General features: G+C 43.5%; 3 protein-coding genes and 1 non-coding gene across 9 annotated transcripts in view; 3 read left to right on the top strand and 1 right to left on the bottom strand.

Annotated features, from left to right (window-relative positions):
• Positions 1-6,111: 6,111 nt before the first annotated feature.
• On the top strand, positions 6,112-26,175 carry LOC110538497 (FXYD domain-containing ion transport regulator 6). 5 transcript variants are annotated; one of them, XM_021625379.2, is made up of 10 exons: positions 6,390-6,734; positions 18,728-18,784; positions 18,953-18,979; positions 19,704-19,730; positions 21,447-21,467; positions 21,944-21,967; positions 22,578-22,652; positions 25,360-25,396; positions 25,669-25,709; positions 25,827-26,175. In XM_021625379.2, exons 2-10 carry the CDS (start codon positions 18,733-18,735, stop codon positions 25,835-25,837), a joined length of 315 nt encoding a protein of 104 aa, XP_021481054.1. In that variant the 5' UTR covers positions 6,390-6,734; positions 18,728-18,732; the 3' UTR covers positions 25,838-26,175. The 5 variants fall into 5 exon arrangements, with proteins under 5 accessions (XP_036798892.1, XP_021481077.1, XP_036798876.1 ...); XM_036942981.1 differs by lacking the exon at positions 18,953-18,979 and having other exon boundaries at positions 6,389-6,734; XM_021625393.2 differs by lacking the exon at positions 19,704-19,730 and having other exon boundaries at positions 6,391-6,734.
• Positions 26,176-29,190: 3,015 nt separating this feature from the next.
• On the top strand, positions 29,191-31,249 carry LOC110538531. The gene is made up of 2 exons (XR_005035931.1): positions 29,191-29,850; positions 30,045-31,249. It is a non-coding gene; the product is annotated as an uncharacterized LOC110538531 (transcript).
• A 1,301-nt stretch (positions 31,250-32,550) lies between these two features.
• On the bottom strand, positions 32,551-42,088 carry LOC110538540 (NF-kappa-B inhibitor delta). The gene is made up of 11 exons (XM_021625427.2): positions 41,956-42,088; positions 36,036-36,197; positions 35,665-35,906; positions 35,310-35,527; positions 35,030-35,135; positions 34,733-34,879; positions 34,569-34,620; positions 34,281-34,447; positions 33,869-33,985; positions 33,466-33,630; positions 32,551-33,340 (listed from the first exon to the last, which is right to left on the bottom strand). Exons 1-11 carry the CDS (start codon positions 41,969-41,971, stop codon positions 33,272-33,274), a joined length of 1,461 nt encoding a protein of 486 aa, XP_021481102.1. The 5' UTR covers positions 41,972-42,088; the 3' UTR covers positions 32,551-33,271.
• Positions 42,089-69,103: 27,015 nt separating this feature from the next.
• LOC110538544 (B-cell receptor CD22) overlaps positions 69,104-71,647 on the top strand; it is a 12,467-nt gene continuing 9,923 nt past the window's right edge. For both annotated transcript variants that reach the window (XM_036943020.1, XM_021625443.2), the window contains exons 1-3: positions 69,104-69,614; positions 70,329-70,415; positions 70,714-70,838. The gene's annotated coding sequence lies outside the window, so the exon portion shown is untranslated. The remainder of the gene's footprint in view (positions 69,615-70,328; positions 70,416-70,713; positions 70,839-71,647) is intronic.

The raw sequence follows: 71,647 nt of genomic DNA on the forward strand, positions 1-71,647 counted from the left end.
CCTTCTTGGTCAAATAGCCCTTACACAGCCTAGAGGTGTGTTGGATCATTGTCCTGTTGAAAAACAACAGATGGGATGGCTTATCGCTGCAGAATGCTGTGGTAGCCATGCTGGTTAAGTGTGCCTTGAATTCTAAATAAATCAGTGTCACCAGTAAAGCACCATCACACCTGCTTCATGGTGGGAACCACACATGCGGAGATCATCTGTTCACCTAATCTGTGTCTCACAAAGACACAACGGTTGGAACAAAACATCTCAGATTTGCACTCATCAGACCAAAGGACAGATTTCCATGTCCATTGCTTGTCTTTCTTGACCAAAGCAAGTTTCTATTTATTGGTGTCCTTTAGTATTGGTTTCTTTGCAGCAATTCAACCATAAAGACCTGATTCACGCAGTCTCTGAACAGTTCCAAATCAAATGTTATGTTACATGCGCCGAATACAACAGGTGTAGTGAAATGCTTTCTTACAAGCCCTTAACCAACAATGCTTTAAGAAGTTAAGAATAATTTTTTTTTTTTTTAAATTAACAAATAATTAAACAACAGCAGTAAAATAACAAGCGAGGCTATATACAGGGGGTACTGGTACAGAGTCAATGCGCGAGCGCACTGGGTAATTGAGGTAAAATGTGCATGTTGTTAAAGTTACTATGCATAGATTATAAACAGAGTAGCAGCAGCATAAAAGAGGGGTCTGGGTAGCCCACTGATTAGCTGTTCAGGAGTCTTATGGCTTGGGGAAAGAAGCTGTTAGGAAGCCTTTTGGACCTTGATTTGACACTCCAGTACCGCTTGCCATGCAGTAGCAGAGAGAACAGTGATGTACTGGGCCATACCCTCTGTAGTGCCTTGCGGTCGGAGGCCGAGCAGTTGCCATACCAGGCAGTGATGCAACCAGTCAGAAATCTCTATGGTGCAGATGTAGAACCTTTTGAGGATCTGAGTACCCATGCCAAATCTTTTCATTCTCCTGAGGGGGAGTAAAATAGCAGTAAAATAACAAGCGAGGTTATATACAGGGGGTACTGGTACAGAGTCAATGCGCGAGCGCACTGGGTAATTGAGGTAAAATGTGCATGTTGTTAAAGTTACTATGCATAGATTATAAACAGAGTAGCAGCAGCATAAAAGAGGGGTCTGGGTAGCCCACTGATTAGCTGTTCAGGAGTCTTATGGCTTGGGGAAAGAAGCTGTTAGGAAGCCTTTTGGACCTTGATTTGACACTCCAGTACCGCTTGCCATGCAGTAGCAGAGAGAACAGTGATGTACTGGGCCATACCCCCTGTAGTGCCTTGCGGTCAGGGGCCGAGCAATTGCCGTACCGGCCCTCCTTTTCCTGTAGTCCACGATCATCTCCTTTGTCTTCATCACATTGAGGGAGTGGTTGTTGTCCTGGCACCACAAGACCAGGTCTCTGACCTCCTCCCTTAAGGTTGTCTCATCATTGTAGGTAATCAGGCCTACCACTGTTGTGTCATCAGCAAACTTGATGATAGTGTTGGAGTCGTGCCTGGCCATGCAGTCACGAGTGAACAGGGAGTACAGGAGGGGACTGAGCATGCACCCCTGTGGGGCCCCTGTGTTGAGGATCAGCGTGGCGGATGTGCTGTTCCCTACCCTTACCAACTGGGGGAAGCCCGTCAGGAAGTCCAGGATCCAGTTGCAGAGGGAGGTGTTTAGTCCCAGGGTCCTTAGCTTAGTGATGAGCTTTGAGAGTACTATGCTGTTGAATGCTGAGCTGTAGTAAATTAATAGTATTCTCACATAAAGTTGAAGTCAGAAGTTTACATACACTTAGATTGGAGTCATTAACTTGTTTTTCAACCACTAGCAATGTCATGGCTTTAGAAGCTTCTGATAGGCTAATTGACATCATTTGAGTCAGTTGGAGGCCTACCTTCAAATCTGAAGATGCTGGAAGAAACAGGTACAAAAGTATCTATATCCACAGTAAAACGAGTCCTATATCGACATAACCTGAAAGGGCGCTCATAAAAAAGCCAGATTTCGGTTTGCAACTGCACATGGGGACAAAGATTGTACTTTTTGGAGAAATGTCCTCTGGTCTGTTGAAACAAAAATGAACTGTTTGGCCATAATGACCATTGTTATGTTTGGAGGAAAAAGGGGGAGGCTTGCAAGCCGAATAACACCATCCTAACCGTGAAGCACGGGGGTGGCAGCATCATGTTGTGGGGTTGCTTTGCAGCAGGGTGGACTGGTGCACTTCACAAAATAGATGACATCATGAGGTAGGAAAATGATGTGGATATATTGAAGCAACATCTCAAGACATCAGTCAAGAAGTTAAAACTTGGTCGCAAATGGGTCTTCCAAATGGACAATGACCCCAAGCATACTTCCAAAGTTGTGGCAAAATGGCTTAAGGACAACAAAGTCAAGGTATTGGAGTGGCCATCACAAAGCCCTGACCTCAATCCTATAGAAAATCTGTGGGCAGAACTGAAAAAGCGAGCAAGGAGGCCTACAAACCTGACTCAGTTACACCAGCTCTGTTAGGAGGAATGGGCCAAAATCCACCCAACTTATTTTGGGAAGCTTGTGGAAGGCTACCCAAAATGTTTGACCCAAGTTAAACAATTTAAAGGCAATGCTACCAAATACTAATTGAGTATATGTAAACTTCTGACACACTGGGAATGTGGTGAATGAAATAAAAGCTAAAATAAATCACTCTCTACTTTTATTCTGACATTGCACAATCTTAAAATAAAGTGGTGATCCTAACTGACCTAAGACATGGAATTTTTACTTGGATTTCATTTCAAGAATTGTGATAAACAGAGTTTAAATGTATTTGGCTAAGGTGTATGTAAACTTCCGACTTTAACTGTAGGTGTTCCTTTTGTACAGGTGGGAAAGGGCAGTATTGAGTGCAATAGAGATTGCATCATCTGTGGATCTATTGGGGCGGTATGCAAATTGGAGTGGGTCTAGGGTTTCTCTGATAATGGTTTTGATGTGAGCCATGACCAGCCTTTCAAAGCACTTCATTGCTACAGATGTGAGTACTACTGATCAGTAGTCATTTAGGCAGGTTAACTTAGTTCCTGTGCCCAAGAAGACTATTTTATTTTACCTTTATTCATACAGGTTTTTTGTCATTGAGAGAACATCTCTTTTCCAAGAGAGACTTGGTCCAATAGCAGCAGAGGGAACAACGTTTCAGACAAAACAACTTACATACACTAACACACCATTAAACAAAACTATAAACAACAACAAAAACATTGTACATTAAAAACACAAACGCCTTGACTAAAAACAGCTGGCCTAAAAACAATTACACTATGATATATACATCGATCAAGTCTGTAACGATTGTCATCGGGAGAAGAGGACCAAAGTGCAGCGTGGTACGTATTCAAAATATTTTTTGTCGGTTCCGACAAACGAACAGTTCTGTAAGGTGCAACAAAAACACTGAACAGAAAATAACTACCCACAATCCATAGTGGGAGAACAGGCTGTCTAAGTATGGTTCTCAATCAGAGACAACCATAGCCAGCTGCCTCTGATTGGGAACCATACCAGGCCAAACACATAGAAATAGAAAACATAGAACACAAAACATAGAATGCCCACCCCAACTCACGCCCTGACCAAACTAAAATGGAGACATAAAAAAGGAACTAAGGTCAGGACGTGACAAAGTGTTTAAACTCCACCAACGAAACTAGATCATCACATTTTAAAATGTTCATTACAGAATTCCAGGACCACAGCGCTATGTAACTAAAACTACCATGTCCTGTTCTAATTTTTGGTACTGTTAGAAGCAAATCAGAATGGGACCGTAATTGATATTTATTTACGGACCTGACTAAAAAAGTACAGAGATAAAATGGCATTTTACCCAATATGGCCTTATAAATCAGTGTATACCAGTGTTTAAGCCTACGCAAGGTCAATGACGACCAGCCAACAGCGCTGTAGAGATCACAATGATGTGCTAGACGTTTCCGATTTGAAATTAATCTGAGGGCTGCATGATACACTGAATCAAGTGCTCTTAGGGTAGGTGCTGAGGCCTGCATATATATAACATCACTCAAATCTAAAACCAACAGTAATGTACATCGTACCAGCTCCTTCTTGGCCTCAAAAGAAAAACAAGCCTTATGCCATTAATACAATCCCATTTTCAGCTTGAGCTTCCTTATCAAGTTCTCTACATGCACAGTGAAGCTCAGCTTATCATCAACCCACACACCCAAATATTTGTACACTTTAACTTGTCTATAGAATGTCTAGCCAATGTAGCAATGACATGATTTGTAACATGCCTGGCGTTTGAAAATATCATGCATTTTATTTGACCCGAATTTAGAATCAGCTTTAAATCATACAGATTATGTTGTATGATGTTAAATGCTCTTTGAGCATTTTCAAAAGATAAAGATAAACTAATACCACTTGAATAAAGAACAGTATCATCAGCATAAAAATGAACATCCGCTGTTTCAATAAGATCCCCAATGTTGTTGATATACAAAATGAACACCTCACCAAGGTGGTCTGCTTGAAAAATATGGGTATATTGAAAAATATTGGTATTACAGACTCGAGTCACGGATAGATTGAAAATGTCAGTGAAGACACTTGCCAGTTGGTCAGCGCGTGCTCGGAGTACACGTCCTGGTAATCCATCTGGCCCTGCAGCCTTGTGAATGTTGACCTGTTTAAATGTCTTACTCACATCAGCTACGGACAGTGTGATCACACAGTCGTCTGGAACAGCTGGAGCTCTCATGCATGTTTAAGTGTTATTTGCCTCAAAGCGAGCATATAAGTAATTTAGCTCGTCTGGTAGGTTTGTGTCACTGGGCAGCATTTTCACCACCCTGTGAAGTTCATCATTTATTTAATCTGTAGCCTAATAAAGTAATGCTTTCCAGAGTCGTAGTGGGAGGACCACACACCATGTCATCACGACTCCAAATTTACTTCAATGATGATTATTCTTTCAATATTTGCACATAAAGGCGTTTCCACCATAATTTCTCGCATAATTAAGATTATTGACACAAACAGATCCCACCATGTCAAACCAACAAATTATGTCGGCATTTGTAAAATTGTACCGAAACTTCCTGTTTCCATGACAGCTGTCATGATTTCTTTTAATAAGGTATGACTTTACTCCAATAAAAACTGGATGGAAATGTGGTTAGTGTCACCAAACTGCATTACACTCAAAATAATTTGAATTCAGATTCTAATCTGGTTGACGACACTAGTTAGCTAGCTAACCAAACCCATTATGATTGATAGCTAGCGGAGACATCCTTGAATCCCGCTCAACATCCACTCGAGGGCTCCAAGATAGACTGTATAGTGCACCTGGACAGCCTGCAAGGGGGAGCCCTCGAGTGGATGTTGAACTTTATGCAGAAGTTGAATGTATAGCTCACCTGGACAGCCCCGCCATGGTGAGCCCTTGAGTGTATGTTGAACTGGATGCGGAACTTTCGCCTCTAGTTCAACATCCACTTGAGGCTATTACTCAATGACTCGAGGGCTAGGCAGGCTACTCACGGCAGTAGGCCTACATGGAAAAGTCTTGATGTGTGGGATAGCATGTAGCTAACTTTTTAGGGCCCAAGCCAACTTGGCATAACCTATAACCAAGCGTAACCTTTTGTTTTCTTTCCAAGGTTTGTAATTTTATTGTTTTGTTCTAGCCTAATTCCCACTAACCTGGAACTGACTCTGTTCTGTTGCCTCCGTTCGAAACTGCTGGGCCAAACTTACAGCTGCTGGGCCAACCTTACAACTGCTGGGCCAACCTTACAACTGCTGGGCCAACCTTAGAGATATAAAAGACCATACCCCACTTTCTGCATGCTTAGGAAATAATTTGACTCCCACTGAATGTTACCTCACTCAGACCTAACATACAGTGCTAAACTTGTTTTGAACTGTGAAATAATTATATGGAAAATAGTCTCAAAATGCCAAATAACTGCACACATTTTTTATTTTATTAAACAGACTAAAACCGATTCAGGGTAGCCTAAACAGCCGATAGTGGGCGCTATATCTGCACTATTGTCTAGGATTGACGTGCCTTCCCGGTAATACACTCGTGTCCCCCATGGACCGGCTCGTAGTTGTACATAAAGCATCATCAAAGGTTTGTATAACTAACCCAAAATAGACCACAGACTCTCGTTTCCAATGGGAGCAAATTAATCGTAGTGGGCAGAACAAGCAAGCGTTATAGCATGTATTTTCGTTTTAGGATGGTGCACACCCTAAACTGAACGCGGTGTACAACACATTTTTAGAAAATGTGAAAATGGTGGTAAAAAACAAACATCAAAATACAGTTGGTGGTAAGGTTGTTTACCCCTCAGTAGCAGGGTAATTCTGGAGGGCAGGTTGCATTTCTTCTCAGACCAACCCCTAACCCCCTCCCCCTTCTTTCCCTCGCCAGACGCTAAAATATATCCGACCACGAAAACTTTGCTGGATGTTTCAGGAGAAACATTTCAGGACCAGATTTGCATTAATTTCTGTACATTAAGTACGCTCATTAAATCGTGTTTTATCAGTTTTGCAAAAGCGGACTTTTTGTGTCGATAAATTAGAACACTAGAAACATTGTTTCTGAAGGAGCGGAGGCAAGGCAGCGACCTAAGCGTTTTTATTATTCATCTAATCTCCACAGTCACCTATTTTCCATTAATTGGACTTCTGACAGGTAATTTGTTTTCATTTGTTATAAATCTTTTACCAAAAGGCAATTTTCCCCGTCAAAACATGTGAACAACTAACAACACGTGCTTTAGAGAAGAAAGCTGTTTTGACCTGTGCGCATAGCTTTAAAGTTTGTATAATTTGCTACATTTATGTAAATAGCCTTGCAAGTAAACCATGTTTTCCGTTGGTTTAAGAACATTTAGTCTATAGAAAGTTCCCCATATCATTACATTTAAACGATTTCTAAATATCTTTGAGAGCACGTGACCATATATTTTGTATTTATTTATTTCACCTTTATTTTACTACTGAGACCAAGGTATATTTTACAGATGAGTCCTGAATTACAGAAATTACAGAAAATACACACATCAAAATATAAATTCAATTTTTTTTCAACTTACGGTGAAATGCTTACTTACACGCCCTTAACCAGCAGTGCAGTTCCAGAAAGAGTTAAAGTATTACCAAATAAAGTAAAAATTAATACAAAACTAACACAATAAAATAACAATAACGAGGCTATATAGAGGGAATACTGGTGCCGATTCAATGTGCAAGGGTACAGGTTAGTCGAGGTAATTTGTACATGTGAAGTGACTATGCATAGATAATTACAGCAAGTAGCAGCAGTGTAAAAACAAATGGAGGTGGGGGTGTCAATGTAAATAGTTTGGGTGGCCATTTGATTAATTGTTCAGCAGTCTTATGGCTTGGGGGTAGAAGCTGTTAAGGAGCCTTGTGGTCCTAGACTTGGCGCTCCGGTACCGCTTGCCATGCGGTAGCAGAGAGAAACGTTTATGAATTGGGTCACTGGAGTCTTTGACCATTTTTTGGGGCTTTCCTCTCACACTGCCTGGTATATAGGTCCCGGATGGCTGGAAGTTTTGCCTTACGGTCAGATGCCAAGCTGTTGCCGTACCAGGCGGTGATGCAACCGGTCAGGATGCTCTCGAGGGTGCAGCTGTAGAACTTTTTGAGGTTCTGGGGACCCATGCTAAATATTTTCAGTCTCCTGAGGGGGGAACAGGTGTTGTCGTGCCCTCTTCACAACTGTCTTGGTGTGTTTTTTTACACCAGGGAACTTGAAGCTCTCCACCCGCTCCACTACAGCCCCGTCAATGTTAATGGGGGCCTGTTCGGCCAGCCTTTTTCTGTAGTCCACAATCAGCTCCTTTGTTTTGCTCACAGTGAGGGAGAAGTTGTTGTCCTGGCACCACACAGCCAGGTTTCTGACCTCCTCCCTATAGGCTGTCTCATCGTTGTCGGCGATCAGACCTACTACTGTTGTGTCGTCAGCAAACTTAGTGATGTTGTTGGAGTCGTGTTTGAACAGGGCGTACAGGAGGGGACTGAGCACGCACCCGTGAGAGGCCCCAGTGTTGAGGATCAGCATGGCAGACTTGTAGTTGTCTACCCTGACCACCTGGGGGTGGCCCGTCAGGAAGTCCAGGATCCAGTTGCAGAAGGAGGTGTTTAGTCCCAGGGTCCTTAGCTTAGTGATGAGCTTTGTGGGCACTATGGTGTTGAATGCTGAGCTGTAGTCAATGAACAGCATTTTCACATAGGTGTTCCTTTTGTCAAGGTGGGAAAGGGCAGTGTGGAGTACGATTGAGATTGCGTCATCTGTGGATCTGTTGGGATGGTATACAAATAAAAACATTTGAAATATCTTCACATATTCAAACAGTACATTTATAATTTCCAACGGGCTATACATTTTGGTGAGGTTTTTTCTCGCCTGAGTAGCCTCGTAGCCTTCACTGCCAAAAATAAAATGAAACTATCTAGTGTTCAGCAGAATAACAACACAATTTCAAATACAGCTAGCCTAGTCAAATAATTAACATCCAATCACGTTAACCGTTACTCTCTTGTGGGAATTCCACTAACGGTCCGTATGTAGCCAAACGCAGCTGCTGCTCATTCCGTTTGCTCAAAAATTTATAAATGGTTAAAAAAAGTAAGGCCTCGTCCATAGAGACACAGACCAGCTCTACTGGTAGTACTGCTACTACCAGCAGTACTACACCTGCACCTGTCGATGACACAAGTTGTCCTGCTTCCACGAGCACATCCAATGATAACACCAGTAATTCTACATTTGTTGTTAACCCAGCTACCATGGACACTGACAGTTGTGAATCTGATGCAGCCCGGGAAAGTACCGAACAACAGACAGGGACATTGGACCATCAAGAGGCGCAAATATTAAATATGATAACTACATTGATTTGGGGTTCACTTATATTGGGAGTAGTGCCTTTCCTCAGCCACAGTGTGTTAAAAGTACTATCTCACAACTCGACGAAACAGGCATTTAGAAACAAAACATACCAATTTGAAAAATAAGCCAAGGCAGTTTTTTGAGCGAGAATAAAGATGACTTTCGATTAGTAAGACATGTATAAAATCAACAGATACCATTAATATGAAGGGGCTAGAAGCGTCTTATATGGTGACCTACTGAGTGGCTAGGACAGGCAAGCCCCATACTATTGTGGAGGACTTAATTCTTCCTGCTGCCACGGAAATGGCTGGAACAATGCTGGGGGGAAAGGCCCAAAAAACTATACAGACAATTGCTTCATCAAACAGCACTGTTTCACGACGCGTCAGTGACATGGCAGGAGATGCTTACCCTAGTAAAACTGACTATCCTACCGATCCTCGACTTCGGCGATGTCATCTACAAAATGGCTTCCAACACTCTACTCAGCAAACTGGATGCAGTCTATCACAGTGCCATCCGTTTTGTCACTAAAGCACCTTATACCACCCACCACTGCGACTTGTATGCTCTAGTCGGCTGGCCCTCGCTACATATTCGTCGCCAGACCCACTGGCTCCAGGTCATCTACAAGTCCATGCTAGGTAAAGCTCCGCCTTATCTCAGCTCACTGGTCACGATGGCAACACCCATCCGTAGCACGCGCTCCAGCAGGTGTATCTCACTGATCATCCCTAAAGCCAACACCTCATTTGGCCGCCTTTCGTTCCAGTACTCTGCTGCCTGTGACTGGAACGAATTGCAAAAAACGCTGAAGTTGGAGACTTTTATCTCCCTCACCAACTTCAAACATCAGCTATCTGAGCAGCTAACCGATCGCTGCAGCTGTACATAGTCTATTGGTAAATAGCCCACCCATTTTCACCTACCTCATCCCCATACTGTTTTTATTTATTTACTTTTCTGCTCTTTTGCACACCAATATCTCTACCTGTACATGACCATCTGATCATTTATCACTCCAGTGTTAATCTGCAAAATTGTAATTATTCGCCTACCTCCTCATGCCTTTTGCACACATTGTATATAGACTCCCCCTTTGTTTTCTACTGTGTTATTGACTTGTTAATTGTTTACTCCATGTGTAACTCTGTGTTGTCTGCTCATACTGCTATGCTTTATCTTGGCCAGGTCACAGTTGCAAATGAGAACTTGTTCTCAACTAGCTTACCTGGTTAAATAAAGGTGAAATAAAAAATAAAAAAATGTTTTAAAACATTTACTGCTTCACATACAAGCCATATCTGCGGCAGTGTCCGCGTTACTGCTGAATGAGTCAACAGACGTGGCGGGCCTGGCACAGCTTTTGGTATTTGTCTATTACGTTTATGGGGGGTCAGGAGGACAGGGCAACAGGAGAGGATATTTTTTTAAGTATTGGACAGATTTGTGACATCAAATGGTCTTTGGTGGTCAAGATATGTTGGTATCTGTACTGATGGCACAAAAGCCATGACAGGGAGACATAGTGGAGTGGTAACGCGCATGCAAGCAGTTGCTCTCAACGGCACTTGGGTACACTGCAGCATCCATCGAGAGGCTCTTGCTGCCAAGGGAATGCCTGACAGCTTGAAATACGTTTTGCACACTACAGTGAAAATGGTTAACTTTGTTAAAGCAAGGCCCCTGAACTCTTGTGCATTATCTGCATTATGCAATGATATGGGCAGCGACCATGTAACACTTTTACAACATACAGAAGTGCGCTGGTTATCAAGGGGCAAAGTATTGACACAAGCTTAAAGTTCTCTTTACTGACCATAATTATCTATTGTCTGGCCGCTTGCATGATGACGGAGTTTCTCACACGACTGGCCTATCTGGGTGATGTTTTTTCTCGTCTGTATGATCTGAATCTAGGATTACAGGGACTCTCCACAACTATATTCAATATGCGGGACAAAATTGAGGCTATGATTAAGAAGTTGGAGCTCTTCTGTCTGTATTAACAAGAACAACACACAGGTCTTTCCATTCTGGGCTTCCTTTGTGGCAACAGTTTGGGGAATGCTCTTTCCTGTTTCAGCATGACAATGCCCCCGTGCACAAAGCGAAGTCCATACAGAAATTGTTTGTTGAGATCAGTGTGGAAGAACTTGACTGGCCTGCACAGAGCCCTGACCTCAACCCCATCGAACACCCTTGGGATGAATTGAAACTCTGACTGCGAGCCAGGTCTAATTGCCCAAAATCAATGCCCGACCTCACTAATGATTTTGTGGCTGAGTGGAAGCAAGTCCCCGCAGCAATGTTCCAACATTTAGTGGAAAGCCTTCCCAGAAGAGTGGAGGCTGTTATAGCAGCAAAGGGGGAGCCAACTCCATATTAATGCCCATGATTTTGGACTGAGATGTTCAACGAGCAGGTGTCCACATACCTTTGGTCATGTAGTGTATAATATTTGAGTAAAACATAATTTCTAACCTTGCTTAAATTTGTATATGGTCACATATCTCTTCATTATGCGTGGGAATACTTTGGACGAGATTTACAAAATTAAAATCACTTGGAGCTGATTTGCTTTAGTTTTTACAGTATTTTATGTCCAATAAAACTCATTTTAAATACTTATTTTTTTTGCTCAGAAAACTTGGGTGGTCAAATAAAATCACCCGCGAGCCAAATTCAGTAGCAGGCCACCAGTTGGCGTAGGCCTGCTGTACCATAACTTTTCAAAACTGACTGGCTTATCAGTTTGTGGTTGTAGTAGGTAGGTCTACTTTTCTTACTTTGTATTTGTCCTTTTCAGTTCAGGCAAAGTGCAATAACCTCACAACTCTCTAGGCATGAGAAGTAGCTATCTGTAGCCTAATGGGCTAGATGAAAACCATGACTGAGGTTCAAAGTATTTTCTAAGAGTAACTTAGTTTAAACTTTGTTTACTTGAGGGTGAGCCTAGTCTTCTTTAAAGTAGAATGCTGTAACAAACACGATTATTGGCCTTTGCTATAACTCTTGCAGCATTTGGCAGATTAAGATATTGATTGGCAGTCCTTTGTTGTTAGTCCTGTTCTTAAGCCCTGGTTTGAGTGTTTAAAACCCTGTATCTCTCTAAACCATGCCACACTGCTCCAACTCAGAGACCATAAGTATGAATAGTTATAGTTGCCGTATGGAACAGCTTTTCTATGCCTTGGGCTAGGGATAGAACAGATAGGGTCTGTGCCAAAAGATGGGCTCTGATCAGAGTCATTGGGGCTAATCGTTTTAATGGCTATGTCAAATTATTATGTTAACTACAGTGACGGCTATCTGATGCCCATCATAGTATGGTATTTCTTCATACGGAAATCTACATAATGTATAGTATGAGTTCTGTCACCTCATCTGCTGCCGGAGTAGTTCTTAATTATCATATTTCAGTTGTACAGAAGTACCGAGGACAGTGACTTAATCTGACAGGTGATGTAATGAATACATAGTTAGATATATAATATGGCTCATTTGTATGTTCACCGTTCAATTCTTCCAAAATCCCACAATCATGTTCTGCACATGAATCAAATATGCTCACAGTTCCCTAGAGATTAGTGTCAGGTGAGTACGTTTTTCTGCAGCACTCCAACAAACAAGATTTTGTTTAAAGAAACATTTAGGCTTATCTGCTGTCTGTAACAAAACTCAGGACGCTTTCTGCCGAGGGTGCCAATGCCTCCACAAACAAAACTCCAGTGTGGGAGTTTGGTTTAAGAGCCACGGCCAGTTAACACTTGATGTGAAAATCTAGAAGGGCTTGGAAGAACATCTGTAGAAAGAATGGCCTATGTGTGAAAAACAAACTGTAGCGGTATGCGGCATACCGTCGTGAGCAGTGACTGCACATTCCAGCTGAGAAAAAAAAACCCAGCTGAGTTACAGTGCCTTCAAAAAGTATTCACACCCCTTGACATTTTCCAAATGTTGTTGTTACAGCCTGCATTGGATGAAACTTCGATTTAATGATAAAATGTCAGTGGAATTATGTTTTTCTAAAAAATTTAAATAAATACAAATTAATAAAAGATGAAAAGCGAAAATGTCTTGAGTCAATAATTATTCAACTGCTTTGTTATGGCAAGCCTAAATAAGTTCAGGAGTAAACAATGTGCTTAACAAGTTGCATGGACTCACTCTGTGTGTAATAATAGTGTTTAACATGATTTGTTTCATGTCAACCTCATCTCTCTAACCCACACATACAATTATCTGTAAGGTCCCTCAGTCGCTGGGAGTGAATATCAAACACAGATTCAAACACAAAGACCAGAAGTTTTCCAATGCCTCGCAAAGAAGGGCATCTATTGGTAGATGGGTCAAAACATTTATAAAAAAAATTAAAAGCAGACGATGAATATCCCTTTGAGCATGGTGAAGTTATTTATTACACTTTGGATCGTGTATCAATACACCCAGTCACTACAAAGATACAGGCATCGTTCCAACTCAGGAAGGAAAACGCTCAGGGATTTCACCATGAGGCCAGTAGTGACTTTAAAACAGTTACAGAGCTTAGTGGCTGTGATACAGTAGGAGAGAACTGGGGATGGATCAAGATCATTGTGGTTATTCCACAATATTAACCTAATTGTCAGTGAAAAGAAGGAAGCCTGCACAGAAAAAATATATTCCAAAACATAATCCTGTTTGCTACAAGGCACTAAAGTAATACAGCAAAGAATGTGGCAAAGCATTTCACTTATTGTCATGAATACAACATGTTATGTTTGGGGCAAATCCAATACAGCACATTACTGAGTACCACTCTCATTACTGAGTACCATATTTTCAAGCATAGTGGTGGCTGTATCATGTTATGGGTATGCTTATAATCGTTTAGGACTAGGGAGCTTTAAAGGATAAAAAATAAATGGAATGGAGCTAAACACAGGCAAAATTCTAGTGGAAACCTGGTTGTCTGCTTTACACCAGACACTGGGAGATGAATTCAGCTTTCAGCAAAACAGTAACCTAAAACACAAGGCCAAATCTACACTGGAGTTGCTTACCTAGAAGAAAGTATATGTTCCTGAGTGGCCAAGTTACAGTTTTGACTTAAATCTACTTGAAAATCTATGGCAAGACCTGAAAATGGTTGTCTAGCCATAACTAACAACCAATTGGACAGAGCTTGAAGAATTTTGAAAATAATATTGGGCAAATGTTGTACAATCCAGATGCAGAAAACTCTTAGATATGTACTGAGAAAGACACTTAGCTGTAATTGCTGCGAATGGTGATTCTAACATTTATTGAGTTAGGGGGTTGAATACTTACATAATCAAGATATAATAGTAATTTATTTCACAATTTTATTTTTATTTTTTTTACAAATGTTATAATTTGTCTTCCACTTTGACATTACATAGTATTTTGTGTAGATCGTTGACAACACATTACAATTAAATAAATGTTAACCCCACTTTGTAACTAAACAAAATGCAGAAAAAGTAAAGTGGTATAAATACTTTCTGAAAGCACTGTATGTCTTTAACCCACTGACCAAATATCATGTGCAACTCAACCCGGGTCTCTCTTCCCTGCACCCCAATACTGCAAGGACAGGACACCCGTGTTCTACAGTGCAGAGACTGAAATAGCCCCCTCTTCCCTTACCCCGAGTCAGGAGCTAAAAACATAAAGAGATCATGGGAGAACTGTTTAAGTCTAGCAGCAACAGACCATGGCCTCCATAGCAGGTCAGCTATAAGATCACAAGATGTTGGGGTTATTTGAAAGCGTCACCTCAATGTTTAATTCCTCCCCACGGTCAGGGGCACAAACAAGGAATGTGAAGTCAAGAATAATTCTATAGATGTACCTTTCCCCTGTAGTTTCATTTCTTGAGAGAGATTGGTGTGATTTCAAGAACAGTGCTTTCTTTGATAGTGAGGTGTTAAAGTTGCAGGGTGTTGTGACTAGCTCTGCTGGTCCCCTCAGATACAAAGCTGTATGTGTTCAGTAACAAGGCTGATGTTAAAACCACTGGGATCTGCACCTATTTCTCCCACAACCAGACCTGTCAGACACTGGTGGTGGGAGAACTTCAACACTCCTCTGGCCAGGACAACTGAATCCTACAGACGAAGAACCATATATGTGACATTTAAAAAATGTACAAAAAGAGATATACATGAAAAATCATTATTGGACACCCTTTTTCTATAGTGAACCGGTTTCACAAGCTTTCCACGCTCGAATTAACAATTTTAAATGTAAAGATAGGCTCTGGTGGAATAACCGTTTATGTGCAGCACTCAGAATGGACGGACAAGCGCACAACCTTTCTGTTGCTGATGAAAATCACCGAAATGTGGGAAAGAAACGTGAAACAAAACTAAAAGAATGGAAAGACAGGCAAAGGTCTTACGGGATGCAGGAAAACCCTATACAAATCGTAAGGGTCAAGAAAAAACTGGGAAAAGCTATCCAAAAGAGGTATGTGGAAGAACCGTATATCAAACAATCAAGCTAGCTAGCTGTAGAGTATAGTAACTAACATGTATGTTCTGGGTTGTCTAATTTGTAACTATAGAGAAAACATATTAGCTAAAGTTTGTTGGCTACTAATTTATACATTATCGTTACAAATGTTATTGCTAGATTATAGAAGAAACATAGCTAGCTACTTTTTCTCCATCCACCGGATGATTCGACATGGCTACAGTAGCTAGCTAGTTATATGTAACGTTACACTGTATCCTACAGGGATTGCACACCGGGGGTCCATTGAGGTGGCAAGCTACATATTGAAGTGGGTGAAGACAGAATTCACTCTACTCACCAAACCAGAGGTGCGCAAGTTGATCATCTTCAGTGACAGATGCTGTGGGCAGAATAACAACTGGCGGATGCTCAATCTGATGTCGATGCTCGTCTCTATGGGTTACTTTACGCAAGTTGAGCAGAAGTTCATGGTCTCTGGTCATTCTTTTCTTCCTTGTGATGGATCTTTTGCCACCATCGAGAAGAGGCGCAAGGTGTCCGTCCTTCATACACCTGATGATGTTTCAAAGATGATACTTGATGCACAACCAGCAAAACCATTCAAGGCGATGAGGATGCAATGTGAAGACTTCAGGCACCTCCCAGATTCTGTCCTCAAGCGACCAGCTGGACTACAGACCACCTCAGTGAGGTGGTTAAAAGTCACAGGTATTGCACAGAGAATAGTTTACGAACATCCCATCAACACGCAACATGTTGTTCTAACAATAAAATATCCTAATGCTTGACTGTGAAAGTTGTTTATTGATGTCAGGAATTTAAAATGTTTCTGTTCTAATTTCAGTTGAGGATCCTTGGAATCTGTACGCCAGACAGAGCCACAGTCTATTTGAGGGATGGAAGTCGTGGCTGATCTCCAAACCAAAAGGAGGAGCTACACCTCAACCTCCCTATTTTGCAAGCCACTACCCTAGAGCATATGAGAGTCCTCTGCCCATCAAAAAAAACAAGTACCAAGATCTGATGACCTGCTCAACTACTTGCCAGCTGCTGCACGCTCTTTTTATAAGTCACTGCAGAGTGAATAATGGGTTTAACGCAATTCAAAACTTAATTGCTGATCATAGTGTTAAACACAAAGAAAATGGTTTTCTGAACGTTATGTAATATTGACCTTAGGGACCTGCATAATGAACATGCATAGTGGCACATCACATTGATCCATATTTGATATGTACAAGTTGGGCTTGTTTTGATTTAATGAATTTAATTGTATTCTGTTTTTGTAGTTATTCTGTGGTATGTTCACATTGAGGGCTTCATTTTAAATGAGACTAAGATTTCATGACTCAACTTTTAAGAAAAGTCATCAGTGCTACAGTTGATAGACCACCTTTAAATGAACCTCCATACAAATGAATTAACTACATATTGCATTTAGGTTATTTACATGAAGGGCATATGTACTTGAAAGTACTTAAAACATCATATCAGGTGTTAAAAAAGGACATCTTACAAGAGTCATGCAAAATGTCACATATACTGTTCTTCCACAAACTGAGATCATCACTGGAGATATACTGTTCTTCCACAAACTGAAATCATCACTGGAGATATACTGTTCTTCCACAAACTGAGATCATCACTGGAGATATACTGTTCTTCCACAAACTGAAATCATCACTGGAGATATACTGTTCTTCCACAAACTGAAATCATCACTGGAGATATACTGTTCTTCCACAAACTGAAATCATCACTGGAGATGTACTGTTCTTCCACAAACTGAAATCATCACTGGAGATATACTGTTCTTCCACAAACTGAAATCATCACTGGAGATGTACTGTTCTTCCACAAACTGAGATCATCACTGGAGATATACTGTTCTTCCACAAACTGAAATCATCACTGGAGATATACTGTTCTTCCACAAACTGAAATCATCACTGGAGATGTACTGTTCTTCCACAAACTGAAATCATCACTGGAGATATACTGTTCTTCCACAAACTGAAATCATCACTGGAGATATACTGTTCTTCCACAAACTGAAATCATCACTGGAGATATACTGTTCTTCCACAAACTGAGATCATCACTGGAGATATAATGTTCTTCCACAAACTGAAATCATCACTGGAGATATAATGTTCTTCCACAAACTGAAATCATCACTGGAGATATACTGTTCTTCCACAAACTGAAATCATCACTGGAGATATACTGTTCTTCCACAAACTGAGATCATCACTGGAGATATAATGTTCTTCCACAAACTGAAATCATCACTGGAGATATACTGTTCTTCCACAAACTGAAATCATCACTGGAGATATACTGTTCTTCCACAAACTGAAATCATCACTGGAGATATACTGTTCTTCCACAAACTGAGATCATCACTGGAGATATAATGTTCTTCCACAAACTGAAATCATCACTGGAGATATAATGTTCTTCCACAAACTGAAATCATCACTGGAGATATACTGTTCTTCCACAAACTGAAATCATCACTGGAGATATACTGTTCTTCCACAAACTGAGATCATCACTGGAGATATAATGTTCTTCCACAAACTGAAATCATCACTGGAGATATGCTGTTCTTCCACAAACTGAAATCATCACTGGAGATATACTGTTCTTCCACAAACTGAGATCATCACTGGAGATATAATGTTCTTCCACAAACTGAAATCATCACTGGAGATATAATGTTCTTCCACAAACTGAAATCATCACTGGAGATATACTGTTCTTCCACAAACTGAAATCATCACTGGAGATATACTGTTCTTCCACAAACTGAAATCATCACTGGAGATATACTGTTCTTCCACAAACTGAAATCATCACTGGAGATATACTGTTCTTCCACAAACTGAAATCATCACTGGAGATATACTGTTCTTCCACATTCTAAAAATTAAAACGGCAAGAACAAAAGTATTTTTTGAAATAACAAAAAATATATATATTGTTGTTGGAAGATATGGGTATGGTGAATTATTTGTCAACCATAAAACACCTAATGTGGTACACACAATAATATAAAAATAACTTAAAATGGAAAAATTAATCTGTAGGATTCAACTGTGTAAGCCTGTTATGTTTCCTCATTATGAGCCCAGAAGTCTTTCCATTACGTTATGCTTGAAATACGTAATTGTCATGTATCAACTTGAGTCCCCCCTGGGGATTGAACTTGGTTCTCAAATAAAATATTTGCTTTCTGTCTTGTCATGTTTCTGGTGGTTGTTTCCCTTTGTCTCCAGGTGACATGGATCTCTCTCTGTTGGTGGCATTCTGCTCCTGTGTTCCTCCTGCTTTGGGTGAGCTTTTTCCTTTCACTCTTTTTCTTGTTTGAGCTTCTCTCTCAAATACTTGACCTCAGCACTTGAATGGTGACTGAGGAGCGTTCACAGTGTGGTTGAGGGAAGTGAATGTTTTATTCAGAGTGCCGGTGATTAAAGAATGAGCTGGTGTGTCTGTACTAACAGGGTCAGGATTTGGCAGAGAGATGCCAGGTAAGTTTGCAGTGCATTGGATGCCTCAGTTGTGTCAAAGGAATGAGAAATGCAGTCTGTCTGCCTTGGAATGGACACAGTATGCATGGCCATCTTTGTTGTTGGCTTATCAGTTGCCCTAGAGCAGTGTTTCCCAGCTCCAGTCCTCGAATAACCCCTTGTTTTTTACAGTACACATTTTATTGTAGCCCTGGACTAACAAACCTGATTCAACTTGTCAACTAATCATTGAATCCTCGATGAGTTGAATTTGGTGTTTTTGTCCGGGGCTTCAAGACAGCCATACTCTAGAACAGGGTTTCCCAACCCTCTCCGCTGCCCCCACCCCCCAGACATTTCACACTTTTGTTTTAACCCTAAATGGGCACACCTGATTCAATTAGTCAAAGGCTTGATGATTAGTTGACTAATCGAACCAGCTGTGCCCATTTAGGGTTAAAACAAAAGTGTGAAATGTCTGGTGGGAAACCCTGTCCTAGAGTATGGCTGTCTGTAGAGAAACTGGAAAGGTCATTCACAATGCAGTGTTTTTCAGCAGAGTTAGGAAGGGGGTGTTCCTGGGGCATATATAATTGATTTATTATTTTACAGTGTTAGCCAATGCATGTAGGGGAGACACTGCAGTGTGGTAAAGGAATGTTTGTAGTGTCATATTTTAGCAAACTTGTAGTGTCTTAAGAGTGCCAGTGATTTAAAGAATGAACTGGTCTGTCTATACTAACAGGGTCATCTATAGGCAGGGACATGCCAGGTAAGTTTGTTTTATTGGATGCCTCAGTGTTGTCATAAAGGAATGAGAAACATGTTGTCTGTTTTGGAATGGACACTAAGAATGCACAGCCATATTTGTTATTGTCTGGTCAGTTGCACTAGAGCAGCTTTTCATCAAACTCAGTCTGGGGGTCTCCCCTGGGTGCACATTTTGGTGCACTACACAGCTGATTGAAATATCTCCTCATCGGGGTGTCAGGAAACTCTGCCATAGAGCACATGTGTCGAACTCATTTCATGGAGGGCCGAGTGTCTGGGTTTTCACTCAACTCTAATTAGTTAAGAACTCCCCTCGCCTGGTTGTCTAGGTCTTTTAATTGAAAGGAAAAAGCAAAGACCAGCAGACACTAGGCCCTCCATAGATTGAGTTTGATACCCCTGCCCTAGAGTATGACCAGCTTTGCTCTGTCTGTACTTACATATTGCACAACTATATTTATTTAAATACTATTGTGTAAGGATTTCAAGTTACGATTAAATCCAGTTCATTTGAAATGGGCTCATCTAGACTGGTGTAAGAAAGAGCCTTTGCTTTCCTGGCCAGGATTAGCCTTTTTCTCATGTGAAGGATTTTAGTAATCGGTAATTTGGTGTGCAGCCAAGCCTCCCATATTGTAGTAGCATGTGGTGCTAGGCAGTCCTACACTGCACTTTGGGTTGGGTTGTGTTGTGCTGACTTGTTCCTGAGCAGATTGCGCTACATTAGTAGTTTTTCTCTACAGTCAACAGGGTGATTTGGGCAGGATATGAGTTCCCCTGGTAATGGAGAGGAATGACACCAAACGGAAGTGTTTGTCGGACATTAGGCTTATCTACTGCACCATAAAAAGCCCTGCTGACTCGGGTTGTCATTCTGACATCCTTTAGAAGAAAACAAAATGAAAATGTCAGCAGATATAAGATGAGCCAATCAGAGGAGCATTTTGTTGTTAGAGAGCTGAGCAGTGATTAATGTAATACACCTTGGAACTTTCTAGAAGTGGTTCTATTACTTCTGTACTAAACAAAGCAGGAGTCATTTATGTTTGGTGATCTAGATAGTGTGACATCCATGTGATTTAGATTCTTAATCTTAATGGTATTGTGAGGACCTGATGTGACAATTGGTTGATTCTCAAACGGTTACTCGCTCTGCGTGCGCGCGCACACAGTGAAGTCTGCTTTATAACAGCACCTACCTGAGCTGCCATGGGTCACTGGCCTTAGGAAATGACTGCAGAGTGGGGATGGTTAGTAATGCATCAGGACTCTGTGGTGTCTTGCATCATTGTAGCATTAGCATTTCTACTGCTTTCAACAGAGCTGCTTATGGTCCACTGCATGTTGCTGTTTCCCCTTTACTGTTGTGAGGAGGGAGCCACCTGAGTGTTGCCAGATTGTATTTAAAAGCATGCACTTTGTATCGCATCACCCAGTGGTGTAATCTGTAAGTGCATGCCCCATTCCTAAACTTTCAGTACAAGTGGACAATTAAAAAAAAAAAAAATTTAAAGCATTGAACACTACAACCAGTCTTTACTATCATGTGTACAGTAGTCACTATTGACATTCAATGTACGCCTCTGGAACACTTGACTACAGTTCTGAAAGTCAACAGAGCCTCAAACCAGTTATGAAAGCTTCGTAGTTCACACCAAGCACACAGTCAGAGCTAATGCCTGTCAATCACTAATGCTTTCGGTCTTTTGTTTTCCAGCATTGACGATGGATGAAAAAGGTAAAAGTTTCTTGTTGTTTTAAATGAACATTATTGTACCAATTGTATTTCACTTTAAAGAGCATGTTGGCAAAGAGTTAAATCACAGTTTTTGGTCACTCGCCTTTTTCACTCCAGTTACACTCAACCCCGTTGACGTTTGAATTAGTTTAGCTCCAAACATGGTGTGTAAGTTTCTATTGAAAAGGACCACTATGAATGCGTGTGATTTTAAAAGGAGATGCAATTCCCACTAGGGACACAATGTTTTAGAAGTCTCCCAGTGGATCCTTTACAATGCATTCCATCTGGCCTCATGCGCTGCTCTGTCTTCAATCTGCTTTGGCTGGCGATGGGACAAGTGGTCTAATGTATATATTTTTTTTTAATACTATAGCTGCAATTTCAATGTAGATTGAATAACTGTGAATAATAACATTCTACAAAATGCGGTCCCTGACTAAATGTATCTTGTTTTCATGTATTCCCCCTCCCAGACTATGACGCTGCGTTTCACTACGGTGAGTGGGGGATGGATCAACATGGACTAACTCCACTGGGGGCAAACGTGACACTTCTCAGGGAATATCAGGGAGGTCAAGACGGGCTCGCGTTTTCCCCCCATTTTTCCAGGAGCGTCGGAAAACATTGACCCTTCGGGCTACGCTTCCGGAGTTCAACTGGCAAACCGTTCTAGTCCCTCCCACTCTGCTGTAGTACTCTCATTTCTAAACACATCACAACCATAATAGAGATTCTGTCATCAAATCTGTTCATTGCTCTATCCTGTCTTCAGTAGGTCTATGCATTCAGATACATTATAGGATATATTCAGCTCTTACAGTGAATATCCTTCCATGTTTGAGGCAGTAATATTAATCAGAATATAGATCTATAGATGTGAACCTGATGGATTCATCAATTGTGGCATATACAGTAGGCACGTATGTTTGAATTGTCTCAGGAATGTGATTGTCATAATTGCATAGCTTTGCTATACTGTATACACCCTAAGAGGGTACAGTGCATATGTATGTACTGAATAAGATGTTTTAAGTTGCACTGTGCCTTGCACATATTCTGCAGTAGTGGGCCTTAGTGTGTAGGGATAAAAATGTATTTCTGTTTCAGACTATGAATCACTGAGGATCGGTGGACTGATCTTCGCTGTGGTACTGTTTGTCATGGGCATTGTCCTCATCGTCAGTAAGTCTGTCGGCCCAACTACAGTTACAGTGCCTTGCGAAAGTATTCGGCCCCCTTGAACTTTGCAACCTTTTGCCACATTTCAGGCTTCAAACATAAAGATATAAAACTGTATTTTTTTGTGAAGAATCAACAACAAGTGGGACACAATCATGAAGTGGAACGACATTTATTGGATATTTCAAACTTTTTTTTAACAAATCAAAAACTGAAATTGGGCGTGCAAAATTATTCAGCCCACTTAAGTTAATACTTTGTAGCGCCACCTTTTGCTGTGATTACAGCTGTAAGTCGCTTGGGGTATGTCTCTATCAGTTTTGCACATCGAGAGACTGACATTTTTTCCCATTCCTCCTTGCAAAACAGCTCGAGCTCAGTGAGGTTGGATGGAGAGCATTTGTGAACAGCAGTTTTCAGTTCTTTCCACAGATTCTCGATTGGATTCAGGTCTGGACTTTGACTTGGCCATTCTAACACCTGGATATGTTTATTTTTGAACCATTCCATTGTAGATTTTGCTTTATGTTTTGGATCATTGTCTTGTTGGAAGACAAATCTCCGTCCCAGTCTCAGGTCTTTTGCAGACTCCATCAGGTTTTCTTCCAGAATGGTCCTGTATTTGGCTCCATCCATCTTCCCATCAATTTTAACCATCTTCCCTGTCCCTGCTGAAGAAAAGCAGGCCCAAACCATGATGCTGCCACCACCATGTTTGACAGTGGGGATGGTGTGTTCAGCTGTGTTGCTTTTACGCCAAACATAACGTTTTGCATTGTTGCCAAAAAGTTCAATTTTGGTTTCATCTGACCAGAGCACCTTCTTCCACATGTTTGGTGTGTCTCCCAGGTGGCTTGTGGCAAACTTTAAACAACACTTTTTATGGATATCTTTAAGAAATGGCTTTCTTCTTGCCACTCTTCCATAAAGGCCAGATTTGTGCAATATACGACTGATTGTTGTCCTATGGACAGAGTCTCCCACCTCAGCTGTAGATCTCTGCAGTTCATCCAGAGTGATCATGGGCCTCTTGGCTGCATCTCTGATCAGTCTTCTCCTTGTATGAGCTGAAAGTTTAGAGGGACGGCCAGGTCTTGGTAGATTTGCAGTGGTCTGATACTCCTTCCATTTCAATATTATCGCTTGCACAGTGCTCCTTGGGATGTTTAAAGCTTGGGAAATCTTTTTGTATCCAAATCCGGCTTTAAACTTCTTCACAACAGTATCTCGGACCTGCCTGGTGTGTTCCTTGTTCTTCATGATGCTCTCTGCGCTTTTGACGGACCTCTGAGACTATCACAGTGCAGGTGCATTTATACGGAGACTTGATTACACACAGGTGGATTGTATTTATCATCATTACTCATTTAGGTCAACATTGGATCATTCAGAGATCCTCACTGAACTTCTGGAGAGAGTTTGCTGCACTGAAAGTAAAGGGGCTGAATAATTTTGCACGCCCAATTTTTCAGTTTTTGAAATGTTAAAGTTTGAAATATCCAATAAATGCCGTTCCACTTCATGATTGTGTCCCACTTGTTGTTGATTCTTCACAAAAAAATACAGTTTTATATCTTTATGTTTGAAGCCTGAAATGTGACAAAAGGTCACAAAGTTCAAGGGGGCCGAATACTTTCGCAAGGCACTGTATATTTAAAAAACCATTTGAAGTATTACATTTCCGTTGAAATAAAATGTGATTAGTCCCATAAGTTTATTTCTACTGTACCAATCTCATTCCATAATTATTGTAGTTCTGCACTGTTCAACATGTTGATCCATTGAACAGCCCCTCTTTACCAGTCCAGTCCTTATAAACAAGCCTGGGATCAGTTACTTGCTGGCATGCAGGCCAACATGCCTTGCACAACCCCCAGGACACCCAACACCTCTCTACCCTGTAGACATCTTCGCATCTAGGGCACTGACTAAAACTGGCCTGGACACTATGCAGCCTTGTCCCCTCCCTCCTCATCTCCTGCCCTTGCCCTCATCCACCCCATCCCAGGCATAGCTGGAGACCTCCACCCTAATTCTTACTCCAGGCATCCATTACATTAATCAGCCCATACATTAGTCATATATCACAGGGGACAGAGGGAGTGCCCCCCTCCTGCTACCTCACATGTGCAAAAAGAAGGCTTTGGGTCTTTAGTGTTCTGTCCAAGCTGTACAAATAATCATTTAGAATAATCAAGCAGTTTGTATATGTTTTACTGGATAGGGTCTTGTAAAATTATGTAATATTCCAACTTCTATACACATCAATTACTGAAGTATCTTCATTCTAGTGTTAGTTTAGCAGGCGGTATCTTCATTCCAGTGCTAGTTTAGCAGGCGGTATCTTCATTCCAGTGCTAGTTTAGCAGGCGGCATCTTCATTCCAGTGCTAGTTTAGCAGGCGGTATCTTCATTCCTGTGCTAGTTTATCAGGCGGTATCTTCATTCCAGTGCTAGTTTAGCAGGCGGTATCTTCATTCCAGTGCTAGTTTAGCAGGCGGTATCTTCATTCCAGTGCTAGTTTAGCAGGCGGCATCTTCATTCCTGTGCTAGTTTATCAGGCGGTATCTTCATTCCAGTGCTAGTTTAGCAGGCATGTGTCTTTGACATCTAGGATGGGGAGAGTCCTGTCAACTCAAGCTATCCTCAAGAGTATATCAGCTTTCCATCATAGTAGCTCTTTCACACTAATTTCTCTCGCTCTCTGCAGGCCGGAAATGCCCATGCAAATCAAGTCCGAAGTCACGGTAAGTTGGGCAAAGAAGAGATAGTGTTGATTAAACATGGCAGAGAAGACCTTGACTGAGTTCATTGTAAGGCTATTAAAGTGTTATCTCTAGACTCTTAAGAGGAGCTTTTAGAATATTCTTTACAGTTAGAAGCTTCAGTACTCAGTTTGATCTTTAATACATTTCCCCCCTATGTTTTAGGGTTTAGATGGCTTGGTTTGGTACTGTATACTTTTTAATCACTGGCCAAGTGGTGGTTTACCTGTTTGTTTTCCATTTTCATCTCTCAGGCCTGCTGGAGTACCGGAGGCAGAGGCAGGGGCTCTGACAAGTAAAAATAATCTATCATTGTTTTCATTTCCATGTTGGTCTTTATCAAATGTCTGATTGGTGTATATAATTTGAATTTATGAAACCAATACATCTCATGACACCTATCTGCTCTCAGGTCCCAAGTGATGTGAAGTCTCGCCACCAGGCGGCAGCATCGGACTGTAGAGTGCTACTATGGCCGTCTCCCAGAGCACGAGGCTCCTTTTTTAAAATTCCATCCTGCTGATATGTTCTCTTGGCATCTTTTTTTGCTTTTCTCTTTTTCTATATGAATGAATCTACAGCGACAGTATTTTGAGGACATAATTGGTTGATGCAGTAGGGTTGTTTAATTGTAGGCTATATATTACACCTGTCATACGTGGTAGACACATTATTAACAAGCGATTTTGTAAGTTAGAACTTGACTGACTATTTTAAATTGTAATATTTCCACACTGAAATAAAGTGATGTACATGGGTAATTGTGTATTGTGTTTCAACTTTTCCCACTGTCAGTCACTGGCACGGTCTCCTCCCAGTAGCGCAGTTCTAATGGTTATGCAGCACACCCCTTTTGCTGATGTTGCACCTTTCTGCAGGCAATAGTAGACAAATTCATTCAACCTCCTAAAAAGTGCCGCAACATCAAACATGCTGTAGCCTATTGTTTAGAACCATTGTTGCATGCTAATCTGTGGCCTATCATTTTATAATGAAAGTAACTCTGTTATTGATATATTCTTGGCCAAAGGAGGTCTAGCTGCAGAATGGAGGAGACCTTTCAAAGACAGTTTTTCAATAGTGTCAGATTTATTTTATCTCGGAAAGTGGCCACATTCAAAAGAAAAGAGGGGTTGACTGCATAATGAACCTTTTTATCATGCCATTTAGAAAAATACTTAATCATAATTCAAATTTGAAATTAAGAATTTCCCTAAATTATCTTGGGTCACTCAAATATAGGCTAACTAAGGCACTTTGAAATAATGTAGCTTATTAGACTAGAGGCAATTATTGCATAAAATATCGCATGCATTTTCTGCCTACACCACCACCGGGGACTTGCAGATGTTGTTTTTACTATACATTTACTCTGTATTTTTATATAGATGAGAAGACGGGAAACCTCTCCCTTGTTGCTCTGTTGCTAGGGATATCTTCCCTCCTCGTGCCGCATTACAGGAGGAGAGACCTGTTAGCGCATTCCTCCCCTCGCAGTTTCCCACGCCTCCTCAGGGCATATTGATAGTAGGCTACTCGAGTGCGGTAGAATACCATCGGCAGTGGCAGGCACATTTTTCTTCACGGCCTGGGGGATACCTCAATAGACTGAGGCTGCAGCATTTAAAAGCCTATAACGAAATGTAGTGTCTGTGCATCACCACCAGAGGACTCTCGTGCGTTCTAAGTGTTTGTGCAATTGCCTTTATTGAGCCGCAGTTTCCTTTTCTTCCTATCCTACTCCACACCTCAAAAGTGCGCGTCTTCCCATTTTCTGTCCGCTGACCTGAACCTGCATCGGGGCGCAAGAGAAACTCAGCAGACAAAGACACAGTATATCCACACTGCAGTCATGTCAACTGAAGGAGGTTTGTCTTTTTCTGAATGTAGCTTATGCTAAGCGATCTTTAAATTTAAAAAGAACAAAACAGTTGAAACTACTAGTGCGTTTCATAATGTTTTTGTTGTTCTTCAGTTCAGTGTTTTAGGTACAGGTTCTTTGCTCAGGCTGTTCTTGAACATCAATTATTTAGGCTAAGCTTGCTCCTAGACTCATCCCATCAATTTCTATTTCATGGAATTGATGAACAATTGGTGCATTGCTGCTAGAGCGCCAATACAGTCTAGGCTACTTTTCCCATGTTTTGGATCCCTTTCCATTTAATCTATCTATTGCTTATTATTTTTCAATTTAAGTAATACTCACTGTATTTTTTGTAAATGTATGGTTTTCTTATAATTTGTGAATGGTTGTGTTGGCTTGCCCATCAGGGTGCAAGAGGGGAGGGGTAGAGCGCTGGGGAGAAGTTGAAAGCGCCAACTAAGCCATTACATAAAGTGGGGGGTTCAGCAACATAAAGCCGCATTGTCCACGCTCTGATCTGATAGCCTACTGCTCGTTAAAGTCCAGATTTAGCATATTTACTTGGACTATGGCTGGGAGCTCTCATCTGAAGATGTTGGAGCACAGTTCATCACCAAGGGTGGGGACAACACTTTAGTGTATAAAATAAAATATTGTATTAACAATTATTAGGATTGTTCTATTTTTTAACACATCCGATATGGATAATCGGTACAAGCAACTTGATTGATTGTCTTGTAAATCGCGTTGTATTGAACGCCTCTCGTGCGCTTCTAACCCACTTTCTGTGGGCGGTCTTTTCTGCTGAGCAAAGACTCTGCATTGATCAGCGCTCCGCAGTCAAGCAGCACGGAGACAGTTGTTGTCGTCTTTAAGATAACGCCTAGTAAACTGGAAGATTTACGCATAAGATATTCCTTTTGGTGTAGCGCGTTGATTTGATTTACAGTTGGACTTTTCGAGTGATCACATTAAGCTAAAATAACGCACTAACTCAAATTGCAATTGCTTTCATCGCTATCACGAGTATGCCAATTTAGAATCTGTGATAAATACGAGAGCAAAATATGTCCATATTAGGCTACTCATATCCCGACGTTTTCCCAAAACCGTCGCGTTCTGCTGTCCACGGTGCTGAGCCGACTCCCATCCCAAAAAGGGCGTTCCCATGAGTTTGGACTCGGTCTATTGGCTGTTTACTTCTCCAGCACTGCAAGATTCTGACATTTTTTACGACTTACATTACATCATGTTATAACCTTGTTATTAGGCCTAATGTTGATAATACATGGTTGTTTGTTCTGGTTAATCATTTGTGTTTTCTTTACAGAATCGATTTTACATGATCAAAGTGACTTCGAATATGGTGAGTGAATTCACCTGAATGGATTCATTTGTTATTTGAGTCACACCATACATGGCATGTGAGTTGTACCATGTGACTACTACTAATGGTCATGATTATAGATTTATTTTCTGGTTTCAGATTATGAGACACTTCGAACTACAGGGGTCATCATTGGTGTGATCTTGTTTGTGTCGGGTATCCTAATAGCTCTTAGTGAGTATGCTTGCACACACTCCGCCTAGGCTGTCACATGCCCCCCCCCCCCCCCCCCCCCATGTAACTCTCTGAAGGTTACTCTAACTTTTTGATCTCTTCAACAGGTAAAAAACTCACATGCTCAAAATCGTCTTCCAAGTAAGAGTTTGTACAGGGCTTGGCAGTTGCTCCGCCTGTGCATGTGGAATGCATCAGACTTTGGGAAGAGGAGTCCCCACCAAATACAGGATGGATTTACTAATACTATTTTACTGTTACCATGTCTGTCCTTTCCCCCTCTCTCCCCTCCCACAGTGGAGCCCATGTCTGAATGCTGCCTATTGGTTAAGATATTACAGTCCCGCCCTCCCTCTCTAAATCCAACAATACTGCCCACCCATTCAACTAATTAAGCAGTCACCCTTATACAGAGCATCATATTACTGTCAAATTTCTCAAGATAGTCTAGTAGTCTAACTCTGTGCCATCTTTGACATTTTTGAAAATCAAGTGTTCTTGTCAAACAAACAATATTAAGGAAATGTCCTGCATTAGGGCTTTTTTGGGGCCCCTGGTTGAAAATTGGGGCCGTTGTTGCATGGGTTGGCAGTGTGGGTGGATGGCCTCAAAGAGTATATGTTTACAGCCAATGGCATGCCGACCCACTCTCCCTCTCGCCTACCCTTTGAGAGAGGACACTGATTGGGAAGATCCTGACAGATCACTGCATTTTGCCCCAAATTGAATCCTATGATTGTCAAAGCTTTGTGGCCCCAGCCCCTTCTGTGCATGGATACAGTTGACCTAATCCATCTAAAATACCTTCTCTTTGGTCAGAACACACATGATCTTGGTTACATTGTGGTTGTTTCCACAAAGCTTTGAGGAGAACTGAACTGTCGGAACTATCCAGGATTGCTTCCTTTAATTGCCTTTCTCTCCTTGTGTCATCAGAGTGAATAACTGTCTTCTCTTGTCTTCTCGTCTTCAGCTCTAATACAGCAGGCACCCAAATACCAAAGACAGATGGTGAGAGAGAGAGAGAGAGAGAGAGAGAGAGAGAGAGAGAGAGAGAGAGAGAGAGAGAGAGAGAGAGAGAGAGAGAGAGAGAGAGAGAGAGAGAGAGAGAGAGAGAGAGAGAGAGAGAGAGAGAGAGAGAGAGAGAGAGAGAGAGAGAGAGAGAGAGAGAGAGAGAGAACACACTGTCCTCTCTTGTGTTGCAGTGCCACCTCCAACAGTATAGACGAAGTGTACATGGAGGCGAGGGAGAGTCATCATGGGAGGTGCCGCTGAGAGGCCAACACACACACTCACTTGTTTATGGCTGACACACACCAGCGCCCATTGGAACATCAAGTAATGGTGCACACCCAGCCCAAGCTGACCAGAAGAATGACGGAATTGTCATTCTTGATTTAAATTAAATGTATATCAAGCCAAGATGAAGATTTGACTCTTAACCGTCTTTGTTACTTGTGTATTAGGTGCTATCAATCTACCTTGCCCAGCAAAAAAACATACCTGGCCCAAGATCAGCTTTCAGGTGTGCTGTAAATGTATATCATGATGTGGGTAGTGTTGAAACAGAACTGAATGCTGTGCTCTCTCTATTCCTTGCTTTTGACTTCATGCACACCCAAGACAGTTGATTGCATGTCTCGTTTTAGTGTATAGTACTCTCAATGCACTTTAGAAATCTACAACTTTATTATCCAGTTGTGTGAGAGAGGTCTTTTACGTTTAGGATTTCACATTGGACCTGTATTAACAACCTCAAGCATGAATTAAGATATCAACCCAACCCCATTATCCCACTCTATTTTACTGACGGTTGGCTCAGGATCTATCTGCTGTCATTTTTGATGGCATTAAGTGGATTGTCGTGGGTGGTTGTGTTCTAGGTAGCAATGAGAAGAATGTCAACCCCATGTCTAATGTTAATTTTACAGCAATTTGAAACAGAAGCAGGAATGAAGTCTCCTGTCATTCTCTGGGTCTGTATGAGGGTGCCACCAGTATATTATTGTATGTCAATGGTCTTTTTCTTTCTCCTAATGCATTTTAAGTTACATTGCACGAGTAGAATCATTCAAAGCACTAAAAAGGTATTACCTTGGGTTGAAGGAACGGGCATTTTAAAAGTGTATGAGTTTAAGCTTAATGAAAAGGTCAATACATTAAGATAAGAAGTCACAGTAACTACCTGCAAATAAACGGTCTGTATTATCATTATTTAGAGCTGTTTCTAACTTGCTGCAAGTACAATGTCTGTTATCTTCAGCTCTTTTTATTTACCGGTATGCAGCACTAGTAATGCCTGATACTGAGCCAATGGCGTAACAGTTAACCAAAAGCAAATGAGTGATTCTCACCAGAGCTAACCAATAAGACAGCTGCTGAAATAAAAATCACCCTGTATACAATGGTCTTATTGATGTATTGTTTACAGTTATTTCCCATATCTTTTAATCTGACTTTAATCTGACTTTTATCAATACATACATGTGATGTAAAATGGAGTATAAACTAGATGACAAATAGAGATATTTGAAGAACAGATTTAATGCCAGCGTTAAGTTCAGTAAATCAGGCAATTCAGTGAATCAGAAGGATACATTCAGTGAAAAGTAACAGCAGTATTACACTGTTACAAACGGTCTAAGTAGTATATAGTCCAGAAACTGAGCCAAATGGAACCAAGCAGCCAAAATCAACAGATTCTCTAGTACCATTTTTAAATGATAACATGAGGGAGGATAACTAATGTTAACTCACCTATGATTTAGACCTCAGAACATACAAAGAACATCTCTGTATGTTCCTAGACTAAGACTGCCCAGGTGCCAAAACTAGGGGAAATCACATTTGAAAATAATTGATTCTATAAGTTTGGGGAAATCTTGTGTCATATCTCCAATGAGATGTTTTTTTTTTTTTATTACATTGTTTATGCCACTGACAGTGATGAAGTGGTATATTCACTACAACAACATTTCAAAGGGGACATGCATGCTACCTCATTGGAGATTAAAAAGAAGAAAAAAAACAGTCATAAAAGGAATAAGTGATGGATGTTTTCTTGTCACCACAAAACATGTTGTGGTATTTTCAATCCTGAGTCATGTTTGAAAATACCTGATTGGTTGAAGGTGAAACGAGTCATAACTGAAATCCTACTGGTACTACATTGTATACACTGTTGATATCTTATCTAATTTTATATAGCATGTGTTGCAAATATCAACATATTCCCTTTAAATTTAAAATGTTCTTTCCATAAGTCATAGTATGAATGAGACAATATACAGTGGTGTAAAGTAATTAAGTAAAAATACTTTAATGTACTGCTTAAGTCGTTTTTGGGGGTATCTGTACTTTACTATTTATATTTTTGACTACTTCACTATATTCCTAAAGAAAAAAAATGTACTTTTTACTCCGTACTTTTCTTCTGACAACAAAACAAACTCGTTACATTTTGACAGGGAAATGGTCAAATTCACGCACTTATCAAGAGAACATCCCTGGTCATCCCTACTGCCTCTGATCTGGCGGACTCACTAAACACAAATGCTTTGTTTGTAAATTACTGTCAGAGTGCTGTAGTGTGCCCCTGGCTATCCGTAAAAACATTTTTTGAAATAAATAAATAAAAATGTTAGCAATTCAATTGACTTTTGATACTTAAATATATATACTTTTACTCAAGTATTTTTTTACTGGGTGACTTTCACTTTTACTTGAGTCATTTTCTATTAAGGTATCTTTACTTTTATTCAAGTATGATTTTTGAGTACTTTTTCCACCACTGACAATATGTTAGCTATTCAATGAGCGCTGTGAGTATATCAAATATAAAAAGAAAGACCTAGTTAAGTTATAAAAGACATTGAAAGCATGAGCACAATGGTACACTGTGTCACATGCTTAGTGAAACAACAACCACCTTTCAACAAACCAATATGATTTCTGACCATGGTGGGAAGTTTTGACAAGAGAATGAGTGGGGGTGGGAGCCCAGAAACCCTCCTCAGATATACCTCTAAAGAGGGCTTCCCGGCTGGGGGGTACTCACACAATGAGTCTGTGCAGCTTTGAATATAATGTAAACGATTTCATAGAAATCAAGGTTGTACTGAGTGACAGTAATATCAGGGGGGACTGGAATACCACCTGTTACCATTGCTCATTACTAGCTAGCCATTATTAAATTCAGAACTGAATTCAGATAGTGACCAAAATCATGTCAATCAAACATATAGTTTCAAAGTGAATGCCCTAGTATATATTAGAGATTTGCCGTGTTTGAAAATCCTCACATGAAGATACGCTAGAATCCCTCCCTCTTGGAAGTACAGATGTCTGGATTCAACCTACAGTGCAGACCTTCAGTACTTCCTCTGAAAAGAGGTGGAGGGATACACAGGGACATAAAAAGTAGTCCGGGTCACTATTGGTCCTGTAAGGACATTACACGTCGACGAGAGGAAGCACTTCTCTTCTTCAGGATGAGCTTGAGCTGAAAACAGATGGGACAGGGATAGGTGAGCTGAGATTATATGAATGAAACAAAATGGCCATTTGCTGTCTGTCTGTCTGTCTGTCTGTCTGTCTGTCTGTCTGTCTCTCTGTCTGACTGCTCACCTGTTCCCCGTGGGGTCCACTCTGCAGCAGGTGTGCAGGCTGGTCGTTCTCCAGGTTGCGGATGCTGGGGTCGGCCCCTCGGCCCAGCAGCAGCCTCAGCATCTCCTCTTGGTGTGGGCTGCCATGGAGACCAGCAGCCATGTGCAGCGCAGTATGACCATGGGCCTGCCGGTGAGGAGGTAAAGGGAATCATGAAGCTGTGAGTATAGACCAACACTATGGCAATAATTAGATATGCACACACTGTCGATGAGTCTCCCTTTCTTTTCACTCTTTTCTTTTCACCTTTTCACACACTGCTGAAGATGTTCTACCTCTCATTTCTCTTTTCATGGAGTTTCTCAGGACACAGGTCAGTTTCTCTACACCTTTGAAAAGCGGACAATCTCACAGCAGCACTGACCTTCATGTTGACAAAGTCCCTCATGTTGTCTAGGGGGGTCTTCAGCAGATGGCGAACCAGCTGGATGTTCCCCTCCTTCACAGCCAGGTGAAGAACAGTCTTGTTACTTTTGATTTCCTGGAAACAGAGGAAAACACTGTATGAAGCCTCCAAATGAAACTGCAACGCGCCGAAGTGAGGAAAATATTCAAAATCCATTCAAGATTTTTGCAGGTGTGAGGTTGGGTAGACAAAAAGCTGACTAATAGCTCCATATTTGATTTATTGTCTACCAAAACGAACCATGCCATTCCCTCGGGTGGACGGAGGTATAGATGGTGTTTTCTACTTATTGAGTACTGGCACCACTTGTAGAACACTGGCTCTAAAATACTAACTATTGTACGTTACATTTAAGTAGTGCATTCAGTACCTGGCTGGTCAGGGAGGCTCCAGTGTTGAGTAGCATCTGCAGCCAGGAGAGCTTCTCCTCTGCCAGGGCATGGAGGCTGGCATCACCCAGCCCGGTGGAGGAGAGGGAGGAGAGAGTCTTCATGGTGTCACTGTGAGAGATGGCTGCACAGTGCAGAGGAGTCAGACCTGAGACAGGAGTGGGAAAATAGTTTATTCTATTGTTATTACTCATTCTGTTGTTTTATTATATCATTTGTCATGTCTTTTGAGTAATGGTTGTTCTCATTTGACATAAGCTGGATGTTACCTTCAAAATTGCGAGCCTCCAGGTTCACTCCAGGCCCAATGGAGAGAATAACCTACAAATACAGATCCAAAGATTGAAATTGGTTATTCATATCATTCTGTTATTTATCTAGATTGAGCCCTAACAGATGATAACTTTGGTTGAAGGTAGTGCTGCTGGTTTACCTGCATAACCCTGGGGAAGCCATAGGTGGCAGCAAGATGAAGTGCTGTTTGACCTTTGACATCACAGGCATTTATATCCGCTCCTAAAGACAACAGATCCTGGACGATTTCTGGATGGTTAGCAGTCACCGCCACCAGCAAAGCAGACTGGGAAACAGGAGGGGGGGGGGGGGGGGATGCTATTAAACTAAGGCTCACCATGTATGGCATCCACACATTTATTTTAGAGGAAGCATCTCATTTGTGTTGAACTCAATCCTGTGTTCTCTAAAGAAGAAGTGTCTTCTTGGTGCATACCTTCCCCTTGTGTTCCTTGGAGTCTAGCTTGCCCAGCTCAGCAAGCCTCTCTGCTGCAGCAAATGCATACTCCCTCAGGCCCTTGGCTGTGTAGATGTGCAGAATCCTGACAAGACAATACAAAGTGACAAATTGGTTTCAGGTGACACCTACAGTCGAAAATGTAAAAAGTCATCAAACATAAGACATTTGCCAAGTTTCTCTTAACATTTTCTTAAACTTAGACAGGTCTACTTTCTCAACATCAGGTCACAAGCTGATGTCACAAACACACACTTACGTGTCTCCGTCGTCATCCTGCCAGGTGGTTCTGCTGTAGTCCATCCCTCTGAGGAACATCCTGGCTTCCTCCAGCTTAATGACATCCATCTGGCCACTAAACACCTGCTGGACAAGCTCTGTGGGGCCCAGGGCCCCCGATGACCAGGAGAAGACAGCAGACTGCAGGGGCCCTGAAGGAACCAAACTAGACACAGCCTCGGTCACTGGACACTCCGTCTGTAAAGGTAAAATTGGTATCATCATAAATGCTATAGCACATACTGTTCATGTACTTAATAGCAAGTGGACAACAAGTAGTCAAAAGGACAATGTAATGTCAAATTGCTTCTGCTCAAGAAACCAGTCCTCCTTACATAACACTGGGGCATCCTGGTGTCTGAGTAGTCCTGAATCTGCTGTGTGCTGTAGCTGGAGGCCATCTGAGTGCTGTAGGCCGGAGTTTGGCTGTAGTCCATTGAGGAGGATGGGCTGGAGAAGTAATTGTTCCCCATAGGGGAGAATGGACCTTCATGTATGGCCGAGAGGGCTTGGTGCTCATCCATAGGACCCCATCTCTCATACCCCACTGCCATGTCTGAGTAGCTGCTGGCTACACCTGGGAGGGTCACAAGTTAACCCATCTGTCAATGTCAATGGAAAAGTATTTGAATTATTTGACAATGTACTTGACCCAGGTCTGGTTGGGTTGCAAAGGGCTTACATGGGTGCTTGAAGCAGTACTCACCTGTTGAGGTAGACTTCTCTGGTGTTGACACCTGTTGGGAGAGGACAGTGGCAGTGGGGACACCGGTACTGGTTGTTGCCGTCGAGGAGGTCTCCCTCTTCCTCTTCTGCTCCAGGAGTTTCTTCACTGTGGGAAGAGTGTAACACGGCTTCTCCTTCGGTGCTGTGGAGACAGAGGTGATGTTGCAATGAATGATATTTGGTGGATAGTCATGAAGTCGACCATGACATTTGTTCTCTATTGGGGTGCTTTTCTACAATGGTCTACTATTCTTATCAGACATGTATTACTACAGAGCGACACAGCTAAAGCTCTTGGTATACTGTTATGACATAATATGAAGTAATGTGGTAATTTTGGATAGCGCTTCATTCTTTAGTTTTTGGATTGAAAGGATTGGCAAAAAGAGGCCATTCTCCTCCAGCTCTGTGATTTCCCATGATTCATCTATGATATCATGTTTACTCTCTTTCCTCATCACTTTCTGTTCCATTCAGCAGCCAGAGGAAAGAGAGATAGTGGTGAAAAATATAGGTATCTGAGGTTTCCAGCTTGATATTGCTTGTGTGCAGCAAAACAGGGTAGTTTTTCCTCGAAGTCATCACCCCGCACGTGAAAGACAAAGCGACATTTCCACTGAGGAGCATAAACAGGTAGAGAGAGAGCTCTGAGGAACCTATTCCATTAGGAAAACAGGCTGTGAGGTCAGAACTAACAGATAGATTCAGTAGAACCACTACCATGTGGAGGCTTGCCACTGCACATTTTCTGTGACTCTTTCCTGTCTAGCTCCGTTACGCTGGCTGTGGTAAACCACAGCACCTTCCTGTCGCTGCTGTGTGTGCCGAGAGCACGTTACACAGCCAGATGTGAAGAGTGAACATATAAACGTGGGTCATGTCTGCTCTGCTGTGTGACTAGGCTGGCAGCCATAACATAGTGTCTGACTATTAGCATGATGATTCATAAATGTGGTCATGGAGCAGATAGTTTCTCACAGACATCTCACATCACCTGTCCTTTTCATAGACGACAATTAAGCCATAGAAAGGGGGCTTTTTGGGGTGTGAGCCTGAGTTTTTGGTCTAGTTGCATTAACATATTTGAATGCTACAGGAGTCTCATCTATTCCCCAAGGGGGTTCGGTGAACATAGGAAGGAGTGATAAAAACACACTTTTGTAGTGCCATCAACACAGTTTCAGTGGAACGTCAAAATCTCTGACTTGAGAGCGAGAGTATAGTGAATGCCTGGGTGAGGGGTGTGTTGCGTTTTCACTTTAAGTATCCCTCTCACAACGAGCAAAGTTTGGTATCACTTGAAGCCACTCAAATGGATACAAAGGAGGAACTGCCTTTCTGCCCTGCCATTGTGGAAACTCCAGAAGTTATTAACATTATGTTCCTTGTCTCTCTCTTCTCTTGGACCTGAGTTTTACTTGTCTCTCTCTTCTCTTGGACCTGAGTTTTACTTGTCTCTCTCTTCTCTTGGACCTGAGTTTTACTTGTCTCTCTCTTCTCTTGGACCTGAGTTTTACTTGTCTCTCTCTTCTCTTGGACCTGAGTTTTACTTGTCTCTCTCTTCTCTTGGGCCTGAGTTTTACTTGTCTCTCTCTTCTCTTGGACCTGAGTTTTACTTGTCTCTCTCTTCTCTTGGACCTGAGTTTTACTTGTCTCTCTCTTCTCTTGGGCCTGAGTTTTACTTGTCTCTCTCTTCTCTTGGGCCTGAGTTTTACTTGTCTCTCTCTTCTCTTGGACCTGAGTTTTACTTGTCTCTCTCTTCTCTTGGGCCTGAGTTTTACTTGTCTCTCTCTTCTCTTGGACCTGAGTTTTACATGTCTCTCTCTTCTCTTGGACCTGAGTTTTACTTGTCTCTCTCTTCTCTTGGACCTGAGTTTTACTTGTCTCTCTCTTCTCTTGAACCTGAGTTTTACTTGTCTCTCTCTTCTCTTGGACCTGAGTTTTACTTGTCTCTCTCTTCTCTTGGACCTGAGTTTTACTTGTCTCTCTCTTCTCTTGGACCTGAGTTTTACTTGTCTCTCTCTTCTCTTGGACCTGAGTTTTACATGTCTCTCTCTTCTCTTGGACCTGAGTTTTACTTGTCTCTCTCTTCTCTTGGACCTGAGTTTTACTTGTCTCTCTCTTCTCTTGGGCCTGAGTTTTACATGTCTCTCTCTTCTCTTGGACCTGAGTTTTACTTGTCTCTCTCTTCTCTTGGACCTGAGTTTTACTTGTCTCTCTCTTCTCTTGGGCCTGAGTTTTACATGTCTCTCTCTTCTCTTGGACCTGAGTTTTACTTGTCTCTCTCTTCTCTTGGACCTGAGTTTTACTTGTCTCTCTCTTCTCTTGGGCCTGAGTTTTACATGTCTCTCTCTTCTCTTGGGCCTGAGTTTTACTTGTCTCTCTCTTCTCTTGGACCTGAGTTTTACTTGTCTCTCTCTTCTCTTGGACCTGAGTTTTACTTGTCTCTCTCTTCTCTTGGGCCTGAGTTTTACATGTCTCTCTCTTCTCTTGGGCCTGAGTTTTACTTGTCTCTCTCTTCTCTTGGACCTGAGTTTTACTTGTCTCTCTCTTCTCTTGGGCCTGAGTTTTACATGTCTCTCTCTTCTCTTGGGCCTGAGTTTTACTTGTCTCTCTCTTCTCTTGGACCTGAGTTTTACTTGTCTCTCTCTTCTCTTGGACCTGAGTTTTACTTGTCTCTCTCTTCTCTTGGGCCTGAGTTTTACTTGTCTCTCTCTTCTCTTGGACCTGAGTTTTACTTGTCTCTCTCTTCTCTTGGACCTGAGTTTTACTTGTCTCTCTCTTCTCTTGGGCCTGAGTTTTACATGTCTCTCTCTTCTCTTGGGCCTGAGTTTTACTTGTCTCTCTCTTCTCTTGGGCCTGAGTTTTACTTGTCTCTCTCTTCTCTTGGGCCTGAGTTTTACTTGTCTCTCTCTTCTCTTGGGCCTGAGTTTTACTTGTCTCTCTCTTCTCTTGGACCTGAGTTTTACTTGTCTCTCTCTTCTCTTGGACCTGAGTTTTACTTGTCTCTCTCTTCTCTTGGGCCTGAGTTTTACTTGTCTCTCTCTTCTCTTGGACCTGAGTTTTACTTGTCTCTCTCTTCTCTTGGGCCTGAGTTTTACTTGTCTCTCTCTTCTCTTGGACCTGAGTTTTACTTGTCTCTCTCTTCTCTTGGGCCTGAGTTTTACTTGTCTCTCTCTTCTCTTGGACCTGAGTTTTACTTGTCTCTCTCTTCTCTTGGACCTGAGTTTTACTTGTCTCTCTCTTCTCTTGGGCCTGAGTTTTACTTGTCTCTCTCTTCTCTTGGACCTGAGTTTTACTTGTCTCTCTCTTCTCTTGGGCCTGAGTTTTACTTGTCTCTCTCTTCTCTTGGACCTGAGTTTTACTTGTCTCTCTCTTCTCTTGGGCCTGAGTTTTACTTGTCTCTCTCTTCTCTTGGGCCTGAGTTTTACTTGTCTCTCTCTTCTCTTGGGCCTGAGTTTTACTTGTCTCTCTCTTCTCTTGGACCTGAGTTTTACTTGTCTCTCTCTTCTCTTGGGCCTGAGTTTTACTTGTCTCTCTCTTCTCTTGGACCTGAGTTTTACTTGTCTCTCTCTTCTCTTGGACCTGAGTTTTACTTGTCTCTCTCTTCTCTTGGGCCTGAGTTTTACTTGTCTCTCTCTTCTCTTGGACCTGAGTTTTACTTGTCTCTCTCTTCTCTTGGGCCTGAGTTTTACTTGTCTCTCTCTTCTCTTGGACCTGAGTTTTACTTGTCTCTCTCTTCTCTTGGGCCTGAGTTTTACTTGTCTCTCTCTTCTCTTGGGCCTGAGTTTTACTTGTCTCTCTCTTCTCTTGGGCCTGAGTTTTACTTGTCTCTCTCTTCTCTTGGACCTGAGTTTTACTTGTCTCTCTCTTCTCTTGGACCTGAGTTTTACTTGTCTCTCTCTTCTCTTGGACCTGAGTTTTACTTGTCTCTCTCTTCTCTTGGACCTGAGTTTTACTTGTCTCTCTCTTCTCTTGGACCTGAGTTTTACTTGTCTCTCTCTTCTCTTGGACTTGAGTTTTACATGTCTCTCTCTTCTCTTGGACCTGAGTTTTACTTGTCTCTCTCTTCTCTTGGACTTGAGTTTTACATGTCTCTCAATTTTTTCCCTCATTTATTTTCTCTTTCCTCAGTTACCTGTCTTGCTGAGTAAGGAATAAAAGACAGACTACTGGCATTTGTAAAACTAAAAATAAGACAGGAGATGCCAAGGATTTTTTAGCTAAGCTAAAATGACACATTACATCAATTACATGTGCAATTTTCATACCTTATAACAATGATTATAAACATTACTGTAAGAGACTCCTATTGTATTATATTATATTAAAAATGTATTGCTACTACTGTTATAGGCCAAATAAGAATATATTTGCCAAACTATGACATATTGGTAAAATGAAACTGAAAATGTGTTTTGACCATCTCAAGACTTTATTCCAATGGATCTAATGAGTTCATCTTCATACAATACATCATCAGATACTGTAAAGTCATTAGTGAATCCCCCTGACGTCATTGCTCAACCTTCACCACAGTGTGGGAGGGATGAATACCAATTGAGGGGATGCCTCACAGGGGTGAGAAAGAAAGGGTGATCTACACACGGAAGGGCAGCTCTGGCCACTGGTGCATACTGTAGACAGCAGGTGTGCCTACCCAAAAATAATCTCATGCAAATATTTGACTAGTAGTGCATGTTGGGGGATAGAGTAACCCCCCTACATAAACAAGATAGGCTACAGTCGGGTGTTAACCCTTAAAGGCAGTCTACTATCCATGTCCAAAATCAGTATTTATTTTAAAACACCCACAGAGAGGGAGAACTGTCCTCAATAGTTGTTATTTGTCACCAAGCAAGCAATAAAGGTCCCAGCTGTATTCTGTAATATTACCTACACAGTGATGTAGTGCTCTATAAAGCATATTGCTACTTGAGTTTGGGTATAGAATAATTCACGTAGTACTCTACAAGTCCATTTGAACCTAGAGTTACAGTACATCATTAGGCAGACAAATAATTATATCAGTGCAGAAAGTTCTTTACATCAGCCTATTGCACTAAACGTATTCAAAGGTCAATTTTTACAGTTGTCAAAGTTAGTTAATTAAACGATCCATGACAAGGAGACAGAGCTGCTGGGATACCCTGTCTGAACGTTGTTGCAATGTAATATTTAAATCGCGGAAACCCCTGGCCATTTAGTCATGCGCGTGGGCGGCGGGGATTCCGACGACCTTTCTATTTGCTGGCTCGATATGCTGCGGTGCGGAGCAGAGAAAACGAAGTGAACTTCCTCAATGACTGTGGCACTGTGTAGACTAATATATTGCATAGAGTTGACTGCTACACTATGCCCGTCGCCGGCAGTGGCAAATCACGTTCATTATTGCGTGTGTAAAATAGCCTATCCGGGTTCCCCCTTTACACCCAGCATTAAAAGGGGAACTGATATGTAGCGAACATGGGCGAGGGTTGAGAGAGTTTCACCGCTGTCTGTTTTCAATACGCAAAAGTAGGCTATTGTTTTCATCATTGGCTGTAAATGTTGACTTAACTTCTTAGTATTAACGTTTTAATAATCTCACATTCGTTTGATGCACTCAATTGTATGGTATGATATAGGCCTGCCCACTTTATAACAACCCTCATTTATTTTGAATGTTAGTCCTGACTTGTAGGCTATTGTCTAAGCCTACTTGCCACTTACCCATCAAAACAATTATGTAACTTAGACATTAGGAATGGATGTTCAAACTGAGCAGCAAGAGAATGTAAAAAATAGCATTTGATTGTCAATGTCACAACATCCGCTATATGATCACAATATTCGTATCTAGGCGTATTAGTAGCCTGCGAGTCAATGTCATATTCATCATCAACATAATAAACACTCACATTTCTGCCAGTGCATGTCAGAATCCCTTTTTCTTTGTAACACCTTGTCAGCTCCTCTGGTCTCTTCTTCAGGGTTTGAATTCGCAGCGGTTCCTGGTCCTTTCTCGACGTGTCAGACTTGTATGATGTGACTCGTGTGTCTCTTCTGTCAAAGGCTCGTTGTTGTCTTGCTACTATGTACACACAGAACACGTTGCCGGTGACGCCATCCCCATTGCTAACACCACGCCCACTATAGTCTGTGAAAATTGGGGGCGCAAGAGCACCACATCAATACGCAGCGCAACGCTCCACTTGCTCAGAGATAAAGGGTGAGGGGAGGGAAGAGAAGGGTGGAGACAGAGATAATATTTGTTATGTTAGACAACTAACTTTCCTGAATATTTCCTGAATTAACAATGCATGTTCTGATTCAAAGAGTGGAGAAGATTCTAGCGACCAGGTTACATTCTAATATGTTTGTATGTGTTTTGTGTGTGTCAGTGGCAATTGTAGCATGTAAATATTGGTGGGGCAAACACTAAAAAGTGGGATGCATGCCAGCAAAGCCACTACACTACACAACACAACACTAAACAATACATTAATTGCAGTATAACGTGACAAGCTGTGATCACAAACGACCTACATAAAGTTGTCCAACAGCAGTCCCAACATCTTACCACTGCTACACCTGGCTGTCAGTGGAGCCTTCCGTTCAGCCTCTTTTACTGCCTTTAAAAAACACACAGCTGATATGGCTGACTTGCTTAAACAATAAGAGCGGATTAGAGCCAATCCGTAATTTCCATTACACCCCCCCTCCCCAAAAGGCACCATTCTGCACTAACTGTATTTTTTTGTCAAAAGACTCTATATATCACTAAAGATAAAAAAACATCATCATAAAATTGATTTATTTTAATTTAGCCTACAGCATTGGAAATTCCCCTTACTGAACTCAGGACTTAGTCAATTCAATCACAGAAAAGCTTTATGATGTCACCTCAATGAAAGTTAACCAAATCAATAATGTGCTAGTTAGGTTGTAATCGTTTCGCTGCAGGCTACACACATTATCATGATGAAACTGTGTGCAATTATATCCAATGTTATGTAAGCTAGTTGGACAGAAAACGGAATATTGTCCCCCTATGTGTAATAGTATAGCAAGCAACATAGGCTAACAAACATAAGTGTTCTACTAGCCTATTTCATTACATGCATAATATTATACTCATAGAGAGATGACATAGCTGCATACCTTTATCTTTTGCGCGTTTCTCCTCTTCTTCTTTCCTCTTTTTCCTAAACTGGGCATCTGACGCCTTAGACCTTTTCTTATCCATTTGTGTTGATTTGTCACTCCAGCAATAATACATTACCCATCCCCCAACACTGTCAACCAAGAGTCAAGACTAAACCAATTCACCTTGGTGGTGTGCAGACTGGTTTTATATTATTCTTAATGATTTTGCACAAACCAGAAGAAAAATGCAACAATATGTCTGTGAAACTAAAGTTGAAGTCGGAAGTTTACATACATCTTAGCCAAATACATTTAATCCATGTTTTAGGTCAGTTACGATCACCACTATATTTAAGAATGTGAAATGTCAGAATAATACTAGAGAGAATGATTTATTTCAGCTTTTATTTCTTTCATCACATTCCCAGTGGGTCAAAAGTTTACATACACTCAATTAGTATTTGGTAGCATTGTCTTTAAAATGTTAACCTGGGTCAAATGTTTCGGGTAGCCTTCCACAAGCTTCCTACAGTAAGTTGGGTGAATTTTGGCTCATTCCTCCTGTCAGAGCTGGTGTAACCGAGTCAGGTTTGTAGTCCTCCTTGCTCGAAAAACACTTTTTCAGTTCTGCCCACAAATTTTCTATAGGATTGAGGTCAGGGCTTTGTGATGGCCACTCCAATACCTTGACTTTGTTGTCCTTAAGCTATTTTCCCACAACTTTGGAAGTATGCTTGGGGTCATTGTCCATTTAGAAGACCCATTTGCGACCAAGCTTTAACATCCTGACTGATGTCTTGAGATGTTGCTTCAATATAGCCACATAATTTTCCTTCCTCGTGATGAAGTGCACCAGTCCCTCCTGCAGCAAAGCACCCCCACAACACGATGCTGCCACCCCTGTGCTTCACGGTTGGGATGGTGTTCTTCGGCTTGCAAGCCACCCCCTTTTTCCTCCAAAAGTAATGATGGTCATTAAGGCCAAACAGTTATATTTTTGTTTCATCAGACCAGAGGACATTTCTCCTAAAAGTACAATCTTTGTCCCCATGTGCAGTTGCAAACCGTAGTCTGGCTTTTTTATGGTGGTTTTGGAGCAGTGGCTTCTTCTTTGCTGAGCGGCCTTTCAGGTTATGTCGATATAGGACTCGTTTTACTGTGGATATATATACTTTTGTACCAGTTTCCTCCAGCATCTTCACAAGGTCCTTTGCTGTTTCTCTGGGATTGATTTGCACTTTTCGCACCAAAGTACGTTCATCTCTAGGAGACAGAACGCTTCTCCTTCCTAAGCGGTATGACGGCTGCGTGATCCCATGGTGTTTATACTTTCGTATTATTGTTTGTACAGATGAACGTGGTACCTTCAGGCATTTGGAAATGGCTCCCAAGGATGAACCAGACTTGTGGAGGTGTAACGATCGTTGTTGGAAGGATTGGACCAAGGTGCAACATGGAAGGCGTTCATCAAGTTTATTAATGTGAACCAGCAACAAAACAATAAAGAGTAACAAACCGAACGTGCAGCTTTGTAGTGCAAAAAGGCTACATTACAAAAACAAGATCCCACACACAACAGATGGGAAAAGGCTGCCTAAATATGATCCCCAATCAGAGACAACGATAGACAGCTGCCTCTGATTAGGAACCATACCAGGCCAACATAGAAATAGAAAAACTAGAGTACCCACCCTAGTCACACACCGACCTAACCAAATAGAGAATAAAAGGCTCTCTAAGGTCAGGGTGTGACAGGAGGTCTACAAAAAAAAATCGGAGATCTTGGCTTTCTTTTGATTTTCCCATGATGTCAAGCAAAGAGGCACTGAGTTTGAAGGTAGGCCTTGAAATACATCCACAGGTACAGATCCAATTGACTCAAATTATGTCAATTAGCCTATCAGAATCTTCTAAAGCCATGACATCATTTTATGGAATTTTCCAAGCTATTTAAAGGCACAGTCAACTTAGTGTATGTAAACTTCTGACCCACTGGAATTGTGATACAGTGAATTATAAGTGAAATAATCTGTCTGTTAACAATTGTTGGAAAAATGACTTGTGTCATGCACAAAGGAGATGTCCTAACCGACTTGCCAAAAATATAGTTTGTTAACAAGAAATTTGTGAAGTGGTTGAAAAATTAGTTTTAATGACTCCAACCTAAGTGTATGTAAACTTCCAACTTCAACTGTATATATTCACAGTATTATGAATGAATTGTTGTTTATTTGGTAGCATTTCGTAGTGTGACTGATTTTACTAATTGCATTAGTACTGTACAAAGTTAGAGTTGCGCTATTTGATAGATTCCCCTGCTCCCCATACCTCTGGCTTCCAGTGGGGCGACCTGAGGTCAACCTACCCCCACCCCCATCCCCACCTTGTACTTCTGAGTGGGTAGACATTCCCAGTAGCCTGCCTAGCTCACAAACTAGAATTAGGGTGCCAACTACGCCAAGGTTAATTAACCCACAGTCCCACACGGTGACATGATACCATTAACGTGACGTGCAAATGAGTGAAAGAAAAACGGTCAAGCAAATGTCACCATTCCGAATTTCTTTGTGAGGGCAAGATGCCGCCTGGGCGGCTGTCCATGTCGCTTGTACCTAAATCCGCCACTGGACGTAGTCAATATAACTATTTGTTTAGCACTTTTGAAATCTACAGCGACAGAAATCAGAACATGGGTCATTCTTACAGTGTTCTCCCTGTACACCAAGTCAGAACAGTAAGATAAATAGAGGGGGCATATAAGCAGACAATGGAAGCTCTTAGAAGGTCGAGTCATGATGATGTCGTTGATCTTATGGTCATAGCTCTAAGAGGCCAGATTTACAATTCCGAATTGGATGACCATTCAAAAGGTGTTTTCCCAGTCGGAGCTTGTTTATTCATGAAACCCCAGTTGTCTTGAACTCACTGAAGTCAAGTTTTCGCAGTTCCAAGTTAACAGTTGTTTTAAGCATGGCACAAATCATGCTTCATTGACAGCATGTCCAATGTTGAGTGTTTATCATTTTAAACTTGGAAAAGAGCTCCTTAATCCCAGACTTGGGACCAGACAGCCACTCCCCTGAATAGCAGGCTAGTGATTGCTTTGCAATGATTGCAGTTAGCCACTGTCACTGATTCCTTCCAAACCACTCATTGTTGAATTTGTGAATTACGATATGTTTTATCCAGAATTTCTCTTCATTATTTCTCCTCATATGACAGGGATTAAAAATAATTTGACAGTAGATTGTCGACTTGATTCATGATGATGACTGCTAGCTGAGATTTTGAAAGTGTTTATTTTATTTTTATTTAACAGGGCAAGTCAGTTAAGAACAAATTCTTATTTACAATGACAGCCTACACCGGCCAAACCCGGACGACGCTGGCAGAGACAGAGTGAAAGCGAGAAAGAGAGGGAGAATAGAAAGAGAGATTTCCTTGATGTAGTAGGAATATTCCTATATGCCATCATCACGGACTACTGTATTATTTAGAAACCTTTAGTTCCTCTTCCTCTCCACTGCAGCGGTTGGTATCTGCATGAGGAGGAAATCTAACTGAACAGTCTCATTGGCTGCTTTGGTCTCAAACCAATGAGAGGAGGGGAATCCAGCATCAAAGCATACACCCACTATTCCTTATCAAACTGATAAGCGTCTACATGCATACTAGGAAAGACATGAATCTGGCTTGTCTTATTTTAGCACAATGTGTTTCTATTGACATGTTAGCATTTCTCATTCATGGTTGAGATCAAGTCCATTGGAAAATAATTAAGTCAGTCATTTATTTGAACAATCTGCATATATTCTTTATTTTAATGGCAATTTATCCTAGATTGACAAAATCGAAGGGTTATTCAACCCAGACCTTGTAGCCTACTAGCAGCTCTTGTTAGCTTTTCAGGACAGGACAGAGCCTCCAGCTTTGGATTTGAGCATTTTTTATACAGCTGATTCAGTGTTTCTTTGTCTGTGTGGAAAGGCTATGAAGCCCTCTAGCGTCTGTTTGATACACTTTAATACACTCACCCCATCTAGTGTAAAGCAAGTTCAACTACCATTTTGAGGAGCGGTCTTGACAAGGACAAGGACAAGGACTTTTTAACTACATTAATTAATTGAAGTCTTAATTAAGAACTGTATGATTTGAAAATATGGTGGCATCTGTGTAGCCTATCCCAACTCAGACTTTTTAAAGAATATACAACTTTTTATCAGCAAGTGACCTATGCTCACAATGGCAAATACACTTTAAAAAAAAATGAACACCCACAACCTCATGTGAATGATTATTTTATAGGTGACCCTTTTCACTAAATAGTCTGAAGGGAAATGTTTCCAATCAAGCTGCTCCATTTCTGCACTACTGTAATGTCAGTCAGATGTGTATACCTGCTGTTTGTAGACAAGGTGGACACAATGATGAGTTATCATTGTTTGACTGATGAGAGTGTTACAGCAGGTGAAGGGCATCGGTGAGTGTTACTGACTCATTCAACATGCTAATCCCTGATTCAGACGGAGGCTGTATCCACTGTAACAGAGACCTTCACTGGTAACACCTTCAGAGGATGGAGAATGCAGTGATTCCTGATGTATGGAAAGACTCTCTCAGTGAAAGTGTGTGTGAATGTGTATATATGTGTGTTATTATCTGGGTCAGAGAATGACAGCTTTCCTCTGTACCAGTCCAGCTGCACTCTGACCCTCTTGGGTTTCTGTCTCATGGTTAGGTGATCGAGTCTGTGAACACGTGGCACCATTAGAACATATGTTAAATACCTATTCTTTAAAAACCACACACCCCAGGATCCTCTACACATGCTGAAGTCTCCCTTCCTCCGGCAAGACTCTGTGATCACACCCACGATCCGTCCTGTACTGTCCCCAACCTCATCGTGTGTTCCTGAGTTAAAGCCCTCAGAGGCCAGGACCATTGTATAGTCATCAAATATCTCTGGGTTGTCAGGAAGTTGCAGTATATCACTGTGGTTAGATCATCAGACAAGATTAGATGTAAGTTTGCAGTGCTGGGGTCAAGAGTCATTGGAACTGACAACACACACATACCATAATGAAATAAAAATTGAGGTAGGGACATAATCTTATTATTCAGCATACATTTAATTCACTAAGCAAATTTCTAGTTTTCTGTGTTGGAACCTTTTAGTAGCGATAAAGGTTTATCCCAATTGTATCTAATATTCACTGTATTGAATTCTTGCCTGCATCTTCTCCCAGACCCTATAGTGCAGGGTTCTCATGTGCATTGCCACATCGATCAGTCCTCCTGAAACCCTCTCACGGTCCAGCAGTGTGCACTAGGTTCTGGAAGGACAGACAGGTGTCAGTGGGGTTGGATACTGAACCACTGAGAAGAGAGAGACCGGAGGCAGATCACTTACCTTTCTTTCCAAGATGGCCCTGTAGTGCTGCAGAGAAACAAAATACATTTTTATCCTCTTCTATGGCTCTGATTGTGTCTGAAAGTGAGGATCTCTCTCTGCTCATCTCCTCAATCTTCTCCTTCATCTTCTGACTCTTCTGCTTCTCTTCCTCCCTTAGTGCAACTATCCTGACCTCTTCCTCTTGTAAGTACAGATGAAGCTTCTCAAACTCCTCCTTCATCTGCCTCTCTGTGTGCTGAGCCTGGCTCTGGAGAAAGCAAATAAGAATGTGTCGATAGTAACATCAGTCACCAGTTTATCATCCCTAATTCCACAGGGTAGAAATGTGGCTGTGATCATTCTGCATTCTTACCTTAATGTGCTCTGCTGCTTGATCACAGGTCAGTTTAACGTCACTGAAGACATTCAGCTTCTCCTGAAATGAAAAAACATAGAAGTTGGGTGTAAAACATTGAATTATCAAAGACATAAAATGTCACAATTTTGATGTATTGACCGTATTGACTGATTATTTTCAGTCCATGAATAAGTCATACAATGTAAGTTAGTTAAATGGTGAATAGCTGAATGTCACAGTGCTGTTCTGTTCTTTAATCCATTTTAGTTGGATCTCTCTTGCTCAGCTGACTCAGGGGTGGAGCTATAAAAATAGCAGTACAAGGGTCATAGATTTCTGCAGTTATACTCTTCTCTGAATACTTATAATTAGTGTGCTTGGTTCACCATGAATAATACTGTGCTCTTGCATGCTTATTGTTTGCTTTGTAACTATACACATCAAACCAACTTCAAAATGTGCAGGCTGGCAAAACTACAATCTAACTTTCAGAATTGTAAAGGCCTACAAGCAGGCAATGGAGTGCATCCGATATATAAAGGAAACAGGGGAGGAGGAGTGGGAGGAGCAGAGAAACCTGTTATTATTCAAAAGGGAAAAATCCTAGCAAGCCCTAGTGAAAGGCAGTAACTGATCACCGCAGAAGGTCCTGTAGATAAGTTTACATGGAGGTAAGATCAATGTATTATTTTGTTTGTTCTGGTTAACTTTTTTTAAACTGCAATGTTTCCATTGCACTCCACTAAAAGACATAAGTTGAAATGTTTGTCTCAATTCAGATTATTTGATTGATATGTGTTAGATGTTAACTCGGTAAATTCAGATATTTGAATTTAATGTTTATTTTTTTTGTTCAACTACATTATAAAACATAATTTGGCATCTGTGTAGCATATCCAACTCTTTTTTTATATATATATATATACAACTTTTTATTAGCCAATCCTATCTTCACAATTGCAAATTCGCCCACAACCATGTGACTTATTCTTATGTAGGTGAACTTTTCAAAGTACATTTTCTGTGGAAAAAGTTTGGAGTCAAGCTGTTCTACTTCTGTTCCACTGAAATGGCAATCAGATGTGTACAGTGCATTCGGAAAGTATTCAGACCCCTTGACTTTTTTCACATTTAGTTATGTTACAGACTTATTAAAAAATGGATTCAATAAAAAAAAATCCTCATCTATCTATACACAATACCCCATAACGACAAAGCGAAAACATGCTTTTACGTTTTTTGCAAATGTATAAAAAACAAACAGAAATACCTTATTTACATAACTAGTCAGACCCTTTGCTATGGGACTCGAATTTGAGCTCAGGTGCATCCTGTTTCCATTGATCATCCTTGAGATGTTTCTACAACTTGATTGGAGTCCACCTGTGGGAAATTCAATTCATTGGACATTATTTGGAAAGGTGCCTATATCAACCTGCCTATATAAGCTCCCACAGTTGACAGTGCATGTCAGAGCAAAAACCAAGCCATGAGGTCATATGAATTGTCCGTAGAGCTCCGAGACAGGATTGGGTCGAGGCACAGATTTGGAGAAGGGTTCCAAAAAATGTCTGCAGCATTCATGGTCCCCAAGAACACAGAAGCTTCCATCATTCTTAAATGGAATAAGTTTGGAGCCACCAAGACTCTTCCTGGAGCTGGCCACCCGGCTAAACTGAGGAATTGGGGGAGAAGGGCCTTGCTCAGGGAGGTGACCAAGACCCCGATGGTCACTCTGTCAGAGTTCCAGAGCTCCTCTGTGAAGAAGAGAGAACCTTCCAGAAGGACAACCATCTCTGCAGCACTCCACCAATCAGGCCTTTATGGTAGAGTGGCCAGACGGAAGCCACTCCTCAGTAAAAGGCACATGACAGCCCGCTTGGAGTTTGCCAAAAGGCACCTAAAGACTCTGACCATGAGAAACAAGATTCTCTGGTCGGACAAAACCAAGATTAAAGTCTTTGGCCTGAATGCCAAGTGTCATGTCTTGAGGAAACCTGGCACCATCCCTACAATGAAGCATGATGTTGGGCAGCATCATGCTGTGGGGATGTTTTCAGTGGCAGGGACTGGCAGACTAGTCAGGATCGAGGGAAAGATGAACGGAGCAAAGTACAGAGAGATCCTTGATGAAAACCTGCTCCAGAGCGCTCAGGACCTCAGACTGGGGCATAGGTTCACCTTCGAACAGGAAAATGACCATAAGCACACAGCTAAGACAATGCAGGAGTGGCTTTGGGACAAGTGTCTGAATGTCCTTGAGTGGCCCAGCTAGAGTCCGGACTTGAACCTGATCTAACATCTCTGGAGAGACCTGAAAATAGCGACATTCCCCACCCAACCTGACAGAGCATGAGAGGATCTGCAGAGAAGAAAGGGAGAAACTCCCAAAATAGAAACTCGGGTTTCAGGTAGCCTTCCACAAGCTTCCCACAATAAGTTGGGTGAATTTTGGCCCATTCCTCCTGACAGAGCTGGTGTAACTGAGTCAGGTGTGTAGGCCTCCTTGCTCACACATGCTTTTTCAGTTCTGCCCACAACTCTCCTATAGGATAGAGGTCAGGACTTTGTGAAGGCCTCTCAAATACCTTGACTTTGTTGTCCTTAAGCCATTTTCCCACAACTTTGGAAGTATGCTTGGGGTCATTGTCCATTTGGACCCATTTGCGACCAAGCTTTAACTCCCTGACTGATGTCTTGAGATGTTGCTTCAAGATATTCACATAATTTTCCTACCTCATGATGCCATCTATTTTGGGAAGGGCACCAGTCCCTCCTGCAGCAAAGCACCCCCACAGCATGATGCTGCCACCCCTGTGTTTCACAGTTGGGATGGTGTTCTTCGGCTTGCAAGCCTCCCCCTTTTTCCTCCAAACATAACGATGGTCATTAAGGCCAAACAGTTCTATTTATGTTTCATCAGACCAGAGGACATTTCTCCAAAAAGTACAATCTTTGTCCCTGTGTGCAGTTGCAAACCATAGTCTTTTTTATGGCAGTTTTGGAGTAGTGGCTTCTTCCTTGCTGAGTGGCCTTTCAGGTTATGTCGATATAGGACTCGTTTCACTGTGGATATAGATACTTTTGTACGTGTTTCCTCCAGTATCTTCACAATGTCCTTTGCTGTTGCTCTGGGATTGATTTGCACTTTTCGCATCAAAGTATGTTCATCTCTAGGAGACAGAACGCTTCTCCTTCCTGAGCGGTATGATGGCTGCGTGGTCCCGTGGTGTTTATACTTGCGTATTATTGTTTGTACAGATGAACGTGGTATCTTCAGGTGTTTGGAAAATGGTCCCAAGGCTTAACCAAACTTGTGGAGGTCTACAATTTTTTTCTGAGATCTTGGCGATTTTCCCATGATGTCAAGCAAAGAGGCATTGAGTTTGAAGGTAGGCCTTGAAATTCATCCACAGGTACACCTCCAATTGACTCAAATTATGTCAATTAACCCATCAGAATCTTCTAAAGCCATGACATCATTTTCTGGAATTTTCCAAGCTGTTTAAAGGCACAGTCAACTTAGTGAATGTAAACTTCTGACACTCTAGAAAAATGACTTGTGTCATGCACAAAGTAGATGTCCTAACCGACTTGCCAAAACGATAGTTTGTTAACAAGAAATTTGTGGAGTGGTTGAAAAACAAGTTTTAATGACTCCAACCTAAGTGTATGTAAACTTCCGACTTCAACTGTAGGTAACGTTGTTTTTACTGAAGCTATATCTGTACAGTATACACTGAGTGACTCAAACATTAGGATCACCTTCCTAATATTGAGTTACACTGCCCCCTTTTTCCCTCAGAACAGTCTCAAGTCAATTGGGGCATGGACTCTACAAGTTGTCGAAAGCATTCTGCAGGGATGTTGGCCCATGTTGACACCAATGCTTCCCTCAGTTGTGGCTGGATGTCCTTTGGGTGGTTGACCATTCTTGACACACACGGGAAACTGTTGAGTGTGAAAAACCCAGCAGCGTTGCAGTTCTTGACACAAACCGGTTTGCCTGACATCTATTATCATACCCATTCAAAGGCACGTATTTCACCATCTGAATGCCACACATACACAATCCATGTCTCAGTTGTCTCAAACCTTAAAAATCCTTCTTTAAACCATGAGTCTAAGTCCTGTCTATGCCGATGAGGGTTGAGAGGGGACAAAAGATAGTCCCACCAAAAATATAAAGGAAGTTTGGTCTGAAATGTCTGTCCTATATCTGAGAGATACATTACATGGTCAAAAGTATGTGGACAGTCCTTCAAATTTGTGGATTCGGCTATTTCAGCCACATTTGCTGAAAGGTGTATAATATCTAGCCCACAGCCATGCAATCTCCATAGACAAACATTAGCAGTAGAATGGCGAGTACTGAAGAGCTCAGTTACTTTCAACATGGCACCTTCATAGTATGCCACCTTTCTAGCAAGTCAGTTCATGAAATGTCTGCCCTGCTAGAGCTGCCCCAGTCAACTGCAAGTGCAGTTATTGTGAAGTGAAAACATCTAAGAGCAACAACATCTTAGCCGTGAAGTGGTAGGCCACACAAGCTCACAGAACGGGACCACCGAGTGTTGAAGCGCTTAGTGATAACAAATTGTCTTTTGCAACACTAACGACCGAGTTCAAAACTGCCTCTGGAAGCAATGTCAGAACTGTACGTTGGGAGCTTCATGAAATGGGTGTCCATGGCTGAGCAGCCACACACAAGCCTAATATCACCATGGCATTGCCAAGCGTCAGCTGTAGTGTTGTAAAGCTTGCCGCCATTTGACTCTGGAGCAGTGGAAGCGCGTTCTCTGGAGTGATGAATCAAGCTTCCCCATCTGGCAGTCCGATGGATGAAACTGGGTTTGGCGAATGCCAGGAGTATGCTACCCGCCCGAATACAGAGTGCCAACTGTAAAGATTGGTGGAGGAGGAATAATGGTCTGGGGCTGTTTTTCATGGTTCAGGCTAGGCCCCTTAGTTCCAGTGAAGGTAAATCTTAACGCTACAGCATGCAATGACATCCTAGACGATTCTGTGCTTCCAACTTTGTGGCAACAGTTTGGGAAGGCCCTTTCCTGTTTCAGCATGACAATGCCCCCCGTGCACAAAGCGAGGTTCATACAAAAATGGTTTGTTGAGATCGGTGTGGAAGAACTTGACTGGCCTGCACAGAGTCCTGTCCTCAACGCTGACCTCAAATCGCCAAACATCAGTGCCCGACCTCACTAATGCTCTTTTTTCTGAATGGAAGAAAGTCCCCTCAACAATGGTCCACATCTAGTGGAAAGCTTTCCCAGAAGAGTGGAGGCTGTTACAGCATCAAAGGGGGGACCAAATCCATATTAATGCCCATGCTTTTTGAATGAGATGTTCAACGAGCAGGTATCCACATACTTTTGGCCATGTAGTGTATAAGAAAGATCAGGATATACTGTATATATCCTTTTATATATATATTTATATGAATATATAAATATTATTATTATTAATACTTTTTTGTACACGTATTTAACTTTTTTTTGGCACTAAACAGTCTTTATAAATACTTACATTAATTTTTTCAACTGGTACGGGGGTTGAGAGGGGGTTTCATCCTAGAATAAAACTACTGACAAAACAACAAAACAACAGTGGAGTCGCAATTCAACGGCTGGCAGGGTGTACAGGAAATCACAGACTACAAAAAGAAAACCAGCCATGTCACAGACACTGACATCACACTTCCAGACAAACTAAACACCTTCTTTGCCCGCTTTGAGGATAATACAGTGCCACCATTGCGGCCCGCTAACAAGGACTGCGTCCACCCCCTCTCCTTCTCCATTGCCGACGTGAGTAAAACATTTAAACATGTTAATCCTCGCAAGGCTTCTGCCCCAGATGGCATCCCTAGCGCGTCCACATAGCATGCGCAGACCAGCTAGCTGGTGTGTTTACAGACATATTCAGTCGCTCCCTATCCCAATCTGCTGTCCCCACATGCTTCAAGATGGCCACCATTGTTAATGTACTCAAGAAGGCAAAGATAACTGAACTAAATGACTACCGCCCTGTAGCACTCACTTCTGTCATCATGAAGTGCTTTGAGTGACTAGTCAAGGATCATATCACCTCCACCTTACCGGACAGCCTAGACCCACTTCAGTTTACATACCGCTCCAACAGGTCCACAGACAATGCTATCGCCATCACACTGCCCTATCCCATCTGGACAAGAGGAATACCTATGGTTGAATGCTGTTCATTGACTACAGCTCAGCATTCAACACCATAGTACCCTCCAAGCTCGTCATTAAGCTGAAGGCCCTGGGTCCAAACCCCGCCCTGTGCAATTGGGTCCTGGACTTTCTGAAAGGCCGCCCCAGGTGTTGTAGGAAACAACATCTCCACTTCGCTGACCCTCAACACTGGGGCCCCACAAGGGTGCGTGCTCAGCCCCCTCCTGTACTCCCTGTTCACCCACGACTGCGTGGCCATGCACGCCTCCAACTCAATCATCAAGTTTGCAGACAACACAACAGCAGTGGGTTTGATTACCAACAACGACGGGACAGCCTACAGGGAGGAGGTGAGGGCCCTCGGAGTGTGGTATCAGGAAAACAACCTCTCACTCAACATCAACAAAACAAAGGAGATGATCGTGGACTTCAGGAAACAGCAGGGGGAGCACCCCCCTATCCACATCAAAGGGAAAGCAGCTGAGAAGGTGGAAAGTTTTAAGTTCCTCAGTGTACACATCACAGACAAACTGAAATGGTCCACCCACACAGATGGTGTGGTGAAGAAGGCGCAACGCCTCTTCAACCTCAGGAGGCTGAAAAAAATTGGCTCGCCACCCAAAACCATGACAAACTTTTACAGATGCACAATCGAGAGCATCTTGTCAGGCTGTATCACAGCCTGGTACAGCAACTGCACCGCCCTAAACCGCAAGGCTCTCCAGAGGGTGGTGTCACGTTCTGACCTCTATTTCCTTTGTTTTTGTATTTATTTAGTATGGTCAGGGCGTGAGTTGGGTGGGCAGTCTATGTTTGTTTTTCTATGTTTTGGTCTAGTTCTATGTTCGGCCTGATATGGTTCTCAATCAGAGGCAGGTGTTCGTCATTGTCTCTGATTGGGAACCATATTTAGGTAGCCTGGGTTTCACTGTGTGTTTGTGGGTGATTGTTCCTGTCACTGTGTTTGTTTGTCACAGGAGAGGACTGTTTTGCGTTTGCACATTTCTTGTTTTTGTTAGTTTGTTCATGTGTATTGAGTTATTAAAACATGAATAACCACCACGCTGCGCTTTGGTCCGCTTCTCTTCCTCCTACAGACGAACGCCCTTACAGAATCACCCACCAACCAAGGACCAAGCGGCGTGGTAGAAAACAGCGACGACAGCAGCAGCAGCAGCAACAACAACAGCGGCCGGTATCACAGGACTCCTGGACATGGGAGGAGATACTGAACGGAGAGGGACCCTGGGCACAGGCTGGGGAATATCGCCGCGCCAAAGCAGAGCTGGAGGCAGCGAAAGCTGAGCGGCGGCGATATGAGGAGGCAGCACGGCAGTGCGACAGGTACGAGAGACAGCCCCAAATTTTTTTGGGGGGGGGGCACACGAGGGGTGGAGCTAAGCCAGGTAGCAGACCTGCGCTCACCCCTCGTGCTTATTATAAGCAGCGCGATACTGGGCAGGCACCGTGTTATGCGGTTAAGCGCACGGTGTCGCCAGTACGTGTCCATAGCCCGGTGCGCTATAGGACAGCCCCCCGAGAGTGTCATGCGAGTGCGGGCATCGAGCCAGGGCGTATGGTGCCTGCTCAGCGGGTCTGGTCGCCGGTACGCAGTTTTGGTCCAGGGTATCCTGCGCCGGCTCTGCGTGCTGTGTCTCCGGGGCGCTGGGAGGGTGCAGTGCGTCCTCTGCCTGCGCTCCGCTCGTGCCGGGCGAATGTGGGAATGGAGCCGAAGGGAGAGGTGCGTGTAGTAAGCACTAGATCTCCCGTGCTTACCCACAGCCCGGTTCAACCTGTGCCTGCACTCTGGACGGTCCGGGCTAGAGTGATTATCCAGCCTGGGGAGGTGGTGCCAAGGTTGCGCACCAGAGCTCCAGTGCTCCCCCACAGCCCGGTCCTTCAGGTGCCTCCTCCTAACCCCAAGCCTCCTGAAGGGCTCCCTAGCCTGGTGGTACCTGTGGCAGCCCCACGCACCAGGCTGTCTCTCTGTCTCCTCCCTGCAGGTGGTCCTGTCTGTCCGGCGCCGCTGCCGGAGTCTCCCGCCTGTCCGGCGCCGCTGCCGGAGTCTCCCGCCTGTCCGGCGCCTCTGCCGGAGTCTCCCGCCTGTCCGGCGCCTCTGCCGGAGCCTCCCGCCTGTCCGGCGCCTCTGCCGGAGCCTCCCGCCTGTCCGGCGCCTCTGCCGGAGCCTCCCGCCTGTCCGGCGCCGCTGCCGGAGCCTCCCGCCTGTCCGGCGCCGCTGCCGGAGCCTCCCGCCTGTCCGGCGCCGCTGCCGGAGCCTCCCGCCTGTCCGGCGCCGCTGCCGGAGCCTCCCGCCTGTCCGGCGCCGCTGCCGGAGCCTCCCGCCTGTCCGGCGCCTCTGCCGGAGCCTCCCGCCTGTCCGGCGCCTCTGCCGGAGCCTCCCGCCTGTCCGGCGCCTCTGCCGGAGCCTCCCGCCTGTCCGGCGCCTCTGCCGGAGCCTCCCGCCTGTCCGGCGCCTCTGCCGGAGCCGCCCGCCTGTCCGGCGCCTCTGCCGGAGCCTCCCGCCTGTCCGGCGCCTCTGCCGGAGCCTCCCGCCTGTCCGGCGCCTCTGCCGGAGCCTCCCGCCTGTCCGGCGCCGCTGCCGGAGCCTCCCGCCTGTCCGGCGCCGCTGCCGGAGCCTCCCGCCTGTCCGGCGCCGCTGCCGGAGCCTCCCGCCTGTCCGGCGCCGCTGCCGGAGCCTCCCGCCTGTCCGGCGCCGCTGCCGGAGCCCCTCTTCCCAGAGCAGCTGTCTCTCTGTCCCGAGCAGCTGTCTCTCTGTCCCGAGCAGCTGTCTCTCTGTCCCGAGCAGCTGTCTCTCTGTCCCGAGCAGCTGTCTCTCTGTCCCGAGCAGCTGTCTCTCTGTCCCGAGCAGCTGTCTCTCTGTCCCGAGCAGCTGTCTCTCTGTCCCGAGCAGCTGTCTCTCTGTCCCGAGCAGCTGTCCCTCTGTCCCGAGCAGCTGTCCCTCTGTCCCGAGCTGCCCCTCTGTCCAGTGGGGTCATTGAGAGGGGTGGTCATGCTGAGAAAGCCACGGAGGCGGACAATAAGGCGGACTAAGACAATGATGAGGTGGGGTCCGCGTCCCGCGCCAGAGCCGCCACCGCGGACAGACGCCCACCCAGACCCTCCCCTATAGGTCAAGGTTTTGCGGCCGGAGTCCGCACCTTTGGGGGGGGGTACTGTCACGTTCTGACCTCTATTTCTGTTGTTTTGTATTTATTTAGTATGGTCAGGGCGTGAGTTGGGTGGGCAGTCTATGTTTGTTTTTCTATGTTTTGGGGCATTTGTATGTTTTCGGCCTAGTATGGTTCTCAATCAGAGGCAGGTGTCATTAGTTGTCTCTGATTGAGAATCATACTTAGGTAGCCTGGGTTGCACTGTTTGTTTGTGGGTGATTGTCTATGTTGATGGCTTGTTTCAGCACAGGTCTCATTTTGTAGCTTCACGGTCGAGTTTGGTTTATTGTTTTTGTTACTCGTTTGTATAGTGTTCAGTCTTTCTTTATTAAAGATTTTACCATGGACACTTACCACGCCGCATATTGGTCCTCTGATCCTTCTCGCCTCTCCTCTTCAGACGAAGAGGAGGACGGCCGTGACAGAATCACCCACCCTTAGACAACCTGGTGGTCCCGGGCTCCCCCAGGAACACCATATCTATACCGAACTTGGCGTGGACACCCGTTCGACATAGCGTGCTGCAGCCCAGAGCTCCTCAGCTCACTTGATCCACCAACCTCAGCCTCCCAGTGACTTGGATTACAGGCACATGCCAACGCACCCGGCTGACTCTCTGTCTCCTCCCTGCAGGTGGTCCTGTCTGTCCGGCGCCGCTGCCGGAGTCTCCCGCCTGTCCGGCGCCGCTGCCGGAGTCTCCCGCCTGTCCGGCGCCTCTGCCGGAGTCTCCCGCCTGTCCGGCGCCTCTGCCGGAGCCTCCCGCCTGTCCGGCGCCTCTGCCGGAGCCTCCCGCCTGTCCGGCGCCTCTGCCGGAGCCTCCCGCCTGTCCGGCGCCGCTGCCGGAGCCTCCCGCCTGTCCGGCGCCGCTGCCGGAGCCTCCCGCCTGTCCGGCGCCGCTGCCGGAGCCTCCCGCCTGTCCGGCGCCGCTGCCGGAGCCTCCCGCCTGTCCGGCGCCTCTGCCGGAGCCTCCCGCCTGTCCGGCGCCTCTGCCGGAGCCTCCCGCCTGTCCGGCGCCTCTGCCGGAGCCTCCCGCCTGTCCGGCGCCTCTGCCGGAGCCTCCCGCCTGTCCGGCGCCTCTGCCGGAGCCGCCCGCCTGTCCGGCGCCTCTGCCGGAGCCTCCCGCCTGTCCGGCGCCTCTGCCGGAGCCTCCCGCCTGTCCGGCGCCGCTGCCGGAGCCTCCCGCCTGTCCGGCGCCGCTGCCGGAGCCCCTCTTCCCAGAGCAGCTGTCTCTCTGTCCCGAGCAGCTGTCTCTCTGTCCCGAGCAGCTGTCTCTCTGTCCCGAGCAGCTGTCTCTCTGTCCCGAGCAGCTGTCTCTCTGTCCCGAGCAGCTGTCTCTCTGTCCCGAGCAGCTGTCTCTCTGTCCCGAGCAGCTGTCCCTCTGTCCAGAGCAGCTGTCGCCCCTCTGTCCCAAGCTGCTGCCGCCCCTCTGTCCCGAGCAGCTGCCCCTCTGTCCCGAGCAGCTGTCCCTCTGTCCAGAGCAGCCATCGCCCCTCTGTCCCGAGCTGCTATCGCCCCTCTGTCCCGAGCTGCTATCGCCCCTCTGTCCCGAGCTGCTATCGCCCCTTTGTCCCGAGCAGTTGTCCCTCTGTCCCGAGCAGCTGCTTCACCTCTGTCCCGAGCTGCCCCTCTGTCCCGAGCAGCCCCTCTGTCCAGTGGGGTCATTGAGAGGGGTGGTCATGGTGAGTAAGCCAGGGAGGCGGACAATAAGGCGGACTAAGACAATGGTGAAGTGGGGTCCGCGTCCCGCGCCAGAGCCGCCACCGCGGACAGACGCCCACCCAGACCCTCCCCTATAGGTCAAGGTTTTGCGGCCGGAGTCCGCACCTTTGGGGGGGGGTACTGTCACGTTCTGACCTCTATTTCCTTTGTTTTTGTATTTATTTAGTATGGTCAGGGCGTGAGTTGGGTGGGCAGTCTATGTTTGTTTTTCTATGTTTTGGTCTAGTTCTATGTTCGGCCTGATATGGTTCTCAATCAGAGGCAGGTGTTCGTCATTGTCTCTGATTGGGAACCATATTTAGGTAGCCTGGGTTTCACTGTGTGTTTGTGGGTGATTGTTCCTGTCACTGTGTTTGTTTGTCACAGGAGAGGACTGTTTTGCGTTTGCACATTTCTTGTTTTTGTTAGTTTGTTCATGTGTATTGAGTTATTAAAACATGAATAACCACCACGCTGCGCTTTGGTCCGCTTCTCTTCCTCCTACAGACGAACGCCCTTACAGGTGGTGTGGTCTGCACAACGCATCACCGGGGGCAAACTATCTGCCCTCCATGGCACCTATTGAACCCGATGTCACAGGAAGGCCAAAAAGATCATCAAGGACAACAACCACCCGAGCCACTGTCTGTTCACACCGCTACCATCCAGAAGGCGAGGTCAGTAGAGGTGCATCAAAGAAGGGACCGATAGAAGCTTTTTTTCAGTCTATCTCAAGGACATCAGACTGCTATACAGTAATCACTAACTCAGAGAGGCTGCTGCCTACACCGAGACCCAATCACTTGCCACTTTAATAAATGGATCATTATTCACTTTTAACAATGCTACTTTAAATAATGCCACTTTAATAATGTTTACACATTTTACATTACTCATCTAATATGTATATACTGTATTTTATACCATCTTGGCTATGCCGCTCTGCCATCGCTCCTCCACATATTTATATGCACATATTCTCATTCACCCCTTTAGAATTGTGTGTATTAGGTAGTTGTTGGGAAATTAGATTGCATGTTAGATATTACTGCACTGTCAGAACTAGTTGCACAAGCATTTCGCATTACACTCGCATTAACATCTGCTAACCATGTTTATGTGAACAATAAAATTTGATTTGGAATTTGACTTGATTTGGACATGAACGTGTTAATGAGAGTCTCACCGTCATATTAATGTGTAGCCCAAAGTGTTCGGATGCTACAGACAGAAGTTGGCAGATCAACTGTACCGACCTCAGACGAGTCTGCTTGTGGCGGTCCTCGAGGAAAACAGAGAACAGAGTCTCTTCTTTCAATAGAGGGGTCATAATAGTTTGTAGGCCAAACCATTCGGACACTACAGACGATTTTGTGAGAAGAACAATTTTTGGATGTCTCAAGGTCTGACAAACACCGCTCCAGCTCTGTCACCTTTCACCGCAGATGCAGAAGTGTGACATAGGCAGATGCGATGGATTGAGATGCATCCAATGCAAAACAAACTGATGTCTCCAGGTTAAACTGATGGAACATTATTGATTTTTTTTGTATTACCCTAATAGATTTTCTGCGGGGTGCGGATATTGAACTTAGGGGTTCACCTGTCTCCTCCCCTTCATCTACACGGATTAAAATTGATTTAACAAGTGACATCAAGAAGAGATCATAGGTTTCACCTGGTCAGTCAGTGATGGGGCGGCAGGGTAGCCTAGTGGTTAGAGCATTGGACTAGTAACCGAAAGGTTCAAATCCCTGAGCTGACAAGGTAAAAATCTGTCGTTCTGCTCCTGAACAGGCAGTTAACCCACTGTTCCTTGGCTGTCATTGAAAATAAGAATTTATTCTTAAATGACTTGCCTAGTTAAATAAAGTTTTTTTTTAAATGGAAAGAGCAGGTATTACAATAGCGCATTCTTAATGTTTTGTATACTCAGTGAATAATATAATTACATTGACAATTATCTCCTTTTCATTTTTCTCCTCAAGAAAAGGTTGTGGCTGACCCAGGTACAAGTATGTATCATGATAAACACATATCATATTAAGCACAACATCAGGACTGAGAGACACAAATTCCATATTTTTCACACACTGGGGAACAAAATAATCATATTTCCTGTCATTTTTCACCTATCCCACTCTTGTCCTCCGTCCCCTCTTTCAGATAACCCATCCTGCTACAGGATCGAACCTGGCACCATGGCTGGCATCATCGCAGCAGATGTGATCCTGACCATTGCCGTTGTCATTGTCACGTACCACTGTGCCAGCCGACGCAGACGTCGAAAAGAGAGGGGTAAAAGTGCCATGTAGGGTTTTTTCATTAACATAATATTTCCCTACTGCTTCCATTGGATCAAGGACCCCTGTCCTCCACCCTCCGCCCGCTATGAGCAATATTATATTTATGAAAGTTTAGCTTCCCCCTTTCATTGTCATGATTCCTGCAAATATTCTATAGCGTCCCTTTTATCCTCATTCTAGAATTAGAAGGAACTATGAACAGCTCTATACTATTCAAGTTTAACACATAGACTCTGTAACACATGTACTGTTTATTGAGTGCTTGTAAACCATCACCTATTACCATCAGCCAAACTGTAAATCACTAAATATCACTAATATTCTGTATGTACGAAAATGTTTGAGAACTCTAATGCTCTCTCTCTCTCTCTCTCTCTCTCTCTCTCTCTCTCTCTCTCTCTCTCTCTCTCTCTCTCTCTCTCTCTCTCTCTCTCTCTCTCTCTCTCTCTCTCTCTCTCTCTCACTCACACTCACACTCACACTCACTCTCTCTCTCTCACTCTCACTCTCACTCAAAGTCTACATGAATGTCAGGGCAAATGGCAAAACCTGAGAATCCTCAGCAAGCACCAGTATACTTATTAGATATATTTGTGTATGCTGTGCAATCTTGTTTTACATCATATTTGTCAATACATTCCAGTGATTTGATTTGAAGTGTCTCAATGAACTGCTATTCACTGCCACCTCCTGGTGAAAACTCAACTCTACACCTTCAGAAGTAAAAAAGAATCACACTGAAAGTTGTAATTATTTAAAGATTTACTCAAATAAAAAGGTGATACACATACATATTGTGTTGACCCAGTTAGTATAGAGATGTACAGGAGGCTCCTAGCCACCATAAGCCTGACTAGAGTATTATGTATGTGTGGTTTAGATGGCTATCTGTCCTGTCCATGTCGCCTATGAGGTCAAATGCTTACTAAGTCAAAGAAGCCCACACACTACCCTTGGTTCTCAGATACTTTGTATCTCTGAACCATCTGTCTGATCAGTGTCCTGTCTATTGATGTTTCTCTTTCTCTCTCATGATTTTTCTCTTTCTCACACACTGCCCTTGTTGTTTCGTCATGGGTTGAAGGAAGCAGAGTAAAGATGATAACCCATCTGAGAAGCACAATGGAAATAAGTCACAGACTTCTTTGCGTTTATCCTGTAGGATTCTTAATCGAGTGTATAATTTTGTAAATGTGGCTTGTTTTTAAAATATCAAATAAACAAAGACAAAATGTAATGTCCAGTTCCATGACAATATAGACAAAAACCTTAAGCAACAGCCAAAGGAACCTGGGATTTTTTATTTGAATCATAAGTGTAGATTTGAGAGGAAGCAGCATGCTATACAGAGCATTCGGGAAGTATTCAGACCCCTTGACCTTTTCACATGTTGTTACATTACAGGCATATTCTAAAATTGATTACATAGTTTTTTCCCCTCATTAATCTATACACAATACCCAGTAATGACAAAGCAAAAACAGGTTTTTAGACATGTTTGCAAATGTATTAAAAATAAAAAACTATTCAGACCCTTTTCTCAGTACTTTGTTGAAGCACCTTTGGCAGCGATTACAGCCTCGAGTCTTATTGGGAATAACGCTACAAGCTTGACACATCTGTATTTGGGGAGTTTCTCCCATTCCTCTCTGCAGATCCTCTCAAACTCTGTCAGGTTAAATGGGGAAAGTTGTTGCACAGTTATTTTCAGGTCTCTCCAGAGATGTTTGATTGGGTTCAAGTCTGGGCTCTGGCTGGGCCACTCAAGGACATTCAGAGACATTGTCCTGTTGGAAGGTGAACATTCGCCCAAATCTGAGGTCCTGAGCGCTCTGGTTTTCATCAAGGATCTCTCTGTACTTTGCTCCGTTCATCTTTGCCTCAATCCTGACTAGTCTCCCAGTCCCTGCCGCTGAAAAACATCCTCACAGCATGATGCTGCCACCACCATGCTTCACCATAGGGATGGTGCCAGCTTTCCTCCAGACGTGATTTTAGGCATTCAGGCCAAAGAGTTCAATCTAGTTTCTCATGGTCTGAGAGTCTTTAGGTGCCTTTTGGCAAACTCCAAGCGGGCTGTCATGTTCCTTTTACTGAGGAGTGGCTTCCGTCTGGCCACTCTACCATAAAGGCCTGATTGATGGAATGCTGCAGAGATGGTTGTTCTTCTGGAAGGTTCTCTCATCTCCACATAGAGTGACCGTTGGGTTCTTGGTCACCTTCCTGACTAAGGCCCTTCTCCCCCAATTGCTCAGTTTGGCCGGACGGACAGCTCTAGGAAGAGTCTTGGGGATTCTAAACTTTGTCCATTTAAGAATGAAGGAGACCACTGTGTTATTAGGGATCTTCAATGCTGCAGACATTTTTGGTACCCTTCCCCAGATCTGTGCCTACACAAAAACAACAACACAGAGTTACACATGGGGTTAACAAATGTACAGTCAATAACACAATAGAAAGTATACAGTGCCTTGCGAAAGTATTCGGCCCCCTTGAACTTTGCGACCTTTTGCCACATTTCAGGCTTCAAACATAAAGATATAAAACTGTATTTTTTTGTGAAGAATCAACAACAAGTGGGACATAATCATGAAGTGGAACGACATTTATTGGATATTTCAAACTTTTTTAACAAATCAAAAACTGAAAAATTGGGCGTGCAAAATTATTCAGCCCCTTTACTTTCAGTGCAGCAAACTCTCTCCAGAAGTTCAGTGAGGATCTCTGAATGATCCAATGTTGACCTAAATGACTAATGATGATAAATACAATCCACCTGTGTGTAATCAAGTCTCCGTATAAATGCACCTGCACTGTGATAGTCTCAGAGGTCCGTTAAAAGCGCAGAGAGCATCATGAAGAACAAGGAACACACCAGGCAGGCCCGAGATACTGTTGTGAAGAAGTTTAAAGCCTGATTTGGATACAAAAAGATTTCCCAAGCTTTAAACATCCCAAGGAGCACTGTGCAAGCGATAATATTGAAATGGAAGGAGTATCAGACCACTGCAAATCTACCAAGACCTGGCCGTCCCCCTAAACTTTCAGCTCATACAAGGAGAAGACTGATCAGAGATGCAGCCAAGAGACCCATGATCACTCTGGATGAACTGCAGAGATCTACAGCTGAGGTGGGAGACTCTGTCCGTAGGACAACAATCAGTCGTATATTGCACAAATCTGGCCTTTATGGAAGAGTGGCAAGAAGAAAGCCATTTCTTAAAGATATCCATAAAAAGTGTTGATTAAAGTTTGCCACAAGCCACCTGGGAGACACACCAAACATGTGGAAGAAGGTGCTCTGGTCAGATGAAACCAAAATTTAACTTTTTGGCAACAATGCAAAACGTTATGTTTGGCGTAAAAGCAACACAGCTGAACACACCATCCCCACTGTCAAACAAGGTGGTGACAGTTAGAGACATACCCCAAGCGATAGAGACATACCCCAAGCGACTTACAGCTGTAATCGCAGCAAAAGGTGGCGCTACAAAGTATTAACTTAAGGGGGCTGAATAATTTTGCACGCCCAATTTTTCAGTTTTTGATTTGTTAAAAAAGTTTGAAACATCCAATAAATGTCGTTCCACTTCATGATTGTCTCCCACTTGTTGTTGATTCTTCACAAAAAAATACAGTTTTATATCTTTATGTTTGAAGCCTGAAATGTGGCAAAAGGTCGCAAAGTTCAAGGGGGCCGAATACTTTCGCAAGGCACTGTATGTACAGTGTGTGCAAATATAGTAAGATTAGGTAGGTAAGGCAATAAATAGGCCATAGAGGCGAAATAATTACAATTTAGCATTGACACCGGAGTGATAGATGTGCAGATGATGATGTGCAAGTAGAGATACTGGGGTGCAAAAGAACAAAACATTTAAAGAACAATATGGGGATGAGGTAAATGGGTGTGCTATTTACAGATGGGCTCTGTACAGGTACAGTGATCGTGAAGCTGTTCTGACAGCTGATGCTTAAAGTTAGAGAGGGAGATATAAGTCTCCAGCTTCAGTGATTTTAGCCACCCTTAAGCAGTGAGGTAATGGGAGCCGCTACCTGACCAAAGCCCTGGATAAACCTCCAGTAGTAGTTGGCAAACCCTAAGAACCGCTGCACCTCCTTTACCATGGTTGGAGTCGGCCAATTATGCACGGCTGAAATGCGCTCACTCTCCATCTCCACCCCTGGGGTGGAAAGGCTGTACCCTAGGAAGGAGACGGACTGTTGAAAGAACAGACACTTCTCAACCTTCACGTACAGGTCATGCTCCAACAGTCGACCAAGCACCCTGCGCACCAGGGACACATGCTCAGCGCGCGTAGCGGAGTATAGCAGAATGTCGTCGATATACACCACTACACCCTGCCCGTGCAGGTCCCGGAAAATCTTGTCTACAAAGGCCTGGAAGACCGATGGAGCATTCATCAACCCGTACGGCATGACGAGGTACTCATAGTGCCCAAAGGTGGTACTAAATTCCCTCTTCCACTCATCCCCCTCCCGGATACGCACCAGATTGTAAGAGCTCCTGAAATCCATTTGGTTACCTGTTCAGGAGTCTTATGGCTTGGGGGTAAAAACTGTTGAGAAGCCTTTTTGTCCTAGACTTGGCACTCCGGTACCGCTTGCCATGCGGTAGTAGAGAGAACATTCTATGACTGGGGTGGCTGGGGTCTTTGACAATTTTTAGGGCTTTCTTCTGACACTGCCTGGTGTAGAGGTCCTGGGTGGCAGGAAGCTTTGCCCCAGTGATGTACTGGGCCGTATGCACTACTCTCTGAAGTGCCTTGCGGTCGGAGGCTGAGTAACTGCAGTACCAGGCAGTGATGCAACCGGTCAGGATGCTCTCGATGTTGCAACTGTAGAACCTTTTGAGGATCTCAGGACCCATGCCAAATCTTTTTAGTTTCCTGAGAGGGAATAGGCTTTGTCATGCCCTCTTCACGACTGTCTTGGTGTGTTTGGACCAATCTAGTTTGTTGTTGGTGTGGACACCAAGGAATTTGAAGCTCTCAACCTGCTCCACTACAGCCCCGTCGATGAGAATGGGGATGTGCTCAGTGCTCCTTTTCCTGTAGTCCACAATCATCTCCTTAGTCTTGGTTACGTTGAGGGATAGGTTGTTATTCTGGCACCACCCGGCCAGGTCTCTGACCTCCTCCCTATAGGCTGTCTCGTCGTTGTCGGTGATCAGGCAAATGTTGTGTCGTCAGTAAACTTAATGATGGTGTTGGAGTTGTGCCTGGCCATGCAGTCGTGGGTGAACAGGGAGTACAGGAGGGGACTGAGCACACACCCCTGGGGAGCTCCAGTGTTGAGGATCAGCGTGACAGATGTGTTGCTACCTACCCTCACCACCTGGGGGTGGCCTGTCAGGAAGTCCAGGATCCAGTTGCAGAGGGAGGTGTTTAGTCCCAGGATCCTTAGCTTGTTGATGAGCTTTGAGGGTACTATGGTGTTGAACGCTGAGCTGTAGTCAATGAACAGCATTCTCACATAGGTGTTCCTATTGTCCAGGTGGGAAAGGGCAGTGTGGAGTGCAATAGAGATTGCATCATCCGTGGATCTGTTTGGACGGTATGCAAATTGTAGTGGGTCTAGGGTTTCTGGGATAATTGTGTTGATGTGAGCCATGACCAGCCTTTCAAAGCACTTCATGGCTACGGACATGAGTGCTACGGGTCTGTAGTCATTTAGGCAGGTTGCCTTTGTGTTCTTGGGCACAGGGACTATGGTGGTCTGCTTGAAGCATGTTGGTATTACAGACTTAATCAGGGACATGTTGAAAATGTCAGGGAAGACACCTGCCATTTGGTCAGCACATGCCCGGAGCACACGTCCTGTTAATCTGTCTGGCCCCGCTGCCTTGTGTATATTGACCTGTTTTAAGGTCTTACTCACGTCGGCTACGGAGAGCGTGATCACACAGTCGTCCAGAACAGCTGATGCTCTCATGCATGCCTCAGTGTTGCTTGCCTCGAAGCGAGCATAGAAGTGATTGAGCTCATCTGGTAGGCTCGTGTCACTCGGCAGCTCGCGGTTGTGCTTCCCTTTGTAGTCTGTAATAGTTTGCAAGCCCTGCCCCATCCGACGAGCGTCGGAGCCGGTGTAGTATGATTCAATCTTAGACCTGTATTGACGCTTTGCCTGTTTGATGGTTTGTCGTAGGGCATAGCTGGATTTCTTGTAAGCTTCCGGGTTAGAGTCCCGCACCTTGAAAGCGGCAGCTCTACCCTTTAGCTCAGTGCGAATGTTGCCTGTAATCCATGGCTTCTGGTTGGGGTATGTACGTACAGTCACTGTGGGGACGACGTCCTCAATGCACTTATTGATGAAGCCAGTGACTGATGTGGTGTATTCCTCAATGTCATCGAAAGAATCCCAGAACATGTTTCAGTCTTTGATAGCAAAGCAGTCCTGTAGTTTAGCATCTGCTTCATCTTAACATTTTTTTATAGACAGAGTCACTGGTGCATCCTGCTTTAATTTTTGCTTGTAAGCAGGAATCAGGAGGATAGAGTTGTGGTTGGATTTACCAAATGGAGGGCGAGGGAGAGCTTTGTACGCGTCTCTGTGTGTGGAGTTCAGGTGATCTAGAATTGTTCCCCTCTGGTTGCACATTTAACATGTTGATAGATATTTGGTAGAACTGATTTAAGTTTCCCTGCATTAAAGTCTCCGGCCACTAGGAGCGCCACCTCTGGATGAGTGGTTTCCTGTTTGCTTATTTCCTTATACAGCTGACTGAGTGCTTTCTTAGTGCCAGCATCTGTCTTTGGTGGTAAATAAACAGCCACAAAAAGTATAGCTGAGAACTCTCTTGGCAAGTAGTGTGGCCTGCAGTTTATCACAATATACTCAACTTCAGGCGAGCAAAATCTAGAGACTTCCTTAGATTTCGTGCACCGGCGGTTGAATTTTACAAATATGTGCTGTTCTATCCTACCGGTGCAGCCTGTATCCCGCTAGCTGAATATCCATGTCGTCATTCAGCCACGATTCCGTGAAGCATAAGACATTACAGTTTTTGATATCCAGTTGGTAGGATACGTCTGTGTTTGCGCAGCCCTCCAGTGTGATCGACGCGGGCCGTCCTCTGACTCTGACCTGCAGCAGCCAGGCCAACCCTGCGGTGGACAACTACACGTGGTTCAGGATCAATGCGGCTGACGCCTGGGTAACGCGATCGGGCCCAAGCTACACCTTCGCTGAGGTCAGCCCCGGGGAGAGCGGCCAGTACTACTGCAAGGCACGCATCCGTGTCCACAGCTCGCCTGTCCTCACTGTCAGAGTCAGAGGTCAGTGCACTGGGCAGGATGGAGGGAGGGTAGAGTAGGAGGTGGGGAGTCTAAACTCAGTGACCCAGATGGCTTCTGTCTGTGTGTTTCTTAATTTATCACTACTGTAAATGTAATGTCTGTTTCACAGACATGTTTGGGAAGATACCCTACCTAAATGTGTCACTGTATGTCCCTCAGTCTGCCCACTCACGATCCCAAAGTTTTTCTGCTTTCGATTCTCTGACCTGTGAGTCATATATGGATAACTTTCAATAACTGTAAAAGGGGAAGAAGAGCTGAACTTTGATATCAGGTAACAGAAGTCTAGAGATTTGATAATTGATTCATGGAGCTGACGAAAGCTGGATATTTTACTCTGTCTTCCTGTCTATGTCTGTCAATCTTTCTGTCACTCTTTCCTTCGCATCCTTCTTGGCCTTCTCTTTACTCTCCTTCACTCTCACTGTCATTACCCCAAACATCCTCATTCTCCCCTCTATGATGGTGACTACTGTCAGATTTACTCAGACTGAACCAGTTGTTGCTCTTTGATTGGCAAGCAGACTGAAAGTTAAAGCCCTGGCCTCAGCTGTGGGCGTGTCTGCTGGTCTCATCACTCTCACTGTGGCCATCATGATCAGGTGACGCACTACAACCATTATGTGATAAAATAACATCTAGAAAAATAATTAACAAAGAATTGTCGTTGGTTGTATTTATATGGAATAACAGAGGCCATCGGTGACAGCTGACACACTGTTCTACGAGTCAGTCCAACAGACCTTTCAGTTGAGGACTGGCAAGTTGTCCGACATCCCGGTAGGTTGAACAACAACTCCCACTATGCACCACTAGAGGGAAACACCATGGTCCACTTGTAATAATTAGGTCATGCCATTAGAATTACTCATGATTAGATTCCCATCTTCTTTTGAAAGATCAAAGGTAACAATATGTACCTACACTTTAATGACACTGCACCTACCATGTAAATACATCAGCACCTACCATCATTCGGCCCCATTTTAAACCCAGGTTTGGGTTCTCTCTATTGAAGTGACATCAACCTTCTTCAGTCCTCTCATAGGAATCCCCCTATTTTCTCTGTGTTTGAAAGGAGGAGCCAGAGGAGGTGTGTGAGAGGGCCGATCCCTCCATCGTACCCCTGAAGGATGCTCCACCCTGCACAGAGGCAGACAGCATCCTCAACTACAACACTGTGCATTACTCCAGGATCCCCAGGTAACCAGCCATCCTCCATCTCTCACTTCCTCATCATTCTCTTTCTCCTCCTACCCTCTCCCCTTGATCTTCCTCTCTTCTCTTCTTCTTTCCCCCTCTCTCTCCTTTCTACTCACCTTTCTCCTTCTCTCCTCTCCCTTGTATACTTTCTCCTCCCTCTTCTTCTTTCTCCTCCTACCCTCTCCCTTCTTCCTCATGCTTATCCTCTCTCAGTCCTATCCTTCTCTCTTCCTCTTTCTGACATACAGACCAGTGGCATTACCTGTCCCTCCGTCTTTTCTTTCCCAGTCTGGACCAGATTCAAGTTACAAATGTACCACTGGATGGTGATAAAGAGCCAAAAGATGCTGCCAATGTTGTTTACACTGTCCTGGCCAGACCACACCAGTAGTGGTGCAGGAAAATTAGGGTATATTTTGATGTCACTAATTTATCTCGGCTAATATATGAACAGAGAGTTATATACACCTCACAATCGAATTAAATAATTTGCAATAAGTTCAAGTTTGTCCATAGAGACAATCATATTCTAAATGTGAATTCAGTGACCAACCTCCTATTTTTTTCCGCATATCTCCCAGATGAGAACTGTAGTGTCCTTTGCTCAGTTTATCAGTTGAGTGACATCGCCAGAAAGATCTCTACCATCGACCCCTGAACTGCTTCTGAGCAGGACTGCTCACTCTAAGCCAATTTACTGTTTATCTAATTTACTACAAAGCTAATTTACTAGGAATAGTTCAATTAGGGACTTGTAATTCATTTGGCATTATAAGTGGCATTATAACTAATTTATTAGCATTTAACTA

This window comes from Oncorhynchus mykiss, chromosome 2, assembly GCF_013265735.2.
Source record: "Oncorhynchus mykiss isolate Arlee chromosome 2, USDA_OmykA_1.1, whole genome shotgun sequence".
In the NCBI taxonomy this organism is placed as follows: Eukaryota; Metazoa; Chordata; class Actinopteri; order Salmoniformes; family Salmonidae; genus Oncorhynchus; species Oncorhynchus mykiss.

Bases quoted from the DNA above. Each gene is read 5' to 3' on its own strand.
- LOC110538540 (XM_021625427.2), bottom strand. The intron at 33,631-33,868 runs GTCAGTGCTGCT...CCTCACCGGCAG, and splicing joins GGGACTTTGTCAACATGAAG to GCCCATGGTCATACTGCGCT. The intron at 33,341-33,465 runs GTGAGCAGTCAG...ATCTGTTTTCAG, and splicing joins GTGGACCCCACGGGGAACAG to CTCAAGCTCATCCTGAAGAA.
- LOC110538497 (XM_021625379.2), top strand. From the start codon at position 18,733: ATGGATCTCTCTCTGTTGGTGGCATTCTGCTCCTGTGTTCCTCCTGCT. The intron at 18,785-18,952 runs GTGAGCTTTTTC...CTGTACTAACAG, and splicing joins CTGTGTTCCTCCTGCTTTGG to GGTCAGGATTTGGCAGAGAG. The intron at 25,397-25,668 runs GTAAGTTGGGCA...TTCATCTCTCAG, and splicing joins AAATCAAGTCCGAAGTCACG to GCCTGCTGGAGTACCGGAGG.